General features: G+C 45.4%; 1 protein-coding gene across 1 annotated transcript; it reads left to right on the forward strand.

Annotated features, from left to right (window-relative positions):
- Positions 1–11,508: 11,508 nt before the first annotated feature.
- On the forward strand, positions 11,509–55,675 carry LOC136612852 (intercellular adhesion molecule 5-like). The gene is made up of 8 exons (XM_066593569.1): positions 11,509–11,980; positions 40,538–40,801; positions 47,310–47,621; positions 48,636–48,923; positions 51,157–51,429; positions 51,811–52,041; positions 53,940–54,206; positions 54,354–55,675. The coding sequence occupies exons 1-8, from the start codon at positions 11,926–11,928 to the stop codon at positions 54,551–54,553; spliced, it is 1,890 nt and encodes a 629-aa protein (XP_066449666.1). The 5' UTR covers positions 11,509–11,925; the 3' UTR covers positions 54,554–55,675.
- Positions 55,676–72,089: the final 16,414 nt, after the last annotated feature.

A 72,089-nucleotide genomic window follows, 5' to 3' on the forward strand; every position in this document is an offset into this window, starting at 1 on the left:
CGTGTCTTTTCCATGCAAAATCTTCATCCGTGAAAAGACAGGTCTTGCCCTATCTTCGCCCGTGTTACGGAGAAAGCTGCCATAGACTTCTATTTTATAGTAATCGTACCTCCAAAGATGGTGGAATTGCACTTTTTCTCCCCATTTCACTGCACTTTGTACAAATTTTTCAATACATTATATGGTACATTAAATGGTGCCATTATAATATATAACTCGTCCAGCAAAAAAAGAGGCATCAGGGTCAGGAGCTTCAAGGTTGTTTTCTGGGAATTCCCCAATAGTATCCCCATTGTAATCCTATTATCAGGGGAATCTTATCATAGTTAGGGCTGGGCTGTGGGAAATTCTACTTGTAGACGTGTCAGCCTGAGCAGATATAATATAGGCTGGATGTACTAAGTCTACAGGGCTGGTGCGAGTTAAAATTCCCCAAAATTCAGCAGATTCTTGTATTGTGTGATATCTTGGAGATGGCCGAATCAATATCATATAAACATTTGACCATACATATAGTGTGAAGTTCCTTTCATAGGACTAAAAAAATGTGAAAAATACATCAATAGTGATTAAATAAACTCTCTGCTAAATGTCACCAGCCTAGCACAGGAAGTAGTGCAGAACTGCTTTAACCCCTTAAAGGGGTTGTCCCGCGGCCAAAAAGAAAAATTTTTCACACCCCAGTCCCCCATGTTAAAGGGGTGGTCTCGCGAAACCAAGTGGGGGTATACACTTCCGTATGGCCATATTAATGCACTTTGTAATATACATCGTGCATTAAATATGAGCCATACAGAAGTTATTCCACTTACCTGCTCCGTTGCTAGCGTCCTCGTCTCCATGGTTCCGTCTAAATTCGCTGGCAGCTTGCTTTTTTAGACGCGCTTGCGCAGTCCGGTCTTCTCCTTTCAGCACGAGCCGCTTCAGTGTGCTCCCCGCTACAGCTCTTCTGCGCATGCGCAGACGAGCTGTCACTGCTCGGGAGCGCGCTGGAGCGGCCATTCTGTACCATCCTCTGTTAGAGGAAGGTGCAGAGCCGCCCAGCTGTCCGGAGAAGCCGCCCAGCTGTCCTGCCGTCCAGGTAAGTGATGGGCCGGGGGGGGGGGGGGGCTGGCTGTCGTCGCTGTCGCTGCGATGGGGGGGGGGCTGCCGCTGCGATGGGGGGGCTGTCGCTGCGATGGGGGGGCTGTCGCTAGGCCGGGGGGGGCTGCGATGGGGGGGCTGTCGCTAGGCCGGGGGGGCTGTCGCTAGGCCGGGGGAACTAGCGCTGGGCCAGGGGGGTAAGTGATGGGTCGGGGGTGATGTTCACTGACAGGTGAAGGCCCCGGAGCCCAGCGCTGGGCTCCGGGGCCTTCACCTGGGCTGAGGGTCTAGCGCTGGGGAGCCGGGAGCGTAGCGCTGGGGAGCCGGGGGCTAGCGCCGGTTACCTGCTGCCTGGCGGTGGGCGTCTGGTCGGCGGCTGCGCGGCGTCCGGTTGCCATGGAGACACAGCTGGCAGCGTCTCGGGGGCGCACGTCGGGCTGCAGCGAGCGACGGGGAAAGAGCCGGCGGCCATCTTGGGGAAACTTTTATAAGTTGCTGAAACGCTGGAACGGTAAGTACAAACCAGCTAGAAATGTCATTTACAGGGGGGCTTAGTAATGTATGTTTAATTAGGGGGACTGGGCAAAAAAAAAAAATCACTGCTTCCTCGAGACATCTCCTTTAAGCAAGCATTACAAACTACCCATGTAAATCGTTTTTTAGAGCGTTTCTACTCACCATGAAGCTGTTTCATGAAGTTATAAAAATCTTCCAAGATGGCCGCCGTCATTTCCCAAGGTGCACCGCTGGTCTTCTCCCATGGTGCACTGTGGGTCTTCTCCCATGGTGCACCATGGATGTTCTTCTCCAGTCTGAGCTCCACTGCCGATTACAGCCACCTCATTGGCTGATCGGCACCACGTGATGGGGGAGGAGCTACGCGATGATGCTGAGACAGGGGAGGAGCCAGGACACAGCTTGTGAGCCTGGACTTTCCAGAAGAGGATTCTTCTCTGCGCAAGCGCGACTGTTGTGGCGACCAGAGGAGAAGTTTGGTAGTTGCCATGGAGACGGGGACACCAGCACCGTAGGGGGTAAGTGTATAACTTCTGTATGGCCAATATTTAATGCACGATGTATATTACAAAGTGCATTAATATAGCCATACAGAAGTGCATAACTGCACTTGCTTCTGCGGGACAACCCCTTTAAGGGCCAGGCTGTTTTGTACCTTAATGATCAGACACTTTTTAGTGATTTTACCCATGTGGTGGTTTTGCTGCCCTATTTTTTCTCCTTCAGCTACAAAATTTATTTTTGCTTCCTTTTTTTCCACCGTGACATATAGGGCAATTTTTTCATATCTTTTTCACTGACTTTTTTCCTGTTTTTTTAGTTTTATTGGGAGTAAAAAGCTAAAAAATGATTTTTTTTTAAATATGTATAGTTTTTAAAAAAAAATTTGTATATTTACGCTAAAATAAAGTATTGGAACGCGTTCCCCATCTTGTCTCGTACGTTTTGATATATAATATGTATGGTTTTGGTTTACAGAGCGCATACGGCGACAGTTTTGGTTGGAGTCAGCTTTGGGTTATTTTCTTTCTTATGTATATATTGTTGTTGTATTCTGTAATTTTTATTTATTTATCTATGTAATTATGCCTTTTTTACTATCTATGTCCCCCATGATGTCATATAAGATCTCCTGGGGGACATTCACATGTTTTTGTTTATTTGACATTTTTCCACTGTAGCTGCGGCATCCATAGAAGCCCCAGTTAGTCACTGGAAGAAGTGATCAGAATCTTCTGGGACCCTGTAGCTCAGTTGTAGCAGGGAATTCCGGCGGTCAAGAAGGGGGGGGAGGGGGCGGGCTTCCGTAGTGGAAGTTATACTTCCATTTTCACTTTTCAGTACACAGCGCTCATTGAGTACTGTGTTCTGGGGGAAGGAAAATACAGAAAGGGTTAAAAACCTCTCCTGCCTTCTCCTCCAGGTTATCAGCTGTTAGTAACAGCTGACAACCCGGTTTGCCTCTGATTGATTGCAGAGCCAGGAGGCTTAAATCTCGCTCTAATTTTACATACAGCGGGCTTTAAGCTCAGGACCAGGCGCCGTAAATTTACAGTGCCTGGTCCTAAACGAGTTAAAAAGATTAAAATAGACAATTCGCCAGGTCTCCATTGCATACGGTCCCAGGTTTTAAGGGAATTAAGTGATGTGATTCACAGACCCTTGTTTCTTATATTTAAGGACTCTATAGTGACAGGATCTGTTCCACTGGATCGGCACGTAGCTAATGTGATGCTGATGTTCAAAAAGAGGTCAAAAAGTGATCCTGGACACTACAGGCCAGGAAGTCTGACTTCTATTGTGGGTAAAATGTTTGAAGAGTTTCTAAGAGATGCAATCCTGGAGGACCTCAAGGAAAATAACTGTATAACTCCATATCAGCATGGGTTTATGAGGAGTCAGTCCTGTCACACCAACTGCATCAACTTCTACAAGGAGGTAAGTTCTAGACTGGACCAGTGAGAGTCACTGGATCTTGTGTATCTGGAGGTCAGTATATAAAATGAGAATGCTTGGTCTGAGCGAGAATGTTTGTACGTGGGTAAGTAACTGGCTCAGTGATAGAAAGCAAAGGGTAGTTATTAATGGTGCATACTCTGATTTGGTTACCATTACTACTGGGGTACCACAGGGGGAAGTATTAAAGAGGTTACTAGTGTGGTATTGCAATGTGCGTCAAGCAGGAAGAGTCCTTTCTGTAATCTTGTGCACAGATGAAGGTAGACAGTATGGTATGGTCGACTAATGGAATTAGGTGAATGTAACGCTAGTCCCGAGCTTAAAAAATCTTGGTAGAGAAATAAGACTAAAACACGTGTTGGAGTAAACTGCAGGCACACCATTTACTATTGAATGTGGCAGTCTGCAAACAGTAGAACTAACATAAAAACAATTTAAACCTTTATATATGGTTAGATAATCCCTGGGGAGGCAGCACCTGAGATAAGGGAAGCTATAGAGAGAGACTGACAAGGATCTTTTTTTAACTCCACTAACAGTTATTGTCAACCTGAAACATGAACTAAAATTCTCCAGTACTCAGATGATCCTATGGAGATTCTCTGCTGTTTGCAGCTTGTGGGTCGGTGGCTTCTCTAGCTGTTTGCTGCAAGCATGGAGGGAAGGCACGTCTTGAAAGGGTTTCAGGTCTTGAAAACGGCTGCAGGCTTCCTTAAAAGTAGCGGATGAACGATCAGCTCAACAGGAGACTACAGCATGGTGCAGTAGCTTCCCCAGTTACAAGATAGGGGAGGGAAAAGCCTATAAGCTGGCTTCACCCAGCTGCAAACATCCTCTCCCTTTCTTTTGCCTCTCTTTCCACTGACTGCCTCTCTCACCCCTCTTAACCCGTTTTTATAATTTTCTCCTGGGACACAGACCAGGAACTCAACCCCCTCCTCTCTGCAAACTTGTTTTTAACTAGGCAGTGGTTATCTCCGCCCCTCGACCAATCAGGGAACTTCTTCCTCCTGCTGGGTCACGTGATCTATGACAGTGTAAGGTCCTTCGCCCTCTTAGTCAGTTTTCCTCAAGGCCTAAAACAATTGCTTTACAGTGAAATAACTAAGTTAAATTGACTATTTAGTTCCCTCTCCTGACTCCATCTACTTATTCAACGAAATCCCGCATCAGTACCTTTTGCTAACTGAGCTGCAGTGAGGACAGGTGCTCTTGACTTGCAGTTAAGTACTTTTATACCGTAGTGCCACACTCCAGGTCACTACAGTACCACAGGGGGCAGTACTGGAGGTGTTGCTAGTGGGGTACCACAGGGGGCAGTATTTAAGGTGTTACTAGTGGGGTACCACAGGGGGCAGTATAAGGACCTATATTTTTTAATATATTTATTAATGACCTGGTAAAACGATTGTCCAGTAATACATTAATATTTGCAGGTGATACAAAACTCTGTAAAGTAACTAACATAAGAGAGGAAAGAACATGGTTACATATAGATTTGTATGCAATTGGGGAGAAAAGTGGCAAATAAAGTTTAACACAGATAAATGTAAAGTTCTGCACATGGCCAGGGAAATACATGTCACCATTACACCATAAATAGGAAACTACTGGGAAACACCGACAAGGAAAAGGACTTGGGGGTTTTAATTATCTGTAAGCTTAACTGGAGCAAACAGTGCCAGGGAGCTGCTGCCAAGGCAGATAGGATCATGGGGTGCATCAAAAGAGGTCTAGGGGCACATGATGAGAACATTGTTCCTCCTCTTTACCAGTCACTGGTCAGACCACCCATGGAATATTGTGGACAGTTTGGGGCACCGATACTATCAGAGCGGGTACAAAAATGGCAGCTAAAGTAATTAATGGAATCAGCGGACTACAATACCCAGAGAGGTTATCAAAATTGGGGTTATTTAATTAAGAAAAAAAAGACATCTGAGAGGCAACCTAATAATTATGTATAAATATATCAGGGGACAAGACAGAGATCTCTCCCATCCTCTGTTTATACCAGGACTGTGACTGTAACAAGGCAGCGCCCTCTAGAGGAAAGAAGGTTTTTACACAACATAGAAGGGGGTTCTTCACTGTAAGAGCAGCAAGACTATGGAACTCTCTGCCTGAGGACGTGGTGATGGCAAATTCTATAAATGAGTACTAGAGATGCCCGGACACCATGAGGAACCATACAGATAGTTTATATAACAATATGGAAAGTTAATTAATGCCTGGGCAAAAAGAGGGAAATTTTGGTCAAAATAGGAGCTGTCTCTCCAAAAGAGGGACACTTGACTTTTGTGCTAATATGTAAATGAAAAGCATTCAAGTGTACATATATAGATGAAATGTGGATCTGTCACACAATAACTATAAGAGACCTTTCACACAGGCGGAATATTTCTGTTGGGACGCAGTAGAAATTGCTGCTGTACAATTCTGCATCAAAATCCACACAGGGCCGTTCAGATTTTGGTGCAGAATTTACTTGAGGTGAGGAATGTGGAAATATTCCGCCAGTGTGAAAGATCCCTAAGTGTTCTCTTTCAGCATTCAAAAAGTTGGGTGGTATGCAACCATGGACTGTGGGAGCATCTCCCCAGAAAGGACTATAACATAAGTGCAGCATCCAAGGAACGGGCCCTTAGCCTAGGAGACAGCGGGGTAGAGTTTGGGCCTTGTCACGAGGGTCTACCATCTTCCACCCTGAGGGTAGCACGGGACCCATCCAAGTAGCTGAGGGAAGGCCTACAAAAAGGGTAACCCATTGTGCAGTTTACCTTGATGATGGTTTGTCACGGGTGACGCCACCATTCCTTCCTCTGTGGTGAATCCGGATGATGAAAGAACTGGTCCACACTCATAGAGTAGGTTTAAATAGCAAAGCTGGGAATGGTCTGCAGTGCTCCTTTACTTGTGAAAAACTTATTTACAGTCCAACACGATAGAATTCATGCCAGCAGGACAATTAGTGTAGAAATCATAAAGTGATGTGACAAGGAGGAAATCACGGGTTCACCAATGAATCTACAGTCCCAGTTATCTGTAGGGCTCTGTGCCCGACACAAACACCTCTTTTACTCTCCAGCTCGCTACCTGTCTGCACTCAAATTTGGAATACACTCCACACTGCAATGGCGGTTCACTCTCTCTCTTTTAAGTTCCTCAGTGGGATAAAACCGCTGGCATCTCCTGGGTGTAACGGGCCTAGGGACAGCTGGGGATGTCCCTTAGCCTCCTCCATCCCGGCCCACGCAGACGGAAGGTTTCTGTGTGGGTTCCCTGCTAGGACTGGAACAGAAGACCCGTTTCCAATCACTTGTAAACACATATATCTCTCATGGTCACATGACTCCAAACTTACAACATAAAACAATACATTTCCAGACAGAGACGTCTCAACTGCAGACAATAACCCATTCAGTGCTGCAAACCCCAATACATATTTTGCTGATTCATTCCTCATTCAAAGACAATGTACAAGACAATACAGATAACATATACCAGACAGTATGGAGATGCCCCGTTGTTCTGGACCACTACAGTTCCCCCTACTTGAAGCAAGCCGACCCCGGCATCTTTTCAAACAGAGTATTATATCCGGAGTGGGTCATTTTCAGCGTGCTACTCAAAAATCATTTGAAGGACTCACTGTACAGTCATGGAGGGTGCAAGGCATAACCTTAACACTTACTGCCCCTCTGGTTACTACTCAAAGCTTACCCATCCTGGTGTATGTAAACTACCTAACGTCACTTTCTTTGTAAAGCATCATTTACAACAGCGTGTATGTGAAGCGGTATGGCCATAACCACTGGAGATTACTGCTAGGTTGGACTGAATTCAAGGTGCACTAGCATTGATATGTGGCACTTACATAATTCTTCTCCCCAAAGACTGACAGGTTTAAAGAACACTGGATAAGTGGAATGACCATCACTTTCCCGGAAAAGACAACGGGAAGGACAGTAGCTATAAAGGCTGGTTTACACGGGCCGATGATTGCTCAAAGATCGCTTAAACGACAGTTTGAGCTACAGCTTTGAGCGATCATTTTGCATAAAAATTAATTGCTATTTAAGTAGTTACCTTAGCTACTTAAATACCAATTAGGTGTGCAGATGAAGCCTTCACTGAATGCAGCTAATAGCCTGAGGCTACTATCTGTGCTCAGATCCTTTGTTCTCCACGGTGAAACAATGCCATCAGGACAGTACCTTACGTGACATTCCCACTTTTATTTTCACCGAAGCATGGAAATACCTTTAAATAGAGCAGTGTGTTGTGCTATTCCGTCAGGGATTTGGTGGCGGATTTACGCTGGAGTTTCTGAATGGAGATTTCAGTGCAGAGGGGAAAGGGCTCTAAACTATTTTTTGGGCATGTACCCTAAAGTAAACCATATAGGTGTGAACAGAGCGTCACTATCTGACTTATATACCTATATATGTAACCTATAAATAAAATATAAAATTATAGATGACTTCATCACAGAATAAACAATGTCATATACAGGGTGGGCCATGGAAAAGGAGCCCGGCACCACACCACATGAAAGTTGTCTAAGAAGAATATCTGTCTTTATTGCCCATAGCAACCAATCACAGTGTAGCTGTCATTTTTATACTGCCGAGGTAAAATGAAAGTTGCGCAATAAAGATTTTGCATCGGGGTCAGGAGCTTCAAGGTTGGTTTCTGGAAATTCCCCAATAGCATCCCCATTGTAATACCATTATCAGGGAAATCTTCTCATAATAAGGGCTGGGCTGTGGGAAATTCTACTTGTAGACCTATCAGCCTGAGCAGATATAAAATAGCCTGTATGTACTGATAAGTCTACAAGGCTGGCGCGGAGTGAAATTTCCCAAAACTCTGCAGAGTGAATAAGTATCATATAAACATTCGACGTTACATGTAGTGTAAAGTTCCATTCATAGGACACAAAAATGTGAAAAATAAATCAATGAACTGATAAAGCTAAAAAATGCAAAATCAATAATTAATAGTTAACTCTCCACTAAATGTCACTATTCTAACCCAAGAAGAAGTGCGGAGCCATCTCAAAAAGATTAAAATAGACAATTCACAGGGTCCTGATGACCTACACCCCAGGGTTTTAAGGGAACTAAGTAATGTGATACACATGTAACGCACAGACATATTTATCCTGTGAGTCACTCGAAAAATTGCAACACTCGCGCGTGGGATATTGCAGGGAATGGCTCTCTACCCACGCATACGGCTGGAGTTGGGAGGGTGTAGTGCATGGACCTGTCACAGTGGCACTTACCAACTCCTGTTCCCGGAGGGACTTACTGCAGCAGAGGATAGGGCCAGTAGTCCTCAGGATGAGGGTAGTAGTAGTTGTCAGTTTGAGATGCCACCGTTCCACACACCGGCATTCATACATGGCGGATGAATAAACACTGGACAAGTGTACCTCGGGTCCTCAGGAACGGTTGAGGCCCGGTAAAACTTTACTTAGGAAACTTTTCAAAGCAGGTAGTTACAGGTAACATTCACAGTAGTTACAGGCAGAAGCTCAGAGGTTGGGAGGCAAAAATACACAGGAACAATACGGCCCTGTAGTCCACATTATCTATATGTCACCGGTCCTGGACATTAAATATATACTCCGGAGGAGTTACAAAGACAAAATCCTCTCCTCTCCTCATTCTCTTTGGCAAGACTTAGCTTAAATGCACCCCGCACATTCTCCGCGTGGGTGTGAAATTCATGTACCTCTGTGTGGTGATCCAATTGTCGGACAGCCACATGGGAAAAATTAATGCCGTAATATGAACAGGTACCTGTTCCTCAGTAGTAATTCGGGTTTGGTGTGCTCTCTCTCTCTCTTTCTGGTGTGAACTTACTCCTCTACATCCATACTTCATACGCCACGGGAAGTCTTTCCTCTTCCTCCATCTTCACCAACATGGGAGCTGATGGTGCTCCCATGCGGCTCTGTGGTAGCACTCTCCTCCTGAAGACGGGTTCTAAGATGGAACTCCTTTCCTGCTCTCAGTCATTCCCATTTATCACCTCACTTGTACAACATGACACAGTAGAAAAGATACATTCAGCAGCAGAGCTGACAGGCAAGGATTTTATGGGAGTTAACCCTTCAGACACTGCAGCTGTGAAACATACATACAGAAATTGACATGAGAGTTTTGCACAGAGCATCCACATAAAACAATACATGTATGACAATTATGGAGGGGACCAGGATGACGTTCTGGGACACTACACACAAACCCTTGGTTCTTATATTTAAGGACTCTATAGTGACAGAGTCTGTTCTACTGGATTGACACATAGTTAATGTGGTGCTGATATTCAAAGAGGGGTCAAAACGTGAACCTGGAAACTACAGGCCGGTAAGTCTGACTTCTATTGTGGGTAAAAATGCAGTAAAAAGTGAATGGGTAAAAGCTTGGATTTATGAGACATCGCTCCTGTCAAACCAACCTGATCAGCTTCTACAAGGAGGTAAGTTCTAGACTGGATCGGAGAGTCATTGGATATTGTGTATCTGGACTTTTCCAAAACGTTTGATACTGTGCCACATAAAAGGTTGTATATAAAATGAGAATGCTTGGTCTGGGCGAAAATGTGTGAAAGTGGGTAAGTAACGGGCTCAGTGATACAAAGCAGAGGGGGGTTATAAATGGTACTTGCAGTTAAGGACTTTTATACTGTAGTGCCACAGTCCAGGTCACTACAGTACTACAGGGGGCAGTATTGGAGGGGTTACCATGGGGTGCCACGGTGGGCAGTATTGGAGGGGTTACTAGTGGGGTACCCTTTTTAATATATTTATAAATGACCTGGTAGAAGGATTGTCCAGTAATACATCAATATTTGCAGATGATACAAAACTATGTAAAGTAACTAACATAAGAGAGGAAAGACTGCGGATACATATAGATTTCTATGTGGTTGGGCAGAAAAGTGGCAAATAAAGTTTAACACTGATAAATGTAAGGGCAGGGAAATGCATATCAGCATTACACACGAAGTGGGAAACCACTGGGTAAGGGCTTCGACAGATGAGCGTGTAACGTAATGCGTTCGCTCCTGCAAAATGTTTTTGCGCAGTCAAGAAGTTTATTTGTTGCTTATGCCTGTACAAATACGGAGCATATTTTGCAGACACCGCTCGTTCACACTGGATGTTATCTGGGGTCAGTATTTATATAGGAGGGTCTGGTCTGGGTCTGTATTACTTTTAGGGGGAGGAGTCTGTATTAGTTTTGGAGTTCTAGTTTTGGGTCTATCTATTTAGGGGGTTTGTATTTATACAGAAGGATGTTATCGGGGGTCGGTATTTATATAGGAGGGTCTGGGTCTGTATTATTTTTTGGGGGAGGGGTCTGTATTAGTTTTGGAGCTCTCGTTTTGGGTCTATCTATTTTGGGGGTTTGTATTTATACAGAAGGATGTTATCGGGGGTCGCTATTTATATAGGAGGGTCTGGGTCTGTATTATTTTTTGGGGGAGGGGTCTGTATTAGTTTTGGAGTTCTAGTTTGGGGTCTGTATCTATTTAGGGGTTCTTGTCTATATTACTTTTTTGAGTCTCAGGTCTGCATTAATTGAGTTGGAGGTTCCGGTCTGGGGTCTGTATTTGTTTAGAGGGACTGAATGCAATTTAGGGTAAGATGAAAAGACACATTACATGTGCTGCAGGCGGGACATAAGGTAAAGATTAAAAGGTTAGGAGTGTCACTCCGCACACAATGCAGCAAAAACCCCACTGACATCACCCTTAAACTCGGACTCTTACACCATACGTTCTATAACATGTAAATAGTAATAATCTACGACTGATTGCCTTATTTGGGAAATTCCGACTACTGTGACCTGGAAACCCCCATCAGACCTCTACCCCCCTACACGAAAGAGAAACTGTGTGAGAGGAGACCTTCAAAGGAGAGCAGGGTCCGAGGAGGGAAAAGACCTGAGGATATAGGGCGAGACAGCAGGGTATATAGAGAGACAGCAGGGTATATAGAGAGACAGCAGGGTATAGGTAGAGAAACATCAGCTACATTGTAGCAGATTGTAGGAAGTTAGTATTTGTTACAAGGTAGCTGTGACTTCCTATCCACATCTATCCTCCCCCCATACCGCCCCTAAGCTCACTATTGGGGGCGGCACTGAGACTCACAAGGGAAAGAACTGCCTTTAGTCTGGAGCAAATAAGACAGAAGGACCAAAACTACTGGAAGACTACAAGAAGGGCATCCTGGGGATATTACAATTGTTGCCATTCTCTTTTCTTGTAGCCCCCTTCACTCAACTTCTCATCATCCTCATACCCGCCATTTGGAGTTAACCCTCTGCTGCTGCAGCACATCTCACCATGAAGACTTGCCAGATTCTTCTTGCACTGTTCCCCGTTATCCTGGTTTACCAAGGTAGGACCAACATGGCGGGGGTAGATGGTAACCTATATGGCCAGGTTTCTGCTCCATAGCCCACAATGTATACATGCAGATTTTGGTGCAGAATTTTTTGCGTCTTTAGGTGCGTCTTGCAGAAATATTCCGCACGAGTGAACGGTTCCTAATTGTCACGCTTCATTCTGGTGGAGATGTAGCAGAGCTGAGTTTATCATTCAACAGAACTCATTGTTCTTATGTGCTATGATAAGACGGAGTGATGTAGACATGTAACAACGGGCACCCAGTGATAACAGCATTCTAGTACATTGCAGTTATTATTAAGCGTTAAATGTCAAGTTAATGTTTGCTGCTTCTGTAACTATGCTCCAGTCAGACGGTCATCTCTGTAATGAATTACAAAACCTTACAGGCATACATGACACTTTTTTCCCAGTTAGTAGAGAGAAAATGATCTTGGTCCAGCACCAGAGGGGTTAAGCAGAGCTGCAGGAGTCTTTGTTAATGGTTTACTGATTTCAGAGGTGCAGATGTTCTGCACAAAGACCCACATCGTCTTGAGGTTCAATGGCCAGTCCCCACCGCCCTAAGCCAATCTGGGGGACTATAACTCATTCAAATCCAGCGATGCCCATTCAGTGGGCGTGTGCCCTGGCAAACTGCTATTAAGTCGTTATGCCAGCACTAGGAAAACCCAGCAGCAATCAGCTTGTCGCCAGGAACCTGCGGTGTAAAAAGGAGTCTTCTGTCCTGGATAACTGCATGAAAGGAGAATCCATTAAAAAGGGTTCATTCATATAAGCCTGGTCTTTGAGATCACTTCCAAATGTGATCCCTTACCAGATCAGAGAGGGCAATGTAATCTAACTATCTATCTATCCATCTATCTCACACCTATCCATCTCATATCTATCTATCTATCTATCTATCTCATATCTATCTATCTCATATCTATCTATCTCATATCTATCTATCTCATATCTATCTATCTATCTATCTATCTGTCATATCTATCTATCTATCTATCTATCTATCTATCTATCTATCTGTCATATCTATCTATCTATCTATCTATCTATCTATCTATCTATCTATCTATCTATCTATCTATCTATCTATCTATCTATCTATCTATCTATCCATCTATCTCACACCTATCCATCTCATATCTATCTATCTTTCTATCTATCTATCTCCTATCTATCTATCTATCTATCTATCTATCCATCTCATATCTATCTATCCATCTCATATCTATCTATCCATCTCATATCTATCTATCCATCTCATATCTATCTATCTCATATCTATCTATCTATCTATCCATCTCATATCTATCTATCTATCCATCTCATATCTATCTATCTATCTATCTATTTCATATCTCTCTATCTATCTATCTATTTCATATCTCTCTATCTATCTATCTATCTATTAATCTCACACCTATCCATCTCATATATCTCTATCTATCTCATATCTCTCTATCTATCTCATATCTCTCTATTTATCTCTTATCTATCTATCTATTTCATATATATCTATCTGAAAAACTGATATCAGTGAGATGCAGAAAAGGGGTGCCGAAAGCAGCACATTCTCCTCCCCCACCATATAGTATTTGAACCCCAAATACGTCATATGAATGCGGACCACACTCAAAACCCACATAAATCAATACAGATCACACACCAGACCTCCTGACAATACAGACCCCTTGTAATAACGACCCCAAACCAGACGCCACTTAATGCAAACAGCAAACCATATCTGAAACCATATGTCCCTTAATACAGACTGCACACTGGGCCCCTGAATACAGAACCCAGACCTTCCTGAAGGGGTTGTCCAGTTGCAAATAACTTTTTAAATAGTACAGCCAAAGGAGTTAAAACAATAAAACCGACAGGTACTTACCCTCCTCAGCGCCAGCAATCCAGTGCTTCAGCATTGCGATTCCTCCAGTCTCTGTTGACAACGGAAGTCAGGTTACTGCTGTTTGCCAATCAATGGGCGCAGCGTCACCATCCATTCTCCTGACATAAGCACCTATATTCTGGATGCCAGGAGTTCCGAATGGTGACACTGCAGCTTCTGATTGGCTGTCGACGATCACCTGACGTCCGCAGTAGACAAAGACCAGGGAAATCGCGATGCTGCAGCACTGGATCGTTTAGGCTGAGGATGGGTAAGGACATGTTTGTTTTGCTGTTATCCATTTGGCTGTAATTTTAAAAGGTTAAGTTGTAACCAGACAGCCCCTTTAATAAAGACCCTATTTAGGTTCCACTTTATATAGACCCCAGACCAGACCCACCTTAACACAGACGCTACATTAGATCCTCTTGACAGAAACCTCAGCCTCAAAACCCCCTTTGTATGAATCACTAGACCAAGCCTCCCTTAATATAGGCCCCAGCCCAGAACCCTTTAATACAAACCCCCTTAATACAGACCCCTTTATAAAAAATGTCAGGCCAGATGCCTTAAAGACTCCAGACAATAACTGCCTTTATATAGACTTTAGACCAGACTCAGTAAATATATACAGACCCCAGACCAGAGCCTACAGATCTCAGACCACCCCAACAATGTATCTCTCTATCATATCCACACTCTATACTTCCGGTGACGCCACTTCATAATAGGCGTAGAATACAATGGGCAGATCGATTTAGACTGCGAGCCTCCCATCAGTTTTCGTATTTCCTCATGTTGTGCAGATTCTGCATGGACTGAAAATTCGGATAGATTTTGTTCTCTCTGCTCATCGCCATGTCTACACCTACCGATCTGTTTACTCAATATATTGACCCCTATGTATCCAACGAGCATCCCAAAGTGTTGGTGGTGTCAGTTCTTTGTAAAAGTCTACCGAAGTTCTAGGATCTTGGCCCGACACTGCTCTTCTTGAAAATGTCTTTCCAGACCATCATGGTTGTACACAGAAGAATATGAAATCGTACCCCGTCACTTAAAGGAGAATGCCAGGCACAGTTCCACACAATTACCCGCTCCAAGTACCTGCGTTTCTCCTCCCAGTAATTGTCCACATCCATTATCCATAGGCCATAGACAGTCCAATAGATACTCAGTAACACCAGCAAGACTCTCGAAAAAGCTGGCACGTCTGTCAAAGAAGTATGTTTTAGCCGGTATATTGAGGGCACAGATCTATGTCAGGGAGGAAGTGACAGCTGCTTTATGACATTTAATAACGAGGAGAAGGGTGGAAATGAGTGAAGGTTTTTTTTAAGTAAGGCGTGTTGTCTGGTACTATTAATAGGGAAGGGGGTAAGGATGGCACTGATCATAGGGCATTCTCTGGATGGCATTGATTATGGGGGCACTCTCTGGATGGCACTAGTTATGGGACACTGTCTGGATGGCATTGATGATGGGGGCACTCTCTCTGGATGGCACTGATCTTGAGGAACTCTCTGGATGGCACTTGTAGTGGCCCGGTACAATGGGACCCCTCCATAACTGTATGCATGCATTTGTCTCATGTCAGTGTCTTCTGTGTTGCATGAAGGATGTGTATTGCATAGCTGCAGCACTAAAAGGGTCAACTGTCTGGTATGTGAGCTGATTGTCTGGAAATGTATCTGTTTGTTTGTAATGTGACCTTGTGAGATATGTGTGATTGCAAGTGAGTCTGTGAGCCTGTCAGTCAGTCTGTCTGTCGGTTCTAAAGCTGCAAGAGGACCACACAGGCACCCTCAGCCTGTGCGGCCCAGAATGGAAGAGGCGGAGTGGAGTCTACAGCTTGCCCTGGGACTGCTGTACCAAGGAGATATGGAAGGACTCTTCCCGTGCTAGGAGAGAGAGAGTGAGGAACCGCCATGCAGCGCACCCAGTTTTATCAAATGTGAGTGTTGACCGGTAGAGCGTTGGAGAGAAGAGTGTTGCCGGGATCAGGACCTACAGATAACAGGACTGTGGTTTCTCCTGTACACACATGTGTCCTCCCTGTGACACCACTTTGATGCTTTACACTGTTTTCCTGTTGGTGTGCATTTCAAAGTTGTAATCAAGTTACTTCAAGTAAAGCGTCCAATCGCCCGTCCGTTTCCGGAGGCTGTGTCTTAAAAAAACGAGTGTGCGTGTGGATATTTACTCCCAACAACTAGGAATTCCCCCACGGAGTCCATGCGAGGGTGAGTTTACTCCGCCATCCAGGGATTCCCCCACGGCAGAAGAAATGGTGGCGTCACGCATGACATAAGAGACTAAGGTAATCTAGTATTGGGTTTCCCATTTATTAACCTGCCCTCGGCCCTTGGACGTGTCACCGGTTACACTCCGGGTGGAAGACGCTAGAGCCACCGTGACAAGACTTAGACTTTACCGGCTCCTCGGATGCTGCACACGGATTTTGAGGTACTCTCTGGATGGCACCAATTATGAGGAATTCTATATATGGCACTGATCATGAGACACTCTCTGGATGGCACTGATTATGGGGAACTTATTGGATAGCACTGATTATGGGGAACCCTCAGGATGGCACTGATTATGGGGGCACTCTGTGGATTCTACTGATCATAGGGAGGGATACTCTCGAGATCGCACTGATTATGGGGGCACTCTCTGAATTGCATTGAATATGGGAGCACTGTCTGGATAGCACTGATCATAGGAGCAGTCTGCATGGCACTGATCATGAGGGCACTCTCCGGATGGCACTGATCATGGGGGCGCTCTTTGGATGGCACTGATTATAGGGGTACTCTCTGGATGGCACTGATCATGAGGGCACTCTCTGGATGGCACTGATCATGAGGGCACTCTCCGGATGGCACTGATCATGGGGGCGCTCTTTGGATGGCACTGATCATGGGGGTGCTCTCTGGATAGCACTAATCATAGGGGCGCTCTCTGGATGGCACTGATCATGGGAGTGCTCTTTGGATGGCACTGATTATAGGCGCACTCTATGGATGGCACTGATCATGGGGGCGCTCTCTGGATGGCACTGGTCATGGGGGCGCTCTCTGGATGGCACTAATTATGGGGCACTCTCTGGATGGCACTGGTTATGAGGGCACTGTCTGGATAGCACTGATCATAGGGGCACTCTCTGGATGGCACTGATTATGGGAACAATCTGACTGGCACTGCTTTTGTGGGCACTTTATTAGCATTGTATGCAAAGGCCCTCTCTGGCTGGTATTGCTTATAACTAGTACCAGACTTGGATGCCCAGGACCCAGCAGTAATGGGGACCGCTGTACAGCTACATGCAAATGTATCTAGACACCCATTTGCAAGTTCCTGGCTGCTGCATTCTTCATACACGTCAGTAGAAAGGTGGTTTGTGTGCGGCCCTGAATCTACTGAAATATATGGAGAATGCTGCAAGCAGGAATTGATCTCCTGTTTACCCGATTGGTGCGGATCACAGAAGTGACATTTATGGCATGTCCTGTATAGGGCAATACTATATGTAATGGGCACAACATGGACATAAACTGCGCCAACATGCAGTTTTATCGCAAACCGGTACAGTTCTTAAATTGATTTTTAATGGCAGTGCGGTTATGCAGTCAATCAGCAGTTTTACCCACAAGACCGTATGTATGTCCATTAATAATCAATTTAATGTAAATGGGAAGATGGAACCATGCCTCTACAGCGTCACCTACTGAAAGGCAGCATTACTACAAGTCAGTGTCAGACCTTTTAACAAGCCTTGTAATAATGATTGGGAATATGAGCCAAAGCCCGAGTCTTCTCCAGAAGGAAAATAAATCCATGTACAGACAGACTTGGGGTATTCGCCCCTTATCAGTGTAGAGTAGGTTTCAGGCTTGGCTGGGTAAGAGGCCTATGATGTAGGTCAAGAAGGGTATCCTTTCTCCTTAGGGAGAGCACCTAGTGAGGAGACTTAAGGCCATCTGTGCCATACCATACCCTTCCCAATCTACATCAAGGGCCTCTCACCTAGCCAAGACAGCAACCTACTGCATATGTCAGTAGATCCACGGTTAAGCTGGGACACCCATCTGTAAAATGCGCCTTTAATATGCTTGTCTGAAGCTGGCCATACAGAAAAGAAATATAGTTCTTGGTTCTGGTTCTGTATTCATGCTATGAGCTGTTTTGGTGCTGTATTAATGGTAAGAGCTTAGTTTGGGGTCTGTATTTATGATAAGAGCTTGTTTCCCAAACCGTCTGTGTTGAGATTAGTTCTGGCGCTGTATTTATGTATTACGTTTGTTTCTAATGCTGTATTTACTTAATGAGCTTGATTCTGGTGCTGTATTTACACTCTTTGTCAGAAAAAATACAGGCCCTACAAGAAATTGTCATTTTGCTGTAAAACTCGTCCTGCAGTTCCATCTCAGGCACATATGTAAATGAATAGGGTTGTGGGGTGATTAGATGAACAGTCTTGCTATCTGAGGCCCTAGAAGTGGCTCCCCCCTTGGCCTATAAAAGGCTCTCGGAGGCTCCTTGTGTGTAGTGACCTCTTCTTCCGCTTGTGTAGAGCTTGTTGACCACTAGACATCTCTACGACGCAGAGAATAGATTTCACCCCGTTACCAGAGTCTGAGAGGGGCGCATTATTGGGATGTGAGAAGCAGGATGGTCACATTGATGAATTGTCCCCCACCGGGCTGTTCTGACCAGACTGTTAGGAGGTGTTGGGACCAGTGGATGTGTGAGGGCACACAAGGTGACCAGGCTCAGGACGCCCCCTACAGACCACCAGTAGAGAGGAGCTTCTGACCAGACTGTTAGGAAGTGTTGGGACCAGTGGATGTGTGAGGTCACACAAGGTGACCGGGCTCAGGACGCCCCCTACAGACCACCAGTAGAGAGGAGCGTCTGACCAGACTGTTAGGGGGTGTTGGCTCCAGTGGATGTGTGAGGGCACACAAGGTGACTGGGCTCAGGACACCTCGACAGACCACCAGTAGAGAGGAGCATCTGACCAGACTGTTAGGGGGTGTTGGGACCAGTGGATGTGTGAGGGAACACAAGGTGACTGGGCTCAGAACGCCCCCTACAGACCACCAGGAGAGAGGAGCGTCTGACCAGACTGTTAGGAGGTGTTGTGACCAGTGGATGTGTGAGGGCACACAAGGTGACCGGGCTCAGGATGGCCCCTACAGACCACCAGTAGAGAGGAGCATCTGACCAGACTGTTAGGAGGTGCTGGGACCAGTGGATGTGTGAGGGCAGACAAGGTGACCGGGTTCAGGACACCTTCGACAGACCACCAGTAGAGAGGAGCATCTGACCAGACTGTTAGGAGGTGTTGGAAACAGTGGATGTGTGAGGGCACACAAGGTGACCGGGCTCAGGATGCCCCCTACAGACCACTAGTAGAGAGGAGCATCTGACCAGACTGTTAGGAGGTGTTGGGACCAGCGGATGTGTAAGGGCACACAAGGTGACTGGGCTCAGGGTGCCCCCTTACAGACCACCAGTAGAGAGGAGCGTCTGACCAGACTATTAGGAGGTGCTGGGACCAGCGGATGTGTGAGGGCAGACAAGGTGACTGGGCTCAGGACGCCCCCTACAGACCACCAGTAGAGAGGAGGATGGTTCAGTCCTTCCGTTCACTGCACCAATGAATAAGAACAATAGAACGATAGATGTTTAAACCAAATGATAACACTGCAACAAATTTTTAAAAATTGTTCGTAACAGAAAGTAATTGATAGTTTTCTGTAAAATTAAAACCTGCTGATCACATTGGTAAAACTGAGTAATAGCAGCACATCTCATTTTTAAGTTATTTAACCCCTTAGTGACCAAGCATTTTTTTTTCGTTTAAAAAAATCGTAACTCCTTTATTTATCCATCGACGTCGCTGTATGAGGGCTTGTTTTTTGCCGGACGAGTTGTATTTTTCAATGGTGCTATTTAATATATCATATAATACACTGAAAAACTTTTAAAAAGCTCTAAGGGGAGTAAAGTGAAAAAACACCCATAAATTTCGCCATCTTTCGGTGCGTCTTGTTTCTACGGCCCACAAACTACAACAAAAATGACCTGATAACTTTATTCTATGGGTCAGCACAATTACTACGATACCAAACTTACGTTTCTTTAAAAATTATTTTCTGCTGCTATCTTTTCCATTTTTCCATCCACACAGTTGTGCGAATTCCCATTTCTTGCGGGTGTCCTGTAGTTTGCTGTAGTACCATTTTGGAATACATACGACTTTTTGATTGCTTTTTATAGCATTTTTTTCTTGGAGACAGAATGACTAAAAAAGTGCATTTCTGGCATTCTTAATTTTTTTTTTCGGACAACGTTCACCGTGCGGGGTAAATACTGCATTACTTTGATAGATCGGACTATTTACGGAGGCAGTGATACTAAATATGCATTTTTGTTTAATGATTTTGATTCTTTTATTTAGTCTAACCAATGACCTGTAAAAACACAGTTAATTAATTACAGCTTACTGATGGATGATCTGCAACGTTTACGCCACATGGGAACATACCCTATATGTTACATAAACCTACCCTTATAGTGTTCAGTCAGTGTGCAGTGTGTAATAGTGATTGTGGAATAGTTGTGCAATGACTTTTGTTATTGTTTTTATTTAGCCCGGGTAATGGTGAGCCGACTAGATTAACTGTATATACATATTTCCAAAAAATATAATACAACGGGTATTGGATTACATTATTCCCCATAATTGGAAAACCTTATGTGGCAGAAAAATGGCTATTATATATGAATTCAGCGCACTAAAGTTCCTATGAGCCGCCTATCTGCTTATCTGTTACAAACGTTGTGTTGCACAGTGTTAGTGAAGGAGCCAACGATGATCATTCTAACAATCCAGCGACTTCTGAGGATGATAATCTTTTCTTTAAAAAGCACCTTAAATGACATTTGGTCTCACAGCATCCATAACATGTACGGCCTCTGACACCCACTGTCGTCTCCATTTGCAGTGGTTGTCATGAACGATAAAACTGGACGCTATGCAGTGGAACTGGGCTGTCTTCAGCTGTGAATCCAGGATTAGTTTCGGCACTGACGACAGCCATGTTTGTATCTGGAGACCTTGGGGTGAGCGCCTCAATCCTGCCTTTGCTGTGGAGCGGCGCACTGCCCCCTGCTGGTGTGATTGTCTTGGGGCTATAGCCTTCGACAGTTGGTGGTGTATGGGACAACGACAGCTCAGCGATATGTTCAGGACGTCCTGCAGCCACATGTGTTCCTCTCATGGCCGCTTCCAGCAGGATAATGCTCAGCCGCACACACAAGGGGGTCACAGGAAGCCCCCACAACATTGTCACACTTCTGTGGCTGCCCAGTCGCCAGGTTTATCACCAATAGAACATGTATGGGACCATCTGAAATGTCAACTTCGACAGCCTACGTGTTTGCACAATCTAGAGGCTCAGTTACAGCATATGTGAAGCGATATGTGGAGGACACCATACTGAACCTGTATGCCTCCATGCCTGCCCTATCACATCTTGCATCCAAGTTATAGTCAACCCAATAGGGTACTAGAGCCTCCATGCCCGACCATATCACATCTTGTATCCAAGCTAGAGGCAGCACAAAAGGGTACTAGAGCCTCCATGCCCGCCTGTTTTACATCTTGCATCCAAGCCAGAGGCAGTAAAACGGGGTGCTAGAGCCTCCATGCCAGCCCGTATCACATCTGGTATCCAAGCTAGAGGTGGTACAACAGGGTACTAGAGTCTCCATGCCAGCCCGTATCACATATGGTATCCAAGCTAGAGGTGGTACAACAGGGTACTAGAGCCTCCATGCCCACCTGTATCACATTTTGTATCCAAGCTAGAGGCGGTACAACAGGGTACTAGAGCCTCCATGCCTGCCCGTATCACATCTTGTATCCAAGCTAGAGGTGGTACAACAGGGTACTAGAGCCTCCATGCCCCCCTGTTTCACATTTTGTATCCAAGCTAGAGGCGGTACAACAGGGTACTAGAGCCTCCATGCCTGCCCGTATCACATTTTGTATCCAAGCTAGAGGCGGTACAACAGGGTACTAGAGCGTCACTCGAAGTGTTCAGGTTTCCATGATAAATGATCCTTTTGCTCTGATATTGTGATCACTTAGTGATATGAATGTTACAATCACACTGAGAAAGTTTCACCCCATCGACAACTTCTAGATGGATTTCTTTCTCCAGTGAGGGTATTTGCTCTTATGAATGGTCTTTTGTTGACTAAATGCAGAACAATGTCATATGATCGAGGTTCCCAGTAATCCCAATGATGCACATCAGCAGTGGACGGATTTCCAAACGCTGTCTGAACATGAGGAAGTTCACGTAAACATATAACCAATCGATATCCAGTCTAGTATTTTCTGTTATCAGCCCTAGCAGTTAAAGGCTATTAAAAGACCCCTATCGTACGGTTTAGTTTATAAGGGAACATTTTAGTATCTCTGCAAAAAAATTTTTAAAACCTTCTACTGTGGAGAACTCGGGAAACACTGCGATAACACTTTTTTAGTCATATCATTGCATTAAGCAAATAAAGGGGTTGTCCAATGAAAATATCCATTTTTCACAGGATAAGGCAGAACTTGCTGATTGGTGCCAGCCCAACCAATCCCGAGGATGGAAGTCCTCATTGTCCCTGAATGAATGGAGCAGCGCTTGAGCATGAGCACTACCACACCATTCATTTCAAAGGGAGATAGTCACGTGCTTGACTATCATAAGCAGTCCCATTGAAATTAACGGAGTGGCAGTGCTCAACAGCCGCTCTATTTATTCAGGGATGTTTCAAGCCCTTATTCTTGGGAGCAGCAGTTGGTCCTCAACTGATCAGCAAGTTGTCCCCTATCCTATGGATACAGGATAACTTCCTTTTAAGGGACAACCCCTTTAAGAACATCTCACAGTGCTGCCGTCTCCATAGTCAGATGCCACTAATCCAATATTAATGGCTTATTCTAAGGTTAGGCCATCTACTTGAAAGGCTCAGAAAACCCCTTCAAATTCCCAACCACCCAAAACCCTCTTGGGCTTAGACCTTCCATACACTTCAACAGAAAAAAAAATAAAGTCCGCCACTAGCAGCAGTTGGAACACCCCGATGAGTCAGGCTGATGAGATGGAGACTGATTTGTGGTTGGTTAAAAAAGTTTTTGATCTGTTTCATTTTGCCACCCACTTGGCAAACTTCTCATATCTTGTCTTCTATTCTATAGACTGTTTTTAAAAAGGGCATTGGGGACATTTATTACTGATGTTGCGCCAGAATTCTGTTGTCATTTGTAATTTATCACAAATTAGTTTAGCCAATTTCATTGTTGATTTCCGTCAAACAACAGATGTTCCACCTCCCACGCCACTTTTCCAAAGTGTTTAGAAAAGGCTGCGAGTTCAGGTGGAGGGAGGTTTTAAGACAGATTTAAAGGGTTTAATCAAAAATTGACTTTTATCACCAATCCACAGGATATGTGATAAAATTTTGATTGGTGGGATCCCATGTCCTTTTCTCCTTCTCAATGTGGATAGTTGCAGCCCCCTACGCTGACGTGGAGATTGAATGGTGTGGTCACCAAGCATGTATGGCCACCACTCCATTAATTTCAATGTGGCTGAAGGAAATAGCCGAGTACAAGCGCTTGGCAATCTCCTCATCACTGCGGGAGGGTGCAGTGAGCATACAGTGAGGAAGAGAGGGTTACACAGGACCCCGTTTCTCAGAATCAGTTGGGGTATCAGTGGTGAGACCCTTTCCTATCAGACTTTTATCACTTTACCCTGCGGCTAGGTGATAAAGGTCAATTTGGGGAATACTCCTAAGAATTGTCACACTTTTCAAAAAGTTACAAACTTTGTTGCAATCCCACTGCAGTAGTTGGGTGTTGCACAAAGTCACTGCATACCTCTGGACCTATTTCTCAACATCGTGCCATAGTTGATACATTTGTCACCTGGAGACGGGAAAAAAGCAGTCAGAAAAGTTGTGTCAAAAGTTCCCTTGATGATAAATATCCCACAATGTATTTTTAAAAGCACAACACATTTCATACAAGACTCTACAGAACTTTCCATTAGAAATACCCAGCCAGAAGGGAAATGGTAAACAGGTGCTGCTACAAAAAATCACGAGCAGGATGTGGCCCCAAACCACCTTCTGAGTCGTTTTCTCCAGTGGACGGAGCTACGTTACAGCATTTTGCTTTATGTTTTGTCACTGAACAGGAAAGTAGCGAGGTGTTTCCAAAATTGTACTCATTGTAAATATGGGCATGGGGAAGCAATGGCACCTAGGTACCGGAACAATGCCCGTGTGAATCCGGCCTAAAGCGTTAAGTAGCTGTTACTTATTTGCTGTCCACTACTTGTAAAGTTGCTGCCAGTACCAGTGAAACCCATCACAGCGCTGTGCCAGGCAGTATGGGCATCCACACAACGGCCACAGGACTGGAAAAGATCTGTCTTCATCCCTCTACCAAATAAAGGGACTCCCAGAATTGCTCCAACTACCCAACAATGGCCCTCATTCTGCATGCAGGCAAGATCCTTCTTATATTATACAGGAAAGACTGAGATCAGTGGTTGAAGCGGCGCTCCCTGATGAGCAGGCAGGACTTCGGTGAGGACGCTGCACCCACCACCATATTGTAAACCTGCGATGGACCATGGAAAAAGCTTGAGAATACCAAAAGAATATCTACATGTGCTCATCGACTACATCAAGGCCTTTTACTACGTCGACCATGACAAGCTATGGCTCCCCCTGCAAAAGCCAGGCGTATCGGCACATCTAGTCAAGCTGATAAAATCACTTTATACCGATCAAGAAGCCGCTGTGAAAACACAGTATGGGGGCACAGATTGGTTTGGGATTAGCAAAGGCGTCCGACAGGGCTGCATCCTCTCACCCTTTCTGTTTAACATATATGCAGAAGTGATCATGCGGAAAATGGATCTACACGAATTGGAAACCGTGGTGAGAATAGGTGGCAGAAACATCAACAATCTCCATTATGCGGATGACACAACTCTGCTTGCAGAAACATAAGCCGGTGTGAAGCCGCTGATATGGAAGATTAAAACTGAGAGTGAAAAAATGGGCCCCTACCTGAATGTGAAGAAGAGAAAAGTTATGACAACTGCAAAAAACGGCCAAATTCAAATCAGAATCGACAACGAGGTTATAGAATGTGTGCGAGAGTTCATCTTCCTTGGTTCAAAAATTGACCATGCTAGAGAATCTATGCCAGAGATAAAACGTAGGATAGCATTGGGGTGAAGCGCGATGTTAAATATGGGCCAAATCTGGAAGTAGGGATATTGGCATAGTAACTCAACGCAGGATAGTGCAAAGCACCGTTTTTCCCATAGCCATGTGTAGTGGCCCAGTACATACTTTCCTGGCCCCCTCCATAGTGTCATACATTTCATGTCTTGTCCTGATGCACTGTGCAAACTGTCTTGTCATTCTGTTATGTGTATTGCACAGCTGCAGCGTGTGATGAGTTAATGTTTGCCTGAATGTATTAATTCTATACTGTTACATGGTATGAGAGAGGGTATAAATGTGAGTGCTTGTGAGCAGGAAAAGGGGGTCTATCCTCTAGAGCTGCTAGAAAACACAGAGGCACATGGGGCACCTTCAGCCCTCATGTGTTGAAGATGGAAGAAGAGGAGCGGTTTTCCCGGAATGCTTGTCTTCAGTTTGAATTGTAAGTGAACCCCAGAGAGAGTGAGCAGAGAGAGCAAGTACAGTTTTTCAAGGCCTAGTGCAGAGGTACTCAATTATTTGTTTTGTCAAACCCGCTTGTCCTGAAGTCTGGAGCCGCCAATGGAGGTACTCCATAGTCATTGTTCACACTCAAGTGTCCTGAAGTCTATGTCCTGCTGAGTAGAGGTACTTGTCTGACCAAGAGTCTGTGGAGTGGAGTGACCCTACCCCTTTTCCTCCTCTGGAGTGTTCCCCATCCCTGAGTGCTTCCTGTCAGATAACTTGGCCTGCAGGATCGGTTTCATCCTGTGTTTCCTCCCTGATCTCAATTCTGCTGTTTATTGCCTGTACTGTCTCTTCTTCAAAGTATACCTTGTATTGCTGAAGTTTGGAAATAAAAGTTATTCCAGGCCCTGATCGTTCCCGGGGACCTGGGGTACTTAAACTGTCTGTGGCTCAGTTATCTTCCCCACCGATGTTCATGCTGGGGGGTACCGGAACGGTGGCGTCACCCATTACAAATCCCTTTACACCTGTTACCCTGTTTTTTGGGCATCCCCATACCGGGGGTGTCGGAAGAGGCATAGCGCTGCCCTAGCCTTGGCTGCGTGTATCCCTCCGGGAGGGAACCAGGTGAGTGCCGCTGTGAAAAGCCAGCATTTTGCCCTCCCAGCTCCTCAGCATATGCCATGTGTCCGTGGTCACCCTACAAGATGCTACACATGTATGGATGTGAAAGCTGGACTGCGAAAAAAGCTGATAGGAGGATTGATGCATTGGAGCTGTGATGCTGATGAAAGCTGCTGCGTATACTCTGGACGGCGAGAGGAACTAACAAAGAAGTCCTGAATCATATAAGACCTGATATATCACTTGGGGGGGGGAGGAGATGGCCGGGCTCAGACACACAGATTTTGGCCATGTGATGTGCGCAGAGTCGCTAGAAATATCTAATGCTTGGACAGATCAGTGGCAAAAGAAGACCCGGCGCCAAAGGACACGATGGCGGATAGTGTCAGAGCGGATACTGGGGTGGATATCACACAACTGAAAGAAGCAGCGCAAAACCGAAAAACATGGAGGAGCTTGGCTTCAGGGTCGCCGAGGGTCGTGAACGACTAAACAGCTAACAACAACATGTAAAGTTGGAGGTGACACCGCTGTGAGCTAAAACTGCTCCTCTGTGTATAATCCGGTTACAGGAAATCACACAGAATGCAATAAAACCCAGAGAGTGCGTGCCAGCCGTGCCCGGGGCCCCTGCGCCAACACATTTTCCCTAATCGAGCCACGTTACACATGAAAAGCTATGACCAACTATAAAGGGCACAAATATAAATTCTGTTTAGGGTTTGTGATTAGAGTAAAAAGTTGTTCCTGTTTTCATGGTCTTCATTGTCTATAAACCGCCATCCACCCTCCACGGTTTTATCTCAGGCCTGCACTGTGTAATCTGAGCGGCTTCCTCTGCCTCCTAATCGCTTCCTCTGAGTCTACACTTCCCATAACACACAATGCGCCTGTGGAGGGCTGGAAGCGTGTGGTGCTGGGCACTATATCAGTTCTAGCAGAGCCGCATGCCGAGGGATGTACGTTGGCTCACATGTACCACAGCAGGGCAGGATCAGACTACAGGGTTTGTTCGTAGTCTGTAACCATGGAGACACACGGATCTGCACAAGAGCTGTAGACGTAAAACATTGGGAGATTTTTAACCCCTTAAGGACCAGGATGTTTTGCTCCAAAAGGACCAGACACTTTTTTAAGGGATTTTACCCATGTGGTGGTTTTACAGCCCTATTTTTGTTTCTTCCACTACCAAAATTATTTTTGCTGCGTTTTTTTTTTCCCGTGACATAAAGGGCTACTTTTTTTTTATATCACTGCCTTTTTTTACCCAATTTTTTTTTAGTTTTATTGGGGGTAAAAAGCGGGAAAAAAAAGATTAAAAAATTTTTTTGAGCAGTTTATTTTCAAAATTAGTATATTTGCGTTGAAATAAAGTACAGGAATTGGTTTTGCATTTTGTTTCAGATGTTTTGATATATAATATGTATAGTCTCGGTTTACAGGGCGCATATGGCGATGGTTTAGGTTGGCGTCAGTGGTGGGTTACTTATATATATGTAATTTATTTTTTTCTTAATTTATTTTGTAATTTTTTTTATTTTACTTATCTTTATAACAGTTTTTTAAATCTATGTTCCCTGTGATGTCATGTAAGACCTCTGGGGTCATTCACATTGTCTATATTCCCTAGTAGTGACAGTAGTCACTAACAGAGCTGATCTGGGTAAGCTAAGACCCTGCAGCTCTGCTGCGCCAGGGGGCACCCAGCGGTCACGTGATCGCCAGTTTGAATAGTGGAAGTGACTCTTCCACTTCCTCTTTTCAGTACATAGCGCTCATTTAGTGCTATGTATTCTGCAAGGGAGAAAGTAGAAGAAGTTAAAAATCGCTTCTGCCTTCTCCTCACAGTCCTTAGCTATGTCTAACAGCCTAGGACCTGACCTGCTCCTGCTAGACAGGATTAAAGCCCAGGACCAAGTGCCATAATTTTATGGCGCTTGGTCCTTATTAAGTTAATCAAAATTGTACCAGAAATAAAACTGTTAGAAAAGTCTACATACCCTTAAAGGATAGCTCATCAATAGTTGATCGACAGGCGTCCACCTTGTGGGAACCCGGCACACTGACGGTGGGCAGATAACAGCTGATCTCCGAAGATCCCGTGCAGCGGACCCTCACCAATCAACTATTGATGACCGATCCTGAAATTAGATCATCAACAGTGCGGACCTGATAACCCCTTTAGGGCTCTGTTCACATGACAAAATTTGGCAATTCTATGTATATTCTGCAGCAAATCTGTGTCAATTCTGCATGCCATTCATTTTAAATCTGCATAATGGAAAAAAGTGCAATGTCAGTGATTTCCCTGTGCGAATTAGTCCCATTAAATGATGCCAACCCACACGCGGATGTGCCCCATCCGTATGGCAAATGTACAGCAGAAATCCGCACTTAAATGCGTGCATTTGATTAATCTATTGGAGCAACAGGATACATATATAATCCCAGCCAATAGAAAAAATATGGCGTGGGATTGATGTTCCGGCTCCTACAGTGTAGAAAGCGGTATATATATATATACACACACACATACTGTGTTTCCCCAAAATCTTTGCTCCCACAGAGGCGCTAGGTTTTATTTTCAGGGAAGGTCTTATTTTACTGCTGCTTCCAAGAGCTACGACGCGCTTCTTGCAGTCCTCGGCCGCTCACAGAAGATCACGTCCTGGTAACGGGATTTATAAATCCCACCTTCAGGAAGTGATGGCTCTGATTGGTTCTCGAGCGATACTCAGCCAATCAATGCAGTGCTCAATTAGCCGAGCAGTGGTCGAAGAACCAGTCACAGCCATTACAATGTGGAGTCCGGATTTATGAATTGCCTGAGCCGTGGCATTACCGAGCCTGCTAGCTAATGTATTCTTTTTTTTATGTAATGCAGCTAGACCTTATTTTCAGGGTACTGCATATATTTCAAGCCTTCCAGAAAATCCCAAAAAATCATAGTAGGGCTGATTTTCAGGGTAGGTCTTACTTTTGGGGAAACGGTATATATTTACACAATATACATATACTCTCATTGTAAAACTAATCCCTCCCCTAGAAGTTATTGGAGTGGAATGAAACTTTCTCTGTGTGATTCTAACGTTGCTATCATTGACAGGCTATCATTTGCCCTGTTTAAGTTGGTGTCACATAAGCATATTTATGTGCGCATTTGCACATAAATATCTGCCCTATCTTCCACCTGCGTAGTGTTAATCGCGGTGTTGGCTGTCTTTGACAAATCACACCCCTCAGCTGCAATTCTGACAGCAGCATTTAAATGGCCCAATCTGCGAATACTAGTCCCCTGTGATGAGATTGCAGAGTGCTGTTTGGATGTCATGGAAGCCGATGGCTTTCTGAAGGCCCCCAGGGCTGCCATGTTTTCTGCCTATTAAGTCATTCCTGTGGCACATATTAATATAATACCTGCAGAAATAATATATACTGCAATACTTCAGTATTGCAGTATATTGTGTAAGCGATCAAATGATCACAAGTTCAAGTCCCTTACAAGTATAAAAAAAAAGTAAAAATAAAGTATTCTAAAAGTTTAAACTCCTCCTTTTCCTGTATTTATAGTTAAATAATCAAAACAAAAAAACACATTTGTGATATTGCCTTGTCCGTAAAAGTCAGATCTAGCAAAGTAACGTATTAGTTATCCCGTACACCGTTGGAAAAAAGTAAATTGAGAAAATATGAACCTCTTTAAAAATGCTGTAGATCCGCATGAAAAATCTGCGCAGCATTTCCATTTGCATTTTGTGTTACTTGTTGGGTGTGAAATTTGGGATGCTTCGTCCCGTGTACTGGGCATCTGCAGTATGTTTGGTATGAGAGGCATCTCATCAGGGGTTTCCATCTACTGTGGCAGTAAGTGAAACCAGCTGCTTGTTTTCTGACAGTTTCTCTTCTGTGTTACATTCATTCACAACTTTAGTTTTCACATTCCTTTTGCTTAGTTTTTGCCAAAGAGGCACATTCATATTGTAAGACATTGTCCAGGATTTTCTTGCCAAAACAGCACCACACCTGTTCACAGTCTGTGACTGGTATTGCAGCTTAGCTCCACTGACGGGAATGAGGCTGACCTTCAATACCACACACAACCTGTAGAGAGGTGAGATCTTGTTTTTGGACAACTCCTGTAGCATGCAACCTAAAGCAACCTTACAAACAGCCTTATTTAACTCCTTTCTGCCCCAGGGGGTATATTCACACTATGGATTAGAAGGGGTTCCCACGAATGGATATTGGGTTACATCTTAGGGATGGCATAGGCCTAAATGTTGAGCCCGCGCCATCTGCAGAAGGAGACGTTTGTGACTGGCAGCCAACCTCTGACTGCAACGGCAGGGATTGTTGAGAACAGAGATGTCCACTGTTAACCCCTTACATGCTGAGATCAATGTTGATTATGACATCGTCCGCCGTGTAATCATGGAGGGCTGATGGTTTGCCATGGCAACCTTACGCTAGTCAATAGTGTCCGAGTCTGCTGTGGCCTGTGATCACTATATTAAGTGATAATGCGCTGCAGTGCAGAAGTACTGCAGTGTATTATCAGAGCGATGATAGCATTCCAGCTTCATGTCCCCTACAAGGACATAAAAAATGTAAAGAATCTTCTTTTTTTTTAAGGCAAAAAAAAATTTTGTGCTCTTTTTTTCTGTTTTGTTTAAGAAAAATTAAAAAACAATTTAAAAAACCCGCCTGTTGGGTATTTGTCACATCTGTAACAACCCGGACAAAAAATTGAACATAGATTTTATCCTGAATCACAAGCGCTGTAAAAAAAAAAAAAAAAAAAAAAAAAGGGCCATAATGCTTTATTGTTATTTTGCCTCCCAAAAAAAGCAATAAAAGTGATCAAAAAATGCCACATGTACCCCAAAATGATTCCAATAAAAACTATAGCTTGTCACGCAAAAAAGCAGCCCTCACCGAGCTGGAAAACATTTTTTTCAAAATTATAGGGCCTTGAATGCAGCGATGCAAAAAATGAGTATTTTCTAAAAAAAAAATGTTTTTTAAAAACACAAAAAAGTTATGGTTTTTGAAAAATGGAGATGAAAATCCTCAAAAAATTGTTGCGTCCTTAGGTCCAAAATAAAGGGGTTAAAGGGGTGGTCTGGGACTTTTACTATTGATCATCAGGATGGGTAATCAATAGTTGATCGGTAGGGATCCCAAATGGCTGATCCCCACTGATGAGCTGTTTGCTGTGCTGGAAGCAGATAGCGCTATGGACTTGCAGTGGCCCAGGTTGGTACTGCAAGCACAGCTCCTATTGAATTCAATACCAGATTAGGTCACTACAATGTTGACAGCGCTATCTGCTTCCAGCACCATCCACACTGACAGCAAGCCCAGCGATCAGGTGATCCTGAGCAGCAGACCGGTGCTGATAAGCTATTGATGACCTATCCTGAGTAGAGGTCATCAATAGAAAAGGTCTCGGAAAACCTACCGTTTAGTGTACAGAGCTCCGATGCAGACCTATGTGTCTCCATGGTTACAGACTACACACAGACCGCACCTTTATATACCATCGGTATAACCTTAAGATTTCATCTTTCTTTGGGGTTAATTCACTTTTTGAAGTTGACAAGTTCATGGTTCGGTTATGACGAGACATCTGTTGGCAGACGAACATTTCCTGTGAAAGTGACTTCAGTCAGATGTACGGTTTCTTGGGAATCAAGAGTTTCGGAGTGTTTGCAGCTGTCTGCCACAGTGGTGTGTCATGTCTCTGTGCCCGATGGTGGATGAGTAAGGGTGGGTGCACACCTGCGCCCGGTGTTCCACTTTCCTGCGGGTAAGAGGAATCACCGCGGCTGAACACATTCATATTAGAACGGAACTGAACGGACCCCAATGACTATAATAGTGTCCGTTCGGTTTCCGCTTATCTGCCCCATTTTTGGACGGATGAATGCAGCGCTTTTTTTCCCGGAATTTTAATACTGGGTCTGCGGCGAAACCTCAGACCGGAGATTCCAATGCAGATGTGAAACTGGCGTACGGCACCTTAGTGGGGATTTTCATAGAACTGCTAGTATATAACCCGGACAAGGTCCATTTCCAGTGGTTTGGTGGTCTCTGTGTTACAGCCTCTGGCCACAAGACCCCTTTGTATGGGTAGTCTATAACTTGAAGAACTGCTGATAACTTTGCAGCAGTACTCCAGATTCCTGGCATACAAAAGACTTTTCGCTTTTTTACGTCAGCCTCCGCAACTTTCTAAAAGTAGGCAGGGCTAGACAAAAGGGGCCCATTGGATTTACTATAGTTTATGCCACAAACCAATACAAATTATAGCTAAAACCGATGCTAGCTCGTACCTGGCAAAGATTTCAATCTGGCGCACGAAGATGCCTCCAGATGCGACAAATATATATGAAGAAGGTTCCCTCTTAATACATTTGTCGCTCTTAGGGCTTCTTCAGACAGACATATTAGCACTTGCAAAATATAGGCGTGCAATACACACAGAATACAACCCAATGATGTCAATGGGTTCGTATTCATTAACATTTTTTATGTGCACATTTCGGTTGCGAAAAAAAGGACCTGCTCTATCTTTCTGCGTATTTATGCACCAAAAGGCCCCATAGAAGTCTTTGGAAGGTGCACAATAGTCTGTGCTGTTCCATGTAATTAGAACACACCTGGACTTCATTAGTCTAAATAAAGTTTTAAATCACAAAGGTGGTATGTCCTGCGCACATATGAACAAGCCCTGCGTCTGCGAAAAAGTACAGTACTGTGTGCCGATATGCACGCAAATCAAACTAGTTCACTGCGTAAATATGGTGTGCTGAGACAAGTGTATTGGTGCATATGCTTGTCTGAAGCCGGCCTTACATATGTGCATTCTGGATGCTTTCAAATGGAGATTTATAAAGGTTAATTCGCACGGCATATTTGTGCTCCATATTACGCGCATATTTTTTATTCACGTAGTACAGATAGTGTTACGATCATGTGGGCAAACTAAGCATGGGAGCCCACACGATCGTACCCAAAAAGGGAGAATGGATGGGAGATGGGATGCACGCACACAGGTAGCACACAGTATTCACACGGGTTTCAGGCAACTGACCCTGTGCTACATGGGAGGATGGCATGGCCCTACCTAAGTGGGGAATTCACACCAATAAAGGGCGGCCCAGCGGTCTTCGGAACTGGGCCCTAGCTGAACCTAGGAGCCGCCACGCACTAGAACAGGACACATTCATATGCCACATGACAGAGACTGAACAACAAGATTCACAGAGCCAGAATACACAGCATACAGCAACCAAAATGCAACTACTAGAAACAGATGATAAGCTGAATGTAAATACCAGGTATTAGTTGACATTTTGTACAAAACATGGAAGCTAGCAGGCCACTTCACGGCTCCTGGTTATACTGCTAGTCCCTACACTAATTAGAAGTCCAGCAGAACCGGACAGAGTTCACACAGAACGCTGCAACAGGACAGGACACAGATAGCTGGTCATACAGCAAACTGACACCAAGCTGACAGAATTTAAACGTACAAACGGACATGAACCAGCAAGACACCGCTCACACAGCAAGCTTGCATAAGGAACAGGACAGAGCACAGATCACACAGCCAAGTGCAACATATAGTGAAAACCAGACAGACTCCATCCAGAGCTCACATATGGAACTCACATCAAGTCTATGTGTCCTCATACCAGGGGGAATAGACAGTCAGCTACACAAGCTGACATACAGAGTAAGACATAAGACCTTTGGAGGCTGCACCTGTAAAGGGGGAAGAAAAGGGGGGCTGCATGTACTGCAGGCTAGGACTACAGGTGTCCAAACAGTCTTTAGGGAAGCAGAGAGACACAGACTTACTTGCAAACACAGATCATAGTGGGACCAAGCTGAACATGACTGATAACTCTGGGGACCCAGCCAGACTGACCAGGAGCTGTGTTTATATGTGAGCACAGATCCAGGAGATTGGCCAGCAGGAAGTACCACATCCAGCCAGCTCAATTAACCCTCAACCACCTGTAGCTGTGCTGCTAGGAGTATGGTTGGATTCAGACGACCGTATATCGGCTGGGTTTTCACGCCGAGCCGATATGCGGTGTCCTCATCTGCAGGGGGGGATGATGGAAGAGCCAGGAGCAGGAACTGATCTCCCGCCCCCTCTCTGCCCCTCTGCACTATTTGCAATGAAAGGAGGCGGGGTGGGGCTAAGTGCCGAGAATTAGCCCCGCCCCCGTCCCACCTCTCCCCATTGCAAATAGTGCAGAGGTGCGGAGAGGAGGCAGAGAGAAGGCGGGAGCTCAGAGCACTGCACCTCGCTCTTCCAGGCTCCCCCCCTGCAGAGAGAGACGACGTATATCGGCTGGGCGTGAAAACCCAGCCGATATACGTTCGTCTGAATCCAGCCTACAACAGATCCCAGCAGCACACGTAACAGATAGTGTAAACACTCACTTTACACAGAGCTGGAGCTCCATGCACTGTTGTTAGGGAAATCATCAGAGATTTCTTAGCGTGTTTCATTGCCTGGTCCGAATTATATGAGAAGTTGTGTACACAAATCCCTGACACATGACACAGCCAGTATCATCCGACAATGATGCTCTACTGATTTTATTTCAAGGCAGACAATGTATATATATGTTCACTTACGTAAGGGCGCATTCAGACGACCATATATCGGCCGTGTATTCACGCCGGCTGATATACGGCGTCTCTCTCTGCAGGGGAGGAGGCTGGAAGAGTCGGGAGCAGTGCACTGAGCTCCCGCCCCCTCTCCGCCCCTCACGACCATTTGAAATGGGGGTGGAGCTAAGTTTTTTGGTGAGTGTAGCTCCGCCCCCGTCCCACCCCTCCCATTGCAAATAGTGGTTAGGGGCGGAGAGGGGGCGGGAGCTCAGTGCACTGCTCCCAGCTCTTCCAGCCTCCTCCCCCTGCAGAGAGCGGGGCCGTATATCGGCCGGCCATAAAAAACCCAGCCGATATACGTTCGTCTAAATGCGCCCTAAGCAAGAGTTAAGGTCATGAAATACACAATTGGCTTAGCTTGTAATGACTCCAATAATTAACATATGTTAACGCCTTGAGGTGTTCTAATACTAAATACGTGATTTCTAGGAAACCTAAACTTAAGAAGGAGAATAGGCTCATTCTATATTCTTTGTTGTAACTGCTCCTCTCCGAAGGGAGGGGGTCAGAACCCGCTATCTCAGGACATTCCAGGAAAGGATATGCGGGAGTGTGAGCTTGCATCTACATAATTGAGTTAACCATTTAGATGCTAGTTATTCACTAAGAAGGTAGACATACGAATATATATATATATATATATATATACACACACACGTGTTTGCCTAGGCTGATGTATACACCATAGAATACATATATTATTACTATAAGGCCTCATGTCCACGGGGAAAAATCAGGCCCGCCGCGGATTCTCCATGCAGAATCCCGCAGCGGGTCCCTCCTTTCCCGGGGACATGAGGCTGAAAATAAGATTAAACTCACCTGTCCGGACGCTGCGGATCTTCCCTCCGTCGTGGCCGGATCTTCTTTCTTCAGCTCGGCAGATGTGCTCAGCACGCTGGCAGCGTGCCGCGCGCATGCGCCGGGCACATCCGCCGGGCCAAAGAAAGAAGATCTGGCCGCGACGGAGGGAAGATCCGCATCGTCCGGACAGGTAAGTTTTAATTCAGGTACGGGTGTTCCGCGGATCCGGACGGCTTCCATAGGCTGCAATAGAAGCCTGCGGGAGCCGTCCCCGCGGGAGACCCGCACAAAAATGGAGCATGTTGCGTTTTTTTTCCCACACGTGGATCCACGCCTGAAGGGAAAAATGACATCCGCAGGTATTTAACTACCCGTGGGTGTCCAATGCATCCCTATGGGGCGCAGATCACACTGAGGGAGAAACGCTGCAGATTTTATTTATTAATTATCCCGTGGACATGAGGCCTAACACTATAATGGATTTTCTCCCCTTCCACCTCTTTAGCATTGAGCTTCCTACCTTGGCGGGTGGCTGGGGTGCCCGGGTAGGGCTGGCAGAGCTGAGCCACCACCTGTGATTTGCTGAATAGAAGGGCGTGGAGGTGCACGCTGCGTCTTCCGGGTAAAGTGTAGAGCAGCTCCTTTTGTGGCTAGACCTTGGGCCACATAAAACAACACGGCGGCGGGCCAGATATGTTTGACACATATGATTAAAACTGACCTATGAGACCCCTGTTTAAGTAAATATGTGTCATTATGTCCTGGATATTAGTGCTCTGTGGTGCTGCCATCTCCTGGCCAAGATATGTATGTAATTCAAATTATTCAATTCATTCAAATTATCTATCTATGGGTCTTTCTTTAGCTTGACTCTTAAGGCCGGTCTGATGATCCGGATGATCTGGATTCCTCATGCTGGAGACCGCAGCGAAATCCAGCTCTGACCCTGGCTGGTGACCCTGTGTACCTTCGCTTTTCTATATTGCAGATGACCACGGACGCTCGCCCTCGGTCATGGGCAGAACATATTATTTTTTTAAATATTTGCTTTTCCTGTGCCGTCACTAGGCAATGATGCGGGAACCTGCGGCCCATCCGCAATGTCAATTGCAGATGGGCCGCGGGTCGGACGGCTTACATTGACTTCATTGGAAACTGTCCATGCGTATTCCACAGAAAAATAGAACATGCTGCGATTTTAAATTCACCTTCGGAAATCGCAATTGCTATCCAATTATCTGAGTGGTTCTATTTTTTCAATGTGTGCAGAATACCGCGGATCGTCAACGCGGGTGACGATCGTGAATTCCACAATTGAAATCCGATCGTGTGACATGCTGTCAGGGTGATTTATTTACATTTGGAATAGCTTTACAATGGGGTTTCTATCTATCTATCTATCTATCTCATATCTACCTATCTATCTGTCTCATATCTATCTATCTCATATCTATCTATCTATCTATCTCATATCTACCTATCTATCTATCTCATATCTATCTATCTATCTCATATCTATCTATCTCATATCTATCTATCTTATCAATCTCATATCTACCTATCTATCTATCTCATATCTATCTATCTATCTATCTCATATCTACCTATCTATCTGTCTCATATCTATCTATCTATCTATCTCATATCTATCTATCTCATATCTATCTATCTATCTATCTATCTCATATCTATCTATCTATCTATCTCATATCTATCTATCTATCTATCTCATATCTACCTATCTATCTGTCTCATATCTATCTATCTCATATCTATCTCATATCTATCTATCTCATATCTATCTATCTATCTATCTATCTATCTCATATCTATCTCTCTCATATCTATCTATCTATCCATCTCATATCTATCTATCTATCTATCTCATATCTATCTATCTATCTATCTATCTATCTATCTATCTATCTATCTATCTATCTATCTATCTATCTATCTATCTATCTGTCTGTCCAAAGGCCCATTCGAGCAACATTTGAGCGATAATCATTGTGTCATTTACATCGCAAGATGATCGCTCAAACATTGAGCTTGTCTTCTGCATTCAGCTGTTCTCTGCTCGGTGCGCCCAGCTGTTGATAGCTGTGTTCTTCATACTCCGTCTGTAATAAGGGAGCGGGATGCAGCTAAAACAATAGTACCAGCTGTATCCCGCTGTGAATCCCTGATGAGACTCATCGTTGTCTTTCAGCACGCTAAAAGAGAACTATGAGCGACGGTTTTAACGAAAACTGCACAATGTCAGTGCAGCTACACACAACGAATATCGCTCAAAAGACGGCTTTGAACGATTTCTGAGCGATAATCGTTGTGTCTAAATGGGTCTTAACTATTTGTCTATCTCATATCTATCTATTATCTATTTCATATCTATCTATCTCTCTCCCTCTCTTATCTATCTATCTAATATCTATCTATCTATCTATCTATCTATCTATCTATCTATCTAATATCTATCTATCTATCTATCTATCTATCTATCTATCTAATATCTATCTATCTATCTATCTCCCTCTCTCATCTATCTATCTATCTATCTATCTATCTATCTATCTATCTATCTCCTATCTATCTCCTATCTATCTCCTATTTATCTATCTATCTATCTGCCGTATCTTTCTGCCGTATCTGGAGTCATTGTGAGATTGTGATAGACATGATGATTATTTTGTATAAAATGTCTATCGATTTGTATAACGTAAATGTATTTTGCTATTGTAATGACTTTTAGCTCTGAGGAGTTTAAAGGACACACACACAATCTAATCATAGTATTTGCTCTAAGTACATAGGAATTACACAAGTTGCACAACCAGCCTCTAAGAGTTAAAGGGGTTGTCTCGCGAAATCAAGTGGGGGTATACACTTCTGTATGGCCGTATTAATGCACTTTGTAATATACATCGTGCATTAATTATGAGCCATACAGAAGTTATTCACTTACCTGCTCCGTTGCTGGCGTCCTCGTCTCCATGGCTCCGTCTAAATTCGCTGGCAGCTTGCTTTTTTAGACGCGCTTGCGCAGTCCGGTCTTCTCCTTTCAACACGAGCCGCTTCAGTGTGCTCCCCGCTACAGCGTGCTCCCCGCTACAGCTCTTCTGCGCATGCGCAGATGAGCTGTCACTGCTCGGGAACGCGCTGGAGCGGCCATTCTGTACCATCCTCTGTTAGAGGAAGGTGCAGAGCCGCCCAGCTGTCCGGAGAAGCCGCCCAGCTGTCCTGCCGCCCAGCTGTCCTGCCGTCCTGGTAAGTGATGGGCCGGGGGGGCTGCCGCTGCGCCGGGGGGGGCTGTCGTCGCTGTGCCGGGGGGGGCTGTCGCTGCGATGGGGGGGGCTGTCGCTGCGATGGGGGGGCTGTCGCTGCGCCGGGGGGGGCTGCCGCTGCGATGGGGGGGCTGTCGCTAGGCCGGGGGGGGGCTGTCGCTAGGCCGGGGGGGGCTGTCGCTAGGCCGGGGGGGCTGTCGCTAGGCCGGGGGGGCTGTCGCTAGGCCGGGGGGGGCTGTCGCTAGGCCGGGGGAACTAGCGCTGGGCCGGGGGAACTGACGCTAGGCCGGGGGGGGCTGTCGCTAGGCCGGGGGAACTGTCGCTAGGCCGGGGGGGGCTGTCGCTAGGCCGGGGGAACTAGCGCTGGGCCGGGGGAACTGACGCTAGGCCGGGGGGGGCTGTCGCTAGGCCGGGGGGGCTGTCGCTAGGCCGGGGGAACTAGCGCTGGGCCGGGGGAACTGTCGCTAGGCCGGGGGGGGCTGTCGCTAGGCCGGGGGAACTAGCGCTGGGCCTGGGGAACTGTCGCTAGGCCGGGGGGGGGCTGTGGCTAGGCGGGGGGAACTAGCGCTGGGCCGGGGGAACTGTCGCTAGGCCGGGGGAACTAGCGCTGGGCCGGGGGAACTGTCGCTAGGCCGGGGGGGGCTGTCGCTGGGCCGGGGGGGCTGCCGCTGTGATGGGGGGGGGGGGGGCGCTGCGCCGGTTACCTTCTGCCTGGCGGTGGGTGACTGGTCGGCCGTGTTCACTCCAGGGGTCCGGTCGGCGGCTGCGGGGCGTCTGGTTGCCATGGAGACACAGCTGGTAGCGTCTCGGGAGCGCGCACGTCGGGCTGCAGCGAGCGAAGGGAAAAGAGGCGGCGGCCATCTTGGCAAAATTTTTATAAGTTGCTGAAACGCTGGAACGGTAAGTACAAACCAGCTAGAAAAGTCATTTACAGGGGTAATTAGTAATGTTTGCTTAATTAGGGGGACTGGGCAAAAAAAAAATTCACTGCTTCCTCGAGACATCTCCTTTAAGGATCATAGTGTTACATGTATATTTGTGTCCAACACTGAGTGTTTACCTAGCCCCCTTCCACTCCTCACACAAGCTAGTTAAACAATGATTTGTCAACTACGCAGAATTCCTTAAGGTTGACTGCATGCTAAAGGAGACAAAGTCCATGCTACATCAGCACTTGGAAGAGGGTGGGCAGAGAGGTGGGAGATTCTATATGATCCGACAAATGAGAATCTTATATGTTACTGATGTAATCTGTTGCACGCCCATTGAAGGGCGGTTGTCATGTATTATAATAAAAGGCTTGAGCCTCTAAACATTGTAGAGACTCTCCCGGTTTTAGACCAGCATTTGTGTCTGATTCTGCGCGACGATGTGTGCACACGATACAATTCGGAAGCGACAAAATACCCCGAAGCCTGCTGGAGAAAATCATAATCCAGAACAAGATATTATTCCATTATATAACAATGCCTTTTGTTTTATTTTGCAGTGAGGTCCCAGGAGGTTGTGGAGTTCAAAGCCCTACATTCTGAGATATTTGTCCCACTTGGAGAGGTCGTCTGGCTAAACTGCTCGACCCCTGATACTAATTTAACAACCTATGAATCCAGATTAAGAAAGAACATTACTCTAGTAGGGCCCAGCTGGGTGGCAGCGCAGGTTATTGTCGATGACTGGCATAACTCAACTTCATTCTGCTTGTTTCATAAAGATGGTAAAGAATTAGTAAGCCCCACTTTAGTTATGGCATATGGTAAGTAGTGTTCTATACGTCAAAAGCCACAGTCAGGGTGTTTGTTTTTTTAAATTCGTTTGATTGAAAAATTAAGATAAGGTGACCAGACGTCCCGATTTAGGCGAGACAGACCTGCTTTGGGATCCTGTGTCCCACCTTCTGCTGGGACTGCAGCGCGACACCCATTTGTCCCACTTTCTAGTGATGTGTGGTCACCATTATAGTGATTACCAGCTAGGGTGCCGCGGCTCCCGAGCCAGTAATCACTCTGCAGCGCCGCGGGCGGGATGCAACACTGCCAGCAGTGTGTGCATCTGGTATCTTCCTCCCTCGTCACCTCTCCTCTTTGGTTCAGCAAGAGGAGCAGAGGCGCTGCTGTGGGCACATACACCTCCCGCAGCATCACTGAGAGGAGCTTCGCTGCTGTGAAGACCTGGAGGTGGGTAGGTATATGGGTCACTGTGGGGTCACTATTATTCCTGGGGCTGCTATAGGGGAGGGCTAATACTATTAGGACTACTGTAGGGGTCACTGTTATTGCTGGGCCTGGTATAGGGGAGGGCTAATACTATTAGGACTACTGTAGGGGTCACTGTTATTGCTGGGCCTGGTATAGGGGAGGGCTAATACTATTAGGACTACTGTGGGGGCACTATTATTGTTGGGGCTAGGATAAGGGAATGCTAATACTATTGGGCTACTGTGGGAGTCAATATTATTGCTGGGCTGGTATAGGGGAGCACTATTACTAGTGGGACGAATACAGAAGGCGCTATTACTACTGAGGCCACTGTGGGGGTCACTATTACTACTGAGGCCACTGTGGGGGTCACTATTACCACTGGGGCTGATATAGGGGACACTATTACTACTGGAGCCACTGTGGGGGGTCACTATTACTACTGAGGCTACTGTGGGGGTCACTATTACTACTGAGGCCATTCTGCACGTGGCAGCATACTTCAAGCTGACTTAGGACATGTTTACACATGGTGGAAATGCTGCGGAATGTCCGCAGCAAATTCTGCATATAAAAAAAAGTCACAATCTGTACCATTTGTAGTGTCACAGAGTGGGTACTAGATTATATTTCATATAAGTTTGTTTTTATGCATTTATGATATAGGATTTTGTTAGTTGGAGAAGAAAGGGTTAATCACAATCTGCCTGATAACCACTTCGTTTCCCCCATTGGCTGTCCGTCACCAGCTGCCGATTGGCCATTCTGCTGCATGGCAACATCTTAGGGGTTGACTGGCAGACAGAGGGGTGATTGTGAGAGGAAGCCTGTGATTGGTAGAAAACAAGAAAAGCCCAACATGGGATGGCAGTTTAAAGTCAATCAGTAAAAAAGTCAGTTAGGGCTCCTGTCCACTAGCGACATGTTTTGTAGCGATGTGAGAGCGAGTGAAAACGCATGTTTATGAAACCAATGATTTTCAATGGTTTCATACTTGTTTGTGACTTTTACACTCAAGCCTCGCTGCACAGAGAAATATCTGTGATATCGCTCATTGTTGTAAATGGGTCGGCGGCAGCAGCGCCAGCCGCTTTGAAAACATAGGGAGTACAATGCGGACTTCTGCCACAGCTATGAGAGCTGTGACAGCTATGGCAGGGGATTCCTTTATCCCTGCGGGGACCGCGATGCTATCCCATTGCTTTCAATGGGGCCGGTGCTACTGCCACCCCATTGAATGCAGTGGGTTGCAGCCAACCCCCACAGCGATAATTTTTGGGGGAGGGCTTGAAATATAAGCCCTGCCCTAAAAATCATCCTTAGCTGAAAAAAAAGTTTAAAAAAATTTTTTTTTACTCATCTAGAAGAGCCGTCCGGCTCTCCAGCCCTGGCAGTTGTCTTTTTTTGTCTTCTGGAGGCTAAATATTGAAAAATCCCCGCCCTCAGAAAGCGCTGGTCTCATTGGCTGAGCGAATGAATGACAGCTGAGCTCTGCCTGTGATTGGTCACAGCGCTCAGCCAATCTCAGGCAGCACTCAGCCATTCACTGAATTATCGCATCGCAAGAAACTAATTGCTAGTGGGTAGGCGCCCTTAGTGAGGAGTGAGAGAGGAAAGAGCTCACATCAAGTAAGAGCAGGAGGGAGATAAGGGAGTAAATAGTGTTGTGAGAAGGAAAGGTGTAGTTTAATACAAGAGAAGATTATATTAGAAAGATATAGAAAGTCTGTATAAAGAGGAAGGATATAGAAAGAAGAATTGTAAGAAGAAAATAAAGATATATATATATATATATATATATATATATATATATATATATATATACACAGAAGGAATAGAAACGTGAGTTATGGTTTTACCGGTTAACTCGACTCTTGGAGCATTTTTCTCACCCAAGACCACCTGCATAGCATTGAATACTACAGCTCCCTCCAGGGGAAAGGACTACAACCCTCAATATCACCAAATCCCCTCACAAAAACTTTGTTCGTAGTGGGCTCTGGCCTGGCTATGAACTGGCGTCATGACAACAGTTACCATCATTCCCCACTCGATCACGAGTATCGGTTATTTAAAGTCATACGCCAATTATTCTGTCGGCCGCCGCCTGTTTGGGGATGGCAAAATGTCCGCCAACGCCACAACTCCGTTCCTAATGGCGCACCACACATTGGTGCAGATTCTGACTGGAAATCAGCCGCGTTTCCGCAGCTGATCTCATACAATGCGGCGCTCCCCTCACCTTCTCCGAAGGCTTCGTGCATTCAGCGCTCCCCGGCTTCCGGTTCCCAGCGGCCTGCTCAGGTGTGACGCCGCTGGTCAGATGAGGCCACTACAGGCTGCTGGGAACCAGAAGCCAGGGAGCGCTGACAGCGGAAAGCCTACGGAGGAGGTGAGGGGGAGCGCCGCATAGTATGAAATCAGCTGCAGGTACACATTTGATTTCCAGTCAAAATCCACAGCAATGGTATGTATTGTGACTTTTTTTTGGAAATGCTGCAAAATTTGCTCCCTGTCTTTTTTGAACCAATCCTGTACTTGTTATAATGATGGAGGTAAAATCACATGGCGTGATAAGCCCCTCCCATGACCACACCCCTTTGTCCCGCTTCGATCCTAGGGAAATCTGGTCACCTTAAATAAGACATAGAATAAAATTGTTGCCTCATAACTATAATACAGACGTGTTTGTACAAAGTCTCCATACATGATGGTTGGTGGAGAAGCATAAGAAGCCATATGAATTAATCACAATCAGAGAGATTTTCCTATCAAGACCAACATTAATAATAACATGCAGTTTATATCGCTATAGTTGAGTCTGTCCGGGGAGCTGCAGGAGGCTGTAATAAGTCTTTTACCTACTGCAATGCATTCTGGGTATGGGTTGTGGATGGGGAGTTGCACCAAGAATCCCATATTTTATGGAATGTATCCGGACACTTCCTATCTATATATATAAAGCTGAAAGCCCTCACTGACTCACTGACTGACTCACTCACTCACTGACTCACTGACTCGCCAAAGGTTCTCCAACTTCCCGATGTCGTAGAAACATGAATTTTGGCACGAGCATAGATTATTTCCAAAATAGGAAAAGTAATTGGGTCCCAACTCGATTATTCAATTCTAGCGCAAAAGAATTGGCGTCGAAATTTAACATACATAATCTAAATCTCTCACTTCCCAATGTCATAGAAACTTAAAACTTGGCACGGGCATTGAATATGTCATAAATAGGAAAAGTTAATGGGTCCCAACTCGATTATTCAATTCTATGCGCAAAAGAATTAGCTTCCAAATTTTACGTACGGAATCTAATTCACTTCCCAATGTCATAGAAACTCGAAATTTGGCAAGGGCATTGATTATGTCATAAATAGGAAAAACTAACAGGTCCCAACTCGATTATTCAATTCTATGCGCAAAAGAATTAGCGTCAAAATTTTACGTACGGAATGTATTTTTCTCACTTTCCAGTGTTATAGAAACGTGAAATTTGGCACAAGCATTGATTATGTCATAAATAGGAAAAGCTAATGGGTCCCAACTCCATTATTCAATTCTATGCGCAAAAGAATTAGCGTCCAGATGTTACGTACGGAATGTAATTTTCTCACTTTCCAGTGTCATAGAAATGTGAAATTTGGCATGAGCATTGATTATGTCATAAATAGGAAAAGCTAATGGGTCCCAACTCCATTATTCAATTCTATGCGCAAAAGAATTAGCGTCAAAATTGTACGTACGGAATGTATTTTTCTCACTTTCCAGTGTCATAGAAACGTGAAATTTGGCACGAGCATTGATTATGTCATAAATAGGAAAAGCTAATGGGTCCCAAATTCATTATTCAATTTTATGCGCAAAAGAATTAGCGTCCAAATTTTACGTACGGAATGTAATTTTCTCACTTTCCGGTGTCATAGAAACGTGAAATTTGGCACAAGCATTGACTATGTCATAAATAGGAAAAGCTAATGGGTCCCAACTCCATTATTCAATTCTATGCGCAAAAGAATTAGCGTCCAAATTTTACGTACGAATGTTATTTTTCTCACATAGAAACTTAAAATTTGGCACGGGCATTGATTATGTCATAAATAGGAAAAGCTAATGGGTCCCAACTCGATTATTCATTTCTTTGCGCAAAAGAATTAGCGTCCAGATTTTACGTACGGAATGTATTTTTCTCACTTTCCAGTGTCATAGAAACGTGAAATTTGGCACGAGCATTGATTATGTCATAAATAGGAATAGCTAATTGGTCCTAACTCGAATATTCAATTCTATGCGCAAAAGAATTAGCGTCCAAATTTTACGTACGGAATGTAATTTTCTCACTTTCCGGTGTCATAAAAATGTGAAATTTGGCACGAGCATTGATTGTCATAAATAGGAAAAGCTAATGGGTCCCACCTCGATTGTTCAATTCTAAGCACAAAAGAATTAGCGTCCACATTTTACGTATGGAATCTAATTGTCTCACTTCCTGATGTCATTTTATATAAAGGAAATGTCGCAGGGTTACCTCCCGTGATGTTTCCTGGGTAACACAGAGAACTATGCAAAATGGTGAACATATTTTTTTTCCTCAGTATCTCTAAAGTAACCACGACTTTATAAGATTTCCGTGTGAACACCAGATAAACACCAGTACCAAATTAACTCGGGCGAAGCCGGGTATATCAGCTAGTTCCTATATACAATTCTTTCATATGGAAGGATTGTATTAACCATATTGCACCACTGGGAGAGTCTAGGAGATCATCCATCTATACAATTGCAATAGCTTTACGAGCCCTAAAAAGTACCTCATTAAGGAAAGTTGTATGATGTTGCCGCTGTTCTTCATCTAGCAGTCCCAAAAAATAGACCTCTGGGGTGTGAGGAAGTGGCATACCCATTATAAGACTACGGAGGTCAGTGACCTCCACCCAAAAAGACTGAACCGCAGGGCAACTCGATAGTAGATAGATAAAATGAGTGTTAGGTGAAGAACATTGATGACATTGTAGGGTGGGGACTATTTTCATTTTAAAAAGTCCCCTTGGGGTAAGATAACACTGATATAGGGCAAAGAGTTTAATAAGCTTATTATTCGCTGCTGGTGAGACTGACGTAAATGAGGATACAGCTGGGGTCCAGTCCTCATCAGCGAGGGAAGAAATGCGCTCCCTCCATGCTGAAAGACAATGATGAGCCTTATCAGGAATTCACTGCGGGATACAGCTGAACACAGGCGGGGTATGAAGAACACAGCTGTGTTCTTCATACCCTGCTCGGAACGCTCAGCTGTATAACAGCTGGGCTCACTGAGCAGAGAATAGCTGGATACAGAAGACAAGTGGCCCCGCTTGTCTTCTGCATCTCCCGTTCGGAGCGCTCGGCTGTATAACACCTAGGCGCTTCGAGCAGAGAACAGCTGGATGCAGAACACAAGCGGCCCTGCTTGCCTTCTGCATCCCCCGCTCGGAGTGCTTGACTGTATAACAGCTGGGCGCTCTGAGCAGAGAACTGCTGGATGCAGAAGACAAGCGCCCCTCCCCCCCCCCCTTGTGCTGAATGTACACAACGATTATCGTTTAAAAGACATCTTTTGAGCGATAATCATTGTGTCTAAATGGCTCTTTATTTTGTATATAAGGAAGTGGGGCAATATTCATGTCATAGCTCTAAATAGGATCTCTGAGAATATTAACCCCTTATGGGGTCGGTAAAATGAGTACCCAGCTTGCTGGGGGTAATAAGTAAATCACCTGAAAGCGCTGCGGAATAAGCTGGTGGTATACAAATAACAAGATGTATTTATTCAATTTTTTGATAATATCCTCTGTATAGTGGGGGGGGGGATATAAATGTTAATGGATCATAAATGCCAATTTACTAGATAGCTTACTTAACAGTGAGGTCCTAGTGGTGGCAGGGCATAGCACAAAACTAATGTTTGGGGATGGTGTGCTTATGCCCCCAGGTTTCAATACTTTTCAATATCTTTGCTAGCTGTCAGCGGATGGAAACTAAAGTAATGTTCTAGAAATGAATGTATGTTTAATGTCATTGCAGCTCTGCCTTCTAAAGTCATTGTAGACCTTCCAACCGAGCTAGAAGAGGAAAAAGAATATAAGGTCAACTGTACAGTCTATGACGTTGCTCCTTCGGAGTATCTTACCATAAATATCACCAGAGGAGGGGATGTCATTGACAGCAAATCATGTAAAGGACCACACGTGGTGGGCAAAAGGACCGTGCATCACTTTTATACATTCAACGCTAGTCGCAGTGACCACCATATGAACTTCTCCTGTGAGGCCATCCTACAACTTGGGTCAGCAACCTACACATCCAAGTCCTCGGAGATACATGTAACCACCTATTGTAAGTTGCCATACTTGTCTAACATTTGCAGCTCCTCCCAGAAAGTGATTTATAATGGGATGGAACAAAGTTTTAAGGATTTCCACAAAACTCTTAAAAATGGCTAAATATACATCAGAGCCCAGGACAACTAGGAGTGATCTGAGCCTTCTTGAGTCATTGATCCCTAAATGACCACCATAATACTAGTATAGTTTGACTAGAATGTATCTATATCTGGCTGATGGGCGGCAGGCTCCTTCTTGTCATAGGCTTTCAGCTCTGTTGAATAGCTAAATAGTCAGTCCACAAATGAGCATCCTTGGGTGGAGATGTTCAGGAAATAAATCTAGTTAAATGCTTAAATTCTTCCTGCCACCACTAGGGGGAGCTCACTGTCCATGAATTTATTATTGATCAGCACAATCAGCACAAAAAAATCCCTATGCATTGAGCTCCCCCTAGTGGCTGCAGAAGAAAGACCGATTTTTATGTATAGATGTGTGAAGGGAATAAAGAGATTTGGAATGTTTTATAAGAAAATGTCTTTCTAAGAATTCTGGACCTTATTATTATATATAGGAACATGAGACCACCACTAAGCCCTGCCACATCCAAATATACAGTATGTAATAATATAATAAAGTTACGTGTTAAAGAAGCTGTAAACTATTGAAAGCTTATCCTCAGGAGATACTAGATCAGCGAGGTCATATCAGTGGAAACTTGGCCTGCAATACCACACATGACCACTGTAGTGGGAGTGGAGCTGTCTGCTTCCTGCAGAAATGAGCTCAGTGCACAAGTGCATCGGTCCAACAATCAGCTCATCAGAGGGGGTCCTGGCAACGGATCTCAACCGATCTAATATTGATGACCTTTCGCGAGAATAGGCCGTCAATTGTTCACAACTGGACAACACCTTTAGCTACTGGAGCACTATAGACGTTTATAGGCCTTTCATACATAATTCTGTAGGTTTCCCCTACTGTATTCAATACCTTGCATTGATATATCTTTTTGTTATAATTTCAGCAATGTCAGAAGATCCCGTTATAATGGTAGACAAGTGGATAGAGAATGGGACCTCATTCACAGCGGAGTGTACGGTGGCCAATGGCTTTCCACCAGAAAATATCCTTCTAAATATGCTGCTTGAGGACACCAGAGTTCATGTTACTCCCGTCCTGACAAGTGAAGGAACCGTAAAGGGCACGTTCCAGCTGAATGCTACGTATTCTCGGCTAGGAGCGAACGTCATCATCTGTCAATCTGAATTATTTACTTTGTCCAAAGACGCTCTAATGAATGTCACTATTTATGGTAAGATGTTGGGGTCTAGACATATTGAGATCTTTGGGGTTCTTGCTATGTGATCATACCAGTGACCTCAGTGTCTGCACCTAGTTTTGTTATCATGACACGGATACCACCAAAGTCAGTGGAGTCCATTTGGCATACAATGTGGCTCATTGGAGTTCAATGCTCAAGGCTGGCACCAGCTGTATATGGGCCCTCGAGCAATAGAGTCACAGTAGGACTTGTGTGTAGCCCACTATTGACTTGTCAAACATAGACATGTCTCACACCCGCCCCGGAATTGGTGCAACTGTTCCAGTCCCAGAATTTGGAGGGCTGTCCAACCGTCCCAGGAGGGAGATGACATGTTCCACAGAGATGGCCGGGAATGTAGTAAAATATAAAACAGCCTACATAACCCCTTCGCTCCTCCCAACTCTTGGGCTGTGCCACTCTTTTTCACTTCCCGGTAGCACAATCATGTCTCATCTAGCACGTGATCACTGCGGCCAATCACTAGCTTCAGCCGTACCCCTTAGCGGGGACTGTAGCAGACTAAATGGCAGGGTGGAGTGAAAGGAATGAATATAGGATGTTTTTGCATTTAACTATACAAAAAGAGGATTATTGAGCGGGTGCATGCAGAAAGATTATTACTATAAGAGGGACACTGAGAGTAAGTATTATTGTAAGGGGGTCACCGAAGGACACTATTACTGAGAGAGGTATACTAAGGGGCAATATTACTGTGATGTGGTCACTGAGGGGCTCCATTGCTGTAGGAGGGATAATATGGGGGATTACTATTGTGAGAGGGACACTAAGGGATGCTATTACTGTGAGGGGTTCACTATTACTCTGAGAGGGAAATTAAGGGGCACTATTGCTGTGAGAGGGACACTATTACCATGAGAGGGACACAAAGTAACACTATTACCATGAGAGGGACACTTAGGAGAACTATTACTGTGAGAGGGAAATTAAGGGGCACTATTGCTGTGAGAGGGACACTACTGCTGTGAGAGGTTCACTATTACCATAAGAGGGACACAAAGTGGCACTATTACTGTGAGGGAAATCAAGGGACACTATTACTATGAGTGGGACACTAAGAGGTACTACTACTGTGAGGCGTTCACTGAGGGGCACTATTACTGTGAGGGAAATCAAGGGACACTATTACTATGAGTGGGACACTAAGAGGTACTACTACTGTGAGGCGTTCACCGAGGGGCACTATTACTGTGAGAAGGACACTAAGGGGTACTGTTACTGTGAGGGGTTTACTATTACTGTGAGGGGGACACTAAGGGACACTATTGCTGTGAGCGAAACCAAGGGACACTATTACTATGAGTGGGACACTAAGAAGTGCTACTACTGTGAGGGGTTCACTGAGGGGCACTATTACTGTGAGAGTGACACTAAGGTACACTATTATTGTGAGAAGCACACTAAGGGGTACTGTTATTGTAAGGGGATTCACTGAGGGGCACTATTATTGTGAGAGGGACACTAAGGGGTACTGTTATTGTAAGGGGGTTCACTGAGGGGCACTATTATTGTGAGAGGGGCACTAAGGGGCACTAAAATTGTGAGGGGTTACTAAGGGGCACTATTACTGTGAGAGGGACACTATTATTGTGAGAAGTTTAATGAGGGGGCTCCATTAATGTGGGTGGGAGGGACACTTATTGTGAGGGGGTCACTATTATTATGAGGGATTCACTGAGGGAGCTATTACTGTGTGATGATCACGAAGGGCACTATTACTTTGAGGGGGTCATAGAGTGGTCCTATTAATGTGAGAGGGTTGCCAAGAGTACTGTTATTTTGAGGGACACCAAGTGGCACTTATACTTTTGAGAGAGACACAAAAGGGTATTATTACTATAAGAAGTACCCAAATAATAAGTGGTGTAGTGTTAAAAGGTGTTTGGCATAATGTAAAATTGCCACAAGAAATATCCCTCTTTTGCTTGTTAAAAAGTTGAGAGATATGCATGGAGCACATTTAGTCAAGTTATCATAGATCCCTCAAAACCACCCCAACCAGCCACGGTTTGCCTTGCTCTGACGCCAGGTGTAGGTTCATCTTATCAGTCTATATCTAGGGTTTCTCATGTGGATTGTCCTTAGTAGTACTAGTGCATACAACCTTTCCCCTGATAAAGCTACAGGTGGCGGCATTAAAGTGATGCTAGATTTTTCGTCCCGTCCATATTTATGGTAATAACTTCTCAATCCTCTTTTCCAGAGCTTCCGACCGTGACCTTTACTTTATCCAAAAACATTGTAGACCTAGAGGAGAACGTGACTGCTACTTGTGATATAACTAGCAAACATCCCGAGGATTATCGTCTGTTCATTAGTGTGGGGGGTAAAGAAGAGCTGAGGGTGCAGGACTCTACAGTCACCCATACAGTCACTGCAAGCAGGAGAACCCCGAGTCTTCCCATCACCTGCACAGCTGAAATTATTGGAAATTCCAGCATCTTCCGCTCTTCAGAACAGATACTAGAAGTACAATGTAAGTGTTTTAGGGTCATCTTTGAGCTACAGTATTCATTGGCAACTACTGCAGACTAGGCTGGAGATTCAGTCCTTGAGCTGATTATGAAGACCAAGGCACATACAGTAGATCTAGACAGCAGTGGATGCAGTTTTATCCTATGAGCAGATAGTCAAGAATGAATGTTTGTCCAAAAGTTTGTTCACCTGATTACTCCCCCATACAAGGGGGGGGGGGGGATTTTCCCGATTGAGTCCCCCCTTCCTTAAATCCACCGGTGGGTCTAAGGGATAGCTATACAGACAGATCACCACAAGAGATTGTAATTGGTTGCCATGGTCATGTGACATGTTATCCACTAATATTATGTGATATTTATTGTTCCTCTTTCCATTTCAGACCCGCCAGAATTCACCGAAAGTTTGTGTCCCTCAAGTGTAATTTTGGTAGAAGGGGAGACATTTTCATGTCAGGCTGATGGAAACCCACAACCGATAGTAGAATGCAGCGCCGATGGTCGTGATATAAATGGCACAGTTACAGTAACAAGAGACATGTCTGAGACTTATAATTGTCGGGCATCAAACAAGAAAGGAAACATAACGAAGTCTGTCAGTGTTACCGTAGAATGTATGTCGGCCTCTCTACAACCTCGACTTTATCTGTATGCTCAATATAAGGCATTACACTGTACCTCTACATCTGTAACTACATCTCCCAGAATTCCCTGACTGCCAAGGAGGAGTTTCTCCTCTCATGGACTCGAATGGGCATCATGTAATACTACATTTCTCCAGCAGTGGCCGCTGTAGCAGAAATTTGTAATTCGTGATAACAGGCATTTCCAGAAATCAGCTGTAATCTGTAGGAAAACTTGGTTGCAAGTGTTGAATTTGTCTACAGTGCCCCCACTGGGGAAATGAAGTATTACATAATGTTTATTGAAATTAATGTAATGTCTGGATGTGCTAGGTCCTCCAGAATGAGAGATGCTCTTTATAGCCACTCTTTCCACCAGTTTATAGATGAATGGGGACCTACATATATTAATTTAGAATTACCTAACAGTGTGCTTGGAAGCAGATTTTTTTAAACCACCCCTTTAACTCCCATTCCGCCCCTGGACGTAAGTCTACATTTCGGCTGGGAAGCGTTTCCCACAAATGGGTGTAAACTTACAGTTAGCCTCTCGCTGCAACAGTGGGCATTGGTAGGAACGCTGATCCTCACTGTTAACCCCTTGCATGCCACGATCAATGCTGACTGCTGCATATAAAGTGTTAACAGAGGAAGTGCGCTTGCTCTGTGATGTTATCAGCCCTCCAACATGTAATCGCAATGGCGTGTGGGTCTTCCACGGCCTATGATCGCTATGAATAGCGCCAATTCATTATCAGAGCGATCATAGGATTGCAGGTTTAAGTTCCACACAGGGACATAAAAAATGTTTAAAAAATAAATAAAAAATGGTTAAACACGAAAAAAAAAACATTTTTATGCACTTTTCTTTCTTATTTCTCTCGCGGCAAACACTACATAAGAATTACAAATAGAGACAATATGATTGTTTTATTCATTTCACCTCAAAAAGTCATACGTACCCTAAAATGGTACCAATTAAAATTACAGTTTGTCAAGCAAAAAAAAGGGATGTAAAGAAAAATAATCATTTAAAAAAAAAGGTTCTTATTGTCATAATCGTACCGACACAGAAAAATATTTTCTGGCATTCATGCGGAATGATTAACGTTGTAAAAAAAAATGGCAGAATCCATCATCACCTATACTTCCCTAAAACCGATATATGGAAGAAATAGCCTTACAGAATTATAAGGTCTGACCTATAGGTGGTGACAGAGTAAAAGTAAGCTATTTTGCATAATTTTCCCAGGAAGCATTGCCCCAAAGTCTCCCTAATCTATACAGGATCTCCACGCATTAAATCAGTCTTTTGTCAGAGATGTAGCTAAGTCTTCCAGAAAAAAATGAGACTTCAGATGCGGATTTTGCTGCAGATTTGATGTGGAATTGGTGCAGATTCTACCATAAATCCACATTAAAAAACATCATGTGAATATGGTCTTAAAAGAGAACCTGTCACCTCCCTACAGCAATAAACTACTCTGGGTCCCTCGATCGCACGGTTACCACCACTGAAGTTCTGCAGCAGCCCTCCTATACATGTGACTGGTCACATGATCATTACATCAAAGGTCCTTTAGTCCTAAAGCTAGCTCTTCCTCTGCTTTCCTGCAGCAAGCTTTAGGTTGGTCTGGCGCCCCCCTCCACTGCACCCGGGGCACATGCCCCACCTGCTTCCCCGTAGCTATACCCCTGCTTTTGTTGAGGTTGTTCTAGGGGTAAATTCTCTGTAACAGCCATTGGGACAACATGAAGAGTATAGATTACTCTGTGTTATAGAATACCTGCTGTTACCTACCACATCACCTTCCCCCTCGTTGCTCCTCCTCTTGGGCATCCATTTTTTGTGTTTCTGATGCAAGTATCTGTTTTTCTCTTTCCCACAGATAAACCAGTTATCTCAATGCTGACCGTTTCAGTCAATACAACGATTAAAACAGGAGATCCACTAAACATAACATGCAAGTCGGATGGGTTGCCGGCTCCCGCGTATAGCTGGCATATCCCCAATAACGCCAAGGTCATGTATTCCTCGGATAGAAGCTCAATCATTATCCACACAGCAGACTGGACCCATCATGGAATATACACATGTGTGGCCAGGAACAGGCATGGGGAAGCAGACAAAGAGCAGGAGGTGACAGTTCTACCTGGTGAGTAACAATGTCAGTGAAGGTTTTTAGGGGATTAGAAAAGAATGTAGTCTTGACATTCTTTTCATGTATAAGCAAGCTTATAGCCATATAGAATATATTTTAAGATGCGCAATAATTGGTCTGTATTTGTGCTTTCCTTTACAGATGAACTCAACATTGGACTGATTGTAGGTATAGCGATTGGCGCAGTCATTCTTGTGACCATTATAAGCTCTATATGGTATTTTTTGTGGAAAAGAGGGCGAAGGGGAATTTACGAGCTGCTACGACCGAGCCACCGCCAATGTCACCAGAATGGAAACATCCCATCAGAGGCTCCAGCGGACACTACAACTAATGTCTAATATTGAGACAATGACTGAAATTCCCATGAGCTTGACTCTCGAGCAATGTGAATATGGACTCCTATGTGAGCCGCCGCTTTGTGGCTGCTGTGGTTAAGGGGGTTATCTGGTGGTTTAAATTTCTTACCGGAACATGCAGAATTGGACCCGACACTTCCAGTAGCGTTCTCACAAGAGGTCACGTGGTATCAGGGCCTCCATTGTCGGGACATCATAGGAGAGCGAAGGACTGTTGCCTCATTAAATAATTATGGCCCTCTTTCTATTACTGCCAATGCAGTGTAGGCTGCAATACCATGTGACTTCTTGACAGAACGCAACTGGAAATGGTGGGTCCGATTCTGTGAGTTCCGATTAGAAATTTAAATCACCGGATAACAGCTTTAATGAGAACCATGTCTGCCACTCACCATGGTAACCACAATCATTTTAATTTACCTTGGACACAGAGGGGAATGATGGCAGGGGCGTAACTATAGAGGATGCAGGGGATGCGGTTGCACCCAGGCCCAGGAGCCTTGGTGGTCCCATAAGGCCTCTCTTCTCCATATAGGAAGCCCAGTACTATAAATAAAGCATTATAGTTGGGGGCCCTGTACCAGGTTTTGCATTGGGGCCGAGGAGCTTCAAGTTACACCTCTGAAAGATGGTGAATAGGAAAAGAAGGTGTTGCCTACTGCAGCCAATCAGATTCCAGCTCTCATTGGTCACCTTGAATAAGAAGAAAGGTGTTACCCACAGCAACCAATCAGATTCCAGCTGACAGTTTAAAATGAAATGCCAGAAAGCTTTTATTGCCAAAGCAATGCAACTATCTGCACTGTACATACCGTCATGTATGATCCCCTCCTCCCTACTTTTACACACAGATAGTTTTTGTATATTTGTATCACTTAGTGTTGTAATGTTTCTGTTTATGTGGATTCTGCCGGACCATAAAAACAATATTTTGTAATAAATTTAGAAAGGACCATAAAAGTTTCCTACATTGTCAGGGCCATCAAAATCTTAGATTGTCAGAGAATTAGCAATGTGGCACTAAAAAGCATTAGATGTCAAGAAACAGCGATAGATAGATAGATAGATAGATAGATAGATAGATAGATAGATAGATAGATAGATAGATATGAGATAGATAGATAGATAGATAGATAGAGTTGTACAAATGTAAATAGAAGAAAATCTATCTCATATCTATCTATCTATCTATCTCATATCTATCTATCTCATATCTATCTATCTCATATCTATCTATCTTATATCTATCTATCTATCTATGTCATATCTATCTATCTATCTATCTATGTCATATCTATCTATCTATCTATCTATCTATCTATCTATCTATCTCAGGCTATGTTATAATTTCTTGCACTGTATTGCTTCCGTCTAAGCTTGACCGATGAGTAAGTGATGGCATATTGTAGTGATATGCCAACAGTTTCTATAATAGGAAACCCCCTTTAAAGGGGTTGTCTCGCGAAATCAAGTGGTGTCATACACTTCTGTATGGCCATATTAATGCACTTTGTAATATACATCGTGCATTAAATATGAGCCATACAGAAGTTATTCACTTACCTGCTCCGTTGCTAGCGTCCTCGTCTCCATGGTTCCGTCTAAATTCGCTGGCAGCTTGCTTTTTTAGACGCGCTTGTGCAGTCCGGTCTTCTCCTTTGAGCACGAGCCGCTTCAGTGTGCTCCCCGCTACAGCTCTTCTGCGCATGCGCAGACGAGCTGTCACTGCTCGGGAGCGCGCTGGAGCGGCCATTCTGTACCATCTTCTGTTAGAGGAAGGTGCAGAGCCGCCCAGCTGTCCCGAGAAGCCGCCCAGCTGTCCCGCCATCCTGCCGTCCTGCCGCCCAGGTAAGTGATGGGCCGGGGGGACTGCCGCTGTGCCGGGGGGTGGGCTGACGCTGTGCCGGGGGGGGGGGGGCTGTCGCTGTGGCGGGGGGGGGGGGGGGGGCTGTCGCTGTGGCGGGGGGTGACTGTGTGCCGTGGTCGGCCGCGTTCAATCCAGGGGTCCGGTCGGCGGCTGCGGGGCGTCTGGTTGTCAGGGAGACACTGCTGGTAGCGTCTCGGGAGCGCGCACGTCGGGCTACAGCAAGCGATGGGAAAAGAGCCGGCGGCCATCTTGGGAAAATTTTTATAAGTTGCTGAAACGCTGGAACTGTAAGTACAAACCAGCTAGAAAAGTCATTTACAGGGGGGCTTAGTAATGTATGCTTAATTAGGGGGACTGGGCAAAAAAAAAAAATTCACTGCTTCCTCGAGACAACCCCTTTAAGAGAGCATACAGGGCAGGGTCTCATATTGACTTGAAGAAGGTCAGTGTATGTTTACTGTTACAGTAAAATTAGTGAAGTATCCCGTGGAGCACATCGTGGCTTCAGGTATCTTTGGTTATAATTCATTACATGTCCTCCGGTTACTTTATGGTCATTCAAGTTTAAAATAAATGTCAGAAATGTGCTATTTTATAGGTTGTATAGAATTCTGTATTGTCTCTGTAATATGCCTGTCTCAGGTATAATCTCTGTTACATTATATCAGTGCTGTTTTATTTATCACTTTTGAAAAAGCTAGATTATGTTTCTATAACTACTCAGGATATTTAAAGCATAAATCCACCTTTCAATACCTGCTGGTGGAGTCACTGTGTACATACATACTTATCCTGTACTGATCCTGAGTTACATCCTGTATTATACTGCAGAGCTGCACTCCCTATTCTGCTGGTGGAGTCACTGTGTACATACATTACTTATCCTGTACTGATCCTGAGTTACATCCTGTATTATACTGCAGAGCTGCACTCCCTATTCTGCTGGTGGAGTCACTGTGTACATACATTACTTATCCTGTACTGATCCTGAGTTATATCCTTCATCATACTCCAGAGCTGCACTCACTATTCTGCTGGTGGAGTCACTGTGTACATGCATTACTTATCCTGTACTGATCCAGAGTTACATCCTGTATTATACTCCAGAGCTGCACTCACTATTCTGCTGGTGGAGTCACTGTGTACATACATTACTTATCCTGTACTGATCCTGAGTTACATCCTGTATTATACTGCAGAGCTGCACTCACTATTCTGCTGGTGGAGTCACTGTGTACATACATTACTTATCCTCTACTGATCCTGAGTTACATCTTGTATTATACTCCAGAGATGCACTCACTATTCTGCTGGTAGAGTCACTGTGTACATACATTACTTATCCTGTACTGATCCTGAGTTACATCCTGTATTATACTCCAGAGATGCACTCACTATTCTGCTGGTAGAGTCACTGTGTACATACATTACTTATCCTGTACTGATCCTGAGTTACATCCTGTATTATACTCCAGAGATGCGCTCACTATTCTGCTGTGTAGTAACTGTTTACATACACTACATATCCTATAATGATCATAAGTTACATCCTGTACTATACTCCAGAGCTGCACTCACTATTCTGCTGGGGAAGTCACTGTGTACATACATTACTTATCCTGTACTGATCCTGAGTTACATCCTGTATTATACTCCAGAGCTGCACTCACTATCCTGCTAGTGGAGTCACTGTGTACATAAATTTTTTAACCTGTACTTATCCGGAGTTATGTCCTATATTGTACTCTAGAGCTGCACTGACTATTCTGCTGGTGGAGTCACTGTGTACATACATTACTTATCCTGTACTGATCTGGAGTTACATCCAGTACTACACTCCAGAGCTGCAATTACTATGCTGCTGGTGGAGTCACTATGTACATAAATTTCTTATCCTAAGTTACATCATGCATTATACCCCAGAGCTGCACTCGCTATTCTGCTGGTGGAATCACTGTGTACATACATCACTTAAGGTACCTTTACACAGGTTGACTCTCAGGCGCTTATGTCGTTCCACAGCCTACCATCCGACTAGTGCTCCTGTGTTTTAAAACCCATTTACACCAGCCGATGATTGCTTTAAAAAAAAAAAAACGCTAATCAGCGATCGTTTTAGCGATAATGGTTGCGTCTAAATGTGTGCCCATCATGCGCTTTTCGGGCACTGCTAGCTGATCGTTAAATTCAGTCTAACCTAAAAATCGTCCTTCAGCCTTATCAGCAGTTCTCCACGGGGAGTGCTGATAGCATTGTTTCCCCGTGGAGAACAAAGGACCTGAGTGCAGATAATAGCCTTGGGCTATTAACAGCATTCAGGGAAGGCTTCATTTGCACATCTAATTGGTATTTAAGTAGCTGAGTAGCTACTTACTACTTAATGCAAAATGATCGCTCCAAGTTGTCACTCAAACTGTCGTTTGAGCGATCTTTGAGCGATCATCTGCTGGTGTAAATGGGCCTTTACACAGGAGCAATAGTCATTCAATAAGTGGAGGCAGAGCGGGCTGGGATCGTTCCAGCCTGGCTGTCTCCTTTCTCAATAAACAGGAGTCGCTCAAACATGTGAAAAATCATAACAAAAAAAAAAACAAACGAAAAACCTATTTGCTATCAATGCTACCAATAAAGCCAGATCTATCAAAATAACGCATTATTTTTCCTGCACAGTGAACGTCAGCAGAAAAAAAAGTACACAACATTAGAATTGTGCTTCTTTGGTCACCCTGTCTCCAATAAAAATGTAATAAGATGCTTCTTCTTCTACATTAAAGAGTACCTGTTAAACATACAACTCATCCCGCAGAAAAACATCCCTCAGACAGCTACGTGGACTTTAAGTGGGAAGGAGAAACCGAAAAAAAAAAAGGTCTGCGTCATTAGGGGTTTAATGCATACAGGTTTACTATTGAGTTTAGTGTATAAACAGTATGCAGTGAGCTCCCTCTAGTGGTGAATGCATGCAGCCAGAATGTTCACGTTTATGTCTATTCAGGGAATTTGGCGTTCTTCATATAATATAACACTTATAGGATGGTGGAGCTGTGCTGTACGTGTGCGGAGTTGTTTCTGTTGTACTTATTCATAGTGTGAGAGTTACATGTCTCTGTTACTGTATGGGTGTCTGTATAGACATACAAGCAGGGACATTTTACTTCCAAGTCCTCAATCTGTAATGACTGTTGGGATGAATTAAATTTCTATTGGTTGGATGTACGGACACCTCTAGTTTCCATAGGACCTCTCGTCTTTACATGCTGTGATGATGCCTGAAGCCCCAGAGAAGTGTTTTCCGCAAAGGTCTCAGTGACTGACTGCAGGGGGGTCAACAAACCATGTAATATTCAGTGTATATGCTGTTTTTATGTTATATGTTAACTTTATACAGTAAAGTGGTTTCTCTAAAATGTGTTTGTTGGAATTCAATATGCAAAACCACCTCCCAAACACAGATAGATAGATAGATAGATAGATAGCTATGAGATAGATTGATTGATAGATATGAGATAGGTGGATAGATATGGGATAGATAGACAGATAGATATTAGTTTGATAGGAGATAGATATTAGATACATAAATAGATATTAGATAGGTAGGTAGATAGATATCAGATAGATAGATAAATATCGATATATATATATCTATTTATATCTATATAACATCTATTTATATAGATAAATAGATGTTATATAGATATAAGATAGATATATAGATGTTAGAGAGATATGGGATAGATAGACAGATAGATATTAGTTACATAAATAGATAGATATATAGATAGATATGAGATAGGTAGGTAGATAGATATGAGATAGCTAGATGGATAAATAGAGATGAGATAGATAAATATGAGATCGATAATTAGATAAATATGAGATAGGTGGATAGATATTAGATAGATAGATAAATAGATATGAGGTAGATATTAGTTAGATAGGAGATAGATATTAGATACATAAATAGATAGATAGATAGGTAGGTAGGTAGATAGATAGATAGGAGATAGATAGATATGAGATAGATAGATAGATAGATAGATAGATAGATAGATAGAGATGAGATAGATATGAGATAGATAGATAGGAGATAGATAGATAGATAGATAGATAGATAGATATGAGATAGGTAGATATGAGATAGATAGATAGATAGATAGATAGATATGAGATAGGTAGGTGGGTAGATAGATAAAGAGATGTTGGATAGATAAACAGATATAAGATAGATAAACATGAGATCGATAAATAGATAGATATGAGATATAGATAGATGTGAGATAGATGGATAAATATATATGAGATAGAAATTAGTTAGATATGAGGTAGATATTAGATAGATAGATAGATAGATAGATAGATAGATAGATAGATAGATATGCCGCTCTCATCTAGCATTATCTCTCTCCATCTCCTAAATGGTGCGCAAGCATGCTGAGCAATTAGTCTTCTACTATGCAAAGGTGCTATAGCGATTCCACACCTTCCAACCGTCCCGGATTTGTCGGGACAGTCCCAGTTTGGAATTGGTATCCTGGGTGATCACCCACATCTTCCTGCACCCAGCATGATCATTTCATCACACTGGGTGCTACTGGTGCCCAGCACCAGTGCTGGAATTCATGCTCTGTCTTTGGCTCCACCGCCTGGTGCCTTCTAAGTGACTCAGGCAGTGCGATGATGCCATCACATCCCATGCATTGTTCCACAGGGTGTTGGTCGGAAGAGAAAAGGCAGTGGACGGAAGGCACCATTATAGCTATGTATTCCTACAGGAGGCATTATGGCTACATGTAGATATTACAGCTATATTCCTTTAAGGGGTCATTATGGCTAATTATTTCTACAGGGGCATTTAGGCTTAACATTCCTACAGGAGGACATTATGGATATATATTTCTACAGGTGGAAATTAAGGCTTTATTATAGAGGCAGTATAGCTATATGTTCCTACAGAGGGGACATTATGGCTATATATTCCTTAAAGAGGTCATTATGGCTATTTATTACTAGTGGTTGAGGTGGTTCTGGGATTGCTGCCTTGCTGATAGTCTGGTGCTGGTTTTGGAGTGGTTTCTACATCTTCTGGCTCACTGGGTGTCATATTAGGTGTGACTTGTGGTATTATTGTATCTTGATGCCACAGGCAAACAGCCGGGCAAGAAGCAGCAGCATCGGGACTGAAGGTGGGACGGTACAGCCGCCGGGGAATACAGAGCAGCAAGTGACAGCCTTATAGAGGGGCTGGGAGCCGGGACTGCAAGTAGCAGGCAGGAGCTTGTATCAGTGCCAGGAGCCGGGATGGGAGTATACAGAGCAGCAGCAGCAGGGAGCCTTACAGAGGGGCTGGGAGTCGGGACTGCAGGCAGCAGCTTGTATCAGTGCCGGCTCCCAGCCGGGACGGGAGGCAGGGACTGAGAAGAGAATTATAGTGGGCTGGCAGGACCTACAGGGGAGCCAGCTCTGAGGTCAATCAGGTTCAGGGGGCGTGACCCAGCTGTCACTCTGGGCTCCACCAGGACTTCCTGGTGGCGTCAAGATACAATAATACCGTGACGTGCTTAGTCGCACCTGTGGGTAATTACCAGGGCTATTTAACTTGGCCTGAGACTGGGCTGAGCTGCAGTTGATTTCAGTCTCTATCCAACTGGGCTGGGAGTCAGAAGCTTGCTCCTTGCTTTCAGGGAGGGCCCTTCCCAGGGTTTGGCTGTATAGGGACAGTGTTTCCCATATTTTGGTTCCTTTCTTGTTTTGTCTTTATTTATTTTGCATTTGTGGGAGATCTGCGAGTGACAGATCCAGTGCGTCCAGGTTGGACGTGACATAATGAACCGCCATACTTACTCGGTGGGATACTTTTGTTTATCTGTTATGAATCCCATTGAGGTTTGGTCAAACCAGCTGAGGGCGCTGGCACTTGAGGTTGCTGAGGTAAAGCAGCAGCAACCAACCCTGGGGGCTTCAGGTAAGGAGCCTAAACTCGAGCTACCTGATCGTTTCTCTGGAGATTGGACATTTTGTGCAGAATTGTTCTTGCCGTAGGTCTCAGCCAGAAAACTAGTTGGCCTGGAGGTAAGAAGGGAGGTTCCTCTAGGCCCACAGCTTGCCTGGATGTCATCCTCCAGGATGATTCTTCCTGCTGAGATACTTTTTGGGGGTGATAGTGGTCCGATTACAGTCTTTTTGGACTGCGGAGCTGGTGTCAATCTAATTAATCAGGGGATGGTAAAACGTTTGGGGTTAGAGGTAAAACCTGATCCGGAGATTATTGACAGGAAGGAATTTTCTTCAATAAATTGTGGAAAATTGGCCTCTACCTCATTGGGGTATTTTGCCTTCCTCTTGATCAACATTGGGGGTAATAGACTAAACTGGATGGACTGGTGTATTTTTCAGCTTTACATACTATACTTTACATACTATGTTACTATGGATGGATTTTCAGGCTGGAGTTATAACCAAGGCTATTTACACTCATTAACATCAAGCAAAGATCTTGGAAAGCCATTGAATGACAGCTGAATGCTGCCTCTGATTTGTCACAGCACTCAGCCCATCAGAGGCAGAGTTTCCTTCTGGCGGAGATTTTTAAATCCGGCTTCACAGAGAGAAGATGCACTGGATCCCGGACAGCGCCGCTAGGTGATGTATTAATTTTTTTTTCTTTCACCTAAGGCTTATTTTCAGGGAAAATCCCCGAAAATCACTGTGGGAGTTACCAGCATCTCACTGCTTTCAATGGTTCCGACTGTAGTGCCGTCTCCATTGAATTTAATGGGATAGCATTGCGGTCCTCTGCCACAGCTGGTGACAGCTGTGGCAGGGGATTCTTTAACCCCCGTGGGGTGTCCCCTCATCACTGAACACTGCGACAGCGCTGTCACAGTATTCAGCGATGAGGAGACCTTCCTGGAACAGCTGCGCTTCTACAAGCACAGCTGCTCCAGGAAGCGGAGCAATATGCACGGACCTTTGGTCATGCATATTTTGCTTATCAGTGGAGCGCTTTTTTTTATGCACGCAAAAAAAACGCTTGTCTGACTGAGACCTGAGCTACAGCTCTTGGACACTAGATGGCACCATAACACTAGTGGAAAGAAATCACTGAATTGTAGAAGAGAAAAACTTTTCCAACCAAAGCCAGTCATGGACGCAACCCGACAGCCACGCTATGCAACCAGATATTGCAGCTCAGTACCATTTAATTGAATGGTACATAGCTGTAGGAAACCATGATACCAGGATAGGCATCAATTTTAACCCTTTAAAGAGTGGCCCCCTTTTTTTTTTCGTTTTTCCTTCTCACTTCTAAAAAAAAATATATTAGTCATTGACGTCATTGATGTCTGAGGACTTTGAGAGGCAAGTTGTATTTTTCAATGATCAAAAGATGTATGGACTGTCATTAAGGCGCTTGATTCTGCAGTGCCATCTTTTGATGGTGCTGCATTAGAAGCCCGGTGCAGGTCTCCCATGCTGGGGGGAGCAGGTGCTCGGTTGTTGGATGCCAGCAGGCATTTGCTCTAACATCGGGGATAAAAAAAAAACACAGATCCCCGGTGTGCTGAGAGAGGGCTCCCTTTTTTCACCCCCCGAACCCTGTGATGTGTTTGCGGGTTCCTGATGAGTTGCAATGGCACCCGGAGGCTTGGATATAAAACATAGTAGCATAGTATGTTGGACTGAAAAAAAAAATGTCCATCCAGTTCAGCCTGTTTCCATTCCCCAATAAAGAGCAGAGAAAAAAGTGGAGGATAGCTGCAACCATAAAACGTCTCCTTAATTGGTAAAAAAAAAGCATAGCACACACGGATGTGAAATGTGAGAACGCTGAATGCGTATCGACCGTCAGGTCTTTCTCAACAGCCAACATTACTTCTTCAGCCAGAACATTGGAGCACTGCAGGAGAGGTGAGCTCTGTTTTTCGCAAAATTTTTGCACTCCTTTGCCTTTATGTTTCCATTCCCCCTTGTTGATCCAGAGGAAGGCAAAAACCCCTAGTGGGCAGAAGGCAATATATCCTCATTCTGGTTCTGCCAGCTACAATGGCCTATGAAGCTCAGCCTGTGGCTAACCTCATAGGCATTCTAATACACTGCTGTACTGACATTTAGTAGTGTATTAGGAGAGTGATAATAAAAGATGCTGATAATCGAGTCTCTTAGCAAAACAAAAATAAAAATTTTAAAAAGTATAACAAAATTGAAAAAAAAAAACAATAAAAATTAAAAACGTCAAAACACCATCTATCCCCCTTGGGGCTTAGTCACACGGGCATTTTGACACGCAAATTTTTGTGCGCATAAAGCATGCATTCAAAAATTTGCGTGACCGAAGTGGGAGCCAGGCAGGAAAAACCGGACCTGGATGCGTTTTTCCACTCAAAAACTGCGCTGCCCGCTATCCCCTGCTGCGGCTGTGACAGCTGTGGCAGAGGAGCGCGATGTTCTCCTGTTGAATTCAATGGAGCCGGAGCTATAGCCGGCTCCATTGAAAGCAATGGGCTGCCAGCAAGCCCTGCAGTGATTTTCAGGGAAGAGCTTTAAATATAAGCCCTTCCCTGAAAAATCTTCCCTAAAATGCGTAAAAAATATATACACTCACCTCTCTGCAGCTGCAGGGGCTCAGGTGCGTCTAGCCGGCCCTTCTCCTGAACTGCTGTGAAGTGATTTCAGCAGGCAAGGATTTAAAATCCCGCCTGCTGAAAGAGCTGCCTCTGATTGGTCCCTGCGCTCAGCCAATCACAGGCAGCACTTACCCATTCATGAATTCACAGTGCTCAGCCAATCAGAGGCAGCCCTTTCAGCAGGAAGGATTTTAAATCTCCGCCTGCTGAAAGCTCCTCATAGCAGTGCAGGAGAACAGCTAGCTTGATGCAGCTGAGCCCTGGCAGCTGCAGAGAGGTGAGTATATATTTTTTTATTTTTGATTAGAGATGAGCGACCACACTCATTTGAGCTTTATGCTCGTTCAAGCATTAGGGTACTCGAGATGCTCGTTACTCGAGACAAGCACCACGCGGTACTCAAGTCAATTGCATTTCCTTCCCCGCATGTTTAGCACCATTTTTTAGCCAATAGAAATGCGGGGAAGGCATTACCACTTCCTGCTGTGATGTGTCAGCCCTCTCTCCCCCCACAGCAGTGAGTAGCTGGCGAGATCAAGTGACCGCCGAGTACTTAAAGCGGTCCCGCCCGCGGCTCACCTCAGACGCATGCTGGCAGAGGTTAGGGAAAGTGCTGCTGCTGATAAAGGGAAAGTGTTAGAGTAGGATCCTGCCCTCAAGAACCCCAACGGTCCTTCTTAGGGCTACTCTTCATAGTGTGCATTACTGTTGTGGCTGGCTGGGAGCAGTAGTGCACCAATTTTTGTTTAAGCATCTCGGGCTCTGAAGGCCATTTCAGCTATACTGTTCTGTGTCTGCAGTGTATTACGCAGAGTTTAGGGACACTTCTATAGGGAAAGTGTTAGAGTAGGATCCTGTCTTCAAGAATGGTCCTTCTTAGGGCTACATCTGACCGTGTGCATTATAGTTGGGGCTGGCTGGGAGTAGTAGTGTATCAATTTTTGTATTACGCATCCAGACCTGTTCCCAGCCTTTCAGTAATAGCGTTCTCAGCCTGCAGTGCCGTACAACCAGCTCTCGCCATGAAATTGCTCTCTAATAATTCCTAGCCTGCTGCAAACTACATCAGTTAAACCGTTCTGTGTCTGCAGTGCATTAGACAGAGGTCTCACCGCTAAACAGTACTGTAATATTACCGGGACCACTGCAAAGTATTTCAGCTCTGCCGCTGTGCAGAGCATCTCACAATACCCTTTTCTTGGTGGGGTTGAGATAGCCGCAGTTACCAGCACTATCCACTGGCTTTAGAGTCTTCTCCCACTCCACACAGCCTCTATTATCTACAAGTCTCTGTGAGCGGTAAATTACCCCTAGGTATCAGCGCAAGACAGCGGGTTAATTTTTTCAAGTCACAGCATAGAGCCTCCGCTATCTACAAGTCTCTGTGTGCGGTGAATTAAGCCACAGTTGTCAGTGCTATACAGTGGGGTAATTTATTTGGGCCCTGCTCTATTCTTAATCCGCCATGATGAGGAGTAGGGGTAAGGGTCGAGGAAGCGGATGTCCAAGTGAGGGTGTGGGCACAGGCCAAGTTCCTGGTCCAGGTGAATCACAGCCGGCTGCCGCGGGATTAGGAGAGAGGAGAGTTTCTGGGCTCCCCAGCTTCATATCACAATTTACAGGTCCGCGTGATAGACCTTTATTACAAACAGAGCGGTGTGAGCAGGTCCTGTCGTGGATGGCAGAAAATGCCTCCGGCGATGTATCGACCACCCAGTCTTCCACGCAGTCCACTACTCCCGGCCTAGGGACGGCAACTCTGAATCCTCTGGCTGCTGCGCCTCCTTCCTCCCAGCCTCCTCACTCCATAAAAATGACATATTCTGAGCAGGCAGGCTCCCAGGAACTGTTCTCGGGTCCCTGCCATGAGTGGGGAAAAAAACGGTTCCTCTCTCACCTGAGGGTTAGTCATGACCGATGCCCAACCTTTGGAAAGTTCCCGGAGTCCGGGTGATAAGGCTGGGGATTTCCAGCAACTGTCTCAAGAGCTTTTTGTGGATGAGGATGATGAGACATAGTTGTGTGTCAGTGAGGTAGTAGTAAGGGCAGTAAGTCCGAGGGAGGAGCGCACAGAGGATTCGGGGGAAGAGCAGCTGGACGATGAGGTGACTGACCCCACCTGGTTTGCTAAGCCTACTGAGGACAGGGCTTCAGAGGTGGAGGCAAGTGCAGCAGCAGAACAGGTTGGAAGAGGCAGTGGAGCGGCCAGGGGTAGAGGCAGGGCCAGAGCGAAAAATCCCCCAACTGTTTCGCAAAGCACCCCCTTGCGCCAAGCCTCCGTGCAGAGGGCTAGGTGTTCAAAGGTGTGGATGTTTTTTAGTAAGAGCGCAGACGACCGACGAACAGTGGTGTGCAACCTGTGTCGCACCAAGATCAGCCGGGGAACCACCACTACCAGCCTCACCACCACTAGCATGCGCTGGCATATGATGGCCAAGCACCCCACAAGGTGGGACAAAGGCCATTCACCGCGTCCGGGTCACACCACTGCCTCTTCCCCAACCTGCCACACAGATCCAATCCCCCTCCCAGGACACAGGCACGAGCGCCTCCCGGCCTGCACCCACAACCTCACCTCTGCTATCCTCGACCCCATCCAGCAATGTCTCTCAGCGCAGCGTTCAGTTGACACTAACACAAGTGTAGGAGCGAAAGCGCAAATACGCCGCCACCCACCAGCACTCACAAGCTTTAAAATGCACATTGCCAAATTGATCAGCCTGGAGATGCTGCCGTACAGGCTTGTGGAAATGGAGGCTTTCAAAACATGATGCCGGCAGTGTTCCCGCGCTACTCGGTCCCCAGTCGCCATTATTTTTCCTGGTGTGCCGTCCCAGCCCAACACCAGCACGGCTCTCGCAAATGAATCGTGCCTAGAGATGAGCGAGCACCAAAATGCTCGGGTGCTCGTTACTCGAGACGAACTTTTCGCGATGCTCGAGGGTTCGTTTCGAATAACGAACCCCATTGAAGTCAATGGGCGACCCGAGCATTTTTGTATTTCGCCAATGCTCGCTAAGGTTTTCGTTTGTGAAAATCTGGGCAATTCAAGAAAGTGATGGGAACGACACAGCAACAGATAGGGCAGGCGAGGGGCTACATGTTGGGCTGCATCTGAAGTTCCCATGTCCCACTATTAAGCCACAATAGCAGCAAGAGTGCCCCTCCCAACAATTTTTACTTCTGAAAAGCCCTCATTAGCAATGCATACCATAGCTAAGCACCACACTACCTCCAACAAAGCACAATCACTGCCTGCATGACACTCCGCTGCCACTTCTCCTGGGTTACATGCTGACCAACCCCCCCCCCACGACCCAGCGTCCACAGCGCATACCAAACTGTCCCTGCCCAGCCTTCAGCTGCCCTCATGCCACGCCACCCTCATGTCTATTTATAAGTGCGTCTGCCAGAGGAACTGCAAGCACACACTGCAGAGGGTTGGCACGGCTAGGCAGCGCCCCTTTTTAAAGGGGCGGGGCGATAGTCCACAATGCTGTACATAAGCAATGAGAAATCCAATCCTGTGCCACCTCCATCTGGAGCTGCACACGTGGGCATAGCAAAGGGGGAACCTATGTGCCACACACTATTCATTCTGTCAAGGTGTCTGCATGCCCCAGTCAGACCGCGGTTTTTTATAAATAGTCACAGGCAGGTACAACTCCGCAATGGGAATTCCGTGTGCACCCACAGCATGGGTGGCTCCCATTGCATTGCCCATCACAGCTGAGGTAATAATGTCATGTTTAATGCAGGTGGGCTTCGGCCCACACTGCATGCCCCAGTCAGACTGGGGTTCTTTAGAAGTGGACACATGCAGTTACAAACTCCCTGTGGACCCACAGCATGGGTGGGTGCCAGGAAGCCACCGGCGGTACATAAATATATCCCATTGCAGTGCCCAGCACAGCTGATGTAACGTCAGCTGTAATGCAGGTCGGCTAAAAATTAATTGGATTACACTGTAGGCGAGGGCCCCCAAAAATTGGTGTACCAACAGTACTAATGTACCTGAGAAAAATTGCCCATGCCCAACCAAGAGGGCAGGTGAAACCCATTAATCGCTTTGGTTAATGTGGCTTAATTGGTAACTAGGCCTGGAGGCAGCCCAGTTAAAATAAAAATTGGTTGAGGTGAAAGTTTCAACGCTTTAATGAGCATTGAAACGTATAAAAAATTGTTTAGAAAAATTATATGACTGAGCCTTGTGGGCCTAAGAAAAATTGCCCGTTCGGCGTGATTATGTGAGGTTTCAGGAGGAGGAGCAGGAGGAGGAGGAGGAGGAATATTATACACAGATTGATGAAGCAAAAAGGTCCCCGTTTTTTATGGTGATAGAGAACGATGCTTCCATCCGCGGGTGCAGCCTACGTATTGTTTAGGTATCGCTGCTGTCCGCTGGTGGAGAAGAGAAGTCTGCGGAAATCCAGCCTTTGTTCATCTTGATGAGTGTTAGCCTGTCGGCACTGTCGGTTGACAGGCGGGTACGCTTATCTGTGATGATTCCCCCAGCCGCACTAAACACCCTCTCTGACAAGACGCTAGCCGCAGGACAAGCAAGCACCTCCAGGGCATACAGCGCGAGTTCAGGCCACGTGTCCAGCTTCGACACCCAGTAGTTGTAGGGGGCAGAGGCGTCACCGAGGACGTTCGTGCGATCAGCTACGTACTCCCTCACCATCCTTTTACAGTGCTCCCGCCAACTCAGCCTTGACTGGGGACCGGTGACATAGTCTTGCTGGGGAGCCATAAAGCTGGCAAAGGCCTTGGATAATGTTCCCCTGCCAGCGCTGTACATGCTGCCTGATCTCTGCGCCTCCCCTGCTACCTGGGCCGCGGAAATGCGCCTTCGGCCACTAGCGCTGTTGGATGGGAAGTTTACCATCAGTTTGTCCACCAGCGCCCTGTGGTATAGCATCATTCTCGAACCCCTTTCCTCTTCGGGAATGAGAGTGGAAAGGCTCTCCTTATACCGTGGGTCGAGCAGTGTGTACACCCAGTAATCCGTAGTAGCCAGAATGCGTGTAACGTGAGGGTCATGAGAAAGGCATCCTAACATGAAATCAGCCATGTGTGCCAGGGTACCTGTACGCAACACATGGCTGTCCTCACTCGGAAGATCACTTTCAGGATCCTCCTCCTCCTCCTCCTCCTCCTCCTCCTCTGGCCATACACGCTGAAAGGATAACAGGCAAGCAGCATCTCTACCCTCAGCAGTGGGCCAAGCTGTCTCTTCCCCCTCCTCCTCATGCTCCTCCCCCTCCTCCCCCTCCTCCTCCTCCTCCTCTGGCCATACACGCTGAAAGGATGACAGGCAAGCAGCATCTGTACCCTCAGCACTGGGCCAAGCTGTCTCTTCCCCCTCCTCCTCATGCTCCTCCCCCTCCTCCTCAACACGCTGAGATATAGACATGAGGGTGCTCTGACTATCCAACGACATACTGTCTTCCCCCGCCTCCGATTGCAAAGCGTCTGCCTTTATGCTTTGCAGGGAACTTCTCAAGAGGCATAGCAGAGGAATGGTGACGCTAATGATTGCAGCATCCCCGCTCAGCATCTGGGTAGACTCCTCAAAGTTTCCAAGGACCTGGCAGATGGCTGCCAACCAGGCCCACTCTTTTGTAAATAATTGAGGAGGCTGACTCCCACTACGCCGCCCATGTTGGAGTTGGTATTCCGCAATAGCAGTACGCTGCTCATAGAGCCTGGCCAACATGTGGAGCGTAGAGTTCCACTGTGTGGGCACGTCGCACAGCAATCGGTGCACTGGCAGATGAAACCGATGTTGCAGGGTCCGCAGGGTGGCAGCGTCCGTCTTGGAGTTGCGGAAATGTGCGCAGAGCTGGCGCACCTTTCCGAGCAGGTATGACAAGTGTGGGTAGCTTTTCAGAAAGCACTGAACCACCAAATTAAAGACATGGGCCAGCCATGGCACGTGCGTGAGGCTGCCGAGCTGCAGAGCCGCCACCAGGTTACGGCCGTTGTCACACACGACCATGCACGGTTGGAGGCTCAGCGGCGCAAGCCAGCGGTCGGTCTGCTCTGTCAGACCCTGCAGCAGTTTGTGGGCCGTGTGCCTCTTATCGCCTAAGCTGAGTAGTTTCAGCACGGCCTGCTGACGCTTGCCCACCGCTGTGCTGCCATGCCGCACGACACCGACTGCTGGCGACGTGCTGCTGCTGACACATCTTGATTGCGAGACAGAGGTTGCGTAGGAGGAGGAGGAGGGTGGTTTAGTGGAGGAAGCATACACCGCCGCAGATACCACCACCGAGCTGGGGCCCGCAATTCGGGGGGTGGGTAGGACGTGAGCGGTCCCAGGCTCTGACTCTGTCCCAGCCTGCACTAAATTCACCCAATGTGCCGTCAGGGAGATATAGTGGCCCTGGCCGCCTGTGCTTGTCCACGTGTCTGTTGTTAAGTGGACCTTGGCAGTAACCGCGTTGGTGAGGGCGCGTACAATGTTGCGGGAGACGTGGTCGTGCAGGGCTGGGACGGCACATCGGGAAAAGTAGTGGCGACTGGGAACAGAGTAGCGCGGGGCCGCCGCCGCCATCATGCTTTTGAAAGCCTCCGTTTCCACAAGCCTATACGGCAGCATCTCCAGGCTGATCAATTTGGCAATTTGCACGTTTAACGCTTTAGCGTGCGGGTGCGTGGCGGCGTACTTGCGCTCGCGCTCAAACAGTGGCGCTGGCGATGTCTGGACGCTGCGCTGAGAGACATTGCTGGATGGGGCCGAGGACAGCGGAGGTGAGGGTGTGGGTGCAGGCCAGGAGACGGTAGTGCCTGTGTCCTCAGAGGGGGGTTCGATCTCAGTGGCAGGTTGGGGCACAGGGGGAGAGGCTGTGGTGCAAACCGGAGGCGGTGAATGGCCTTCGTCCCACCTTGTGGGGTGCTTGGCCATCATATGCCTGCGCATGCTGGTGGTGGTGCCTCCCCAGCTGATCTTGGCGCGACAAAGGTTGCACACCACTGTTCGTCGGTCGTCAGGCGTCTCTGTGAAAAACTGCCACACCGTAGA

The sequence above is a fragment of the Eleutherodactylus coqui genome, chromosome 2 (genome assembly GCF_035609145.1).
Source record: "Eleutherodactylus coqui strain aEleCoq1 chromosome 2, aEleCoq1.hap1, whole genome shotgun sequence".
NCBI classification, from domain to species: domain Eukaryota; kingdom Metazoa; phylum Chordata; class Amphibia; order Anura; family Eleutherodactylidae; genus Eleutherodactylus; species Eleutherodactylus coqui.

Bases quoted from the DNA above. Each gene is read 5' to 3' on its own strand.
- LOC136612852 (XM_066593569.1), top strand. From the start codon at position 11,926: ATGAAGACTTGCCAGATTCTTCTTGCACTGTTCCCCGTTATCCTGGTT. The intron at 48,924-51,156 runs GTAAGATGTTGG...CCTCTTTTCCAG, and splicing joins AATGAATGTCACTATTTATG to AGCTTCCGACCGTGACCTTT. The intron at 54,207-54,353 runs GTGAGTAACAAT...TTTCCTTTACAG, and splicing joins GGAGGTGACAGTTCTACCTG to ATGAACTCAACATTGGACTG.